We start from the raw sequence: 72,089 nt of genomic DNA, 5'->3' as shown, positions 1-72,089 counted from the left end.
CAAGCGCTTGTAATAAACAACAAAAATTTTTAAATTAATCTTTCTGTGGATAATTCCTTAATTGTGTAACTAGAGGCGGATCCAAGTTGAATATTGGGCGGGGGGGGGGGGGCAGTCGTTCGAGCTCAAAACAAGGTAATAATATATTGCAAAAAAGAAAGAAGAAAGAAAAAACGAAAAGTCAAACAATTTTAGAAAAGGGAATGGACTCTTCTGTAGAATTAATATGAACAAAAACACCAGAGGTACAAAAAGTGCAGCCAAGTTCGTCAGTCTCAAAAAGTGTTGAGATGAGGATGGATGAGCCAAGCTCCTTACCACTGCATCTGCGAGATGTCTAACATATTCGAATACATTAAGATGTCTGTTTCTAGTTTCACGGCGGGACATTTCAGCCATAAGGCTAATGGTGACCCCCAAATCCACCACGCTCACAAACACCATCCCTAAGGCTCGTTAACATCATTTACCTTGACACTTCGTGAAGGAATATAAGTTTTCCCTGTCTGGGTTTCGAACCACCAATCTTACTGCAGTATACTTTATATGTGCCTTAGCGCCTTAGCGAAGTTGATATTCCTAAGGTTGGTGGTGGTTCCAAACCCACCACGCCCACCACCACTATCCAGTGTTCGTTTCAGATGCAGGGCCAAGGAACTTGGTTCATCCATTCTCATCTCAACACTTTTTGAGGCTGACGAACTTGGCTGCACTTTTTGTACCTCTGGTATTTTTGTTCATATTTCACTTCTTTTTGTAGTTCACCATGTCAATATCGTATATCTTAATTATAGCATATTGGATCATTGGGGAGTACCTTATCAATTTGATGAGTGAGTGAGTGAAACGATTTCTTGCTTAACTAAGGACAGTTTTTTGCCCATGAAAAATTTCCCATAGCATATTCATCAGATTTTGGACTTTTTCTATACTCAGGTCATTATAAAGTACCTTTGTGCTAAGTTTCACGTCTCTGTCTCATTGGGAAGTACCTAATCAATTTGATGAGTGAGTCAGTGAGTCAATGAGCCTGAAAACTGCATATTTTAGGGGTCCAGTACTCGAATATGGTTGAAGGTAGGAATGTGAGATTTGGTATATGAGCACATCTCTCGGATATCTCCTTAAATTCTAAATTTCATGTTTCTTCGCGTCACTAGAATCGGTTTTACAGAGCCTCGAAATCGGTGATTTTACCCAAAACTCTTGTTCGTGTATAATATGCTTACGGCAGGTGCAGGCCAGTTTTCATTTTCTTCGCGGAACTTGGCTGCCATGCACTGCCGTACATGTTGACTTGTTTAAATGTTGATACTGATGGATTACTACTACTACTACTACTACTACTACTACTACTAATAATAATAATAATAATAATAATAATACTAATAATAATAATAATAATAATAATAAATAACAGTAGTAGCAGTAGAATAAGAATAATAATAAGAATACGAATTCTTCTTGAATCATTAACTTTAATTTCTATTCATACGCTAGTTATATTGCTTCCTTCTTTGTATTTTCAATTGCACTTGCATGTAAAATGCCAGAACCATTAGGTTTATTGACTTTCTGTACTGTCAAACTGGACTTTCTAAAACAGGAATATTGGAAAAAAAATTGCGGACAAATGGGTTTATAGCTTACTGTTTACTAATTGTTAACAAGAAGCAGAAATCAGTTTTGAGAAGGAACGGATAGCTCAAAATATTGCATCTTGAAAAGAAAGAGGAGAAGCGGCCACCTACATTTTCGAAAGTGGGCATTTTCTGAGCAAGAACTCCAATGCAAGTAATTTATTGAGATGTATTGATTCATTTAACTCCTGCAATTGAAGACTTACTTTTTTTAGGTTTTATTCTACAATTATAATACAAAGTTTTAAAAAAAATCAAGAGCTACAACTTTGTCATGGGTTTAATTTTTTTTAAAATCCTATTCTTGGGGTTGCGATCGCTATCCTGGATCCACCCCTGTGTTTGTTTTACAAAATTAGATTTCGAGATTTTTAGGGAACATGCTGTTTGAGTACTAAAAATGACTTAAAAGGAATAAAGTATAATATTTGGAATACATATTTGTGATGAGAGGGGAGCTAACTTCAGGAAGTTACAATTAATAGGGATCAGGTCCCTGTATTTCACCCCCTACAGTCCCCGCTCTGTTCTAGTGGTTAGCGAGCATGATGTAAGAGGCTCCAAGTTCGATTCTTGATCAGCTTTAAAATTTGAACTCATTAGCGTAGATCTGATTCGATCTTAAGGTATGGATTCACTTATACGAAAACCTCGGTGGCTCAGTGATAGAGCACCAACCTACTTCTTAGGATATGTGGCCCCAGCTTCGGTCCTGGTTCTCGCCAAGCCGGTTTCATTGAGAATGAAAACTATGTGCACGGGTTTTCTCGAAGATCTTCCATTACCACCCGCTTTTTATATCGCCAAGATTTTACCATCATTTGTTTGTTTCATTCGCTACCATATCCTTCAGCCTTGGAGCATAATTTTGTGGCACTAAACTCAGAGATTTCATTTTCAAGCAGTGATTATTTCAGAGAGTGACAGGGAGCCCCTTGGAGCTATTGAATTCCTCCTGGGCATATTAAATGTGGATTTCCTACCATTTCCACAATATTACTTTTCACACCTAGTGTATTAAAATCCTCACCCCTGAGGGAAAATCTAAAACCATTACTGTTTTCAAGCAACGTATAACTTCGGTACTAAAAAGAGGTCATATATAAACTCATTTATTCATTGGTAAATCCTTTGGTAAAGATGATGCTGAAATTATAACAAAGCAAAGTTTTTATAAAATGCATTGCAAAGAAGAAACTATTTTTGAGAAGGTAAAATGAAGAAATTAAAAACATTGAGTGCGGTTTTCTCGAATATCAGGGAAGTAGTTTAGTTTATAGAAACATTTAATCTCGCAAATGCTTTTAGTGTTAATTTCATTTCTTCAATTTACCACCACAAAAACTATTTTCTTCCAAAATTATTGTTTTCAAAATTTCTTGATGTTATTAACTATATTATTTGAATACCACTCATTCTAGCTTTGGAACTTCTTGTATAAATTAAAAGAGACATTCTGGCCAAAGCATATATTGACTAATAAATAATAGCGTTACAGTTTCGGAAAACTAATTTGCCGAAACTGTAATACTATTATTTATTAGTTAATATATGCTTTGGTCAGAATTTGTCTTTTAATTTAAACTATATTATTATTATTATTATTATTATTATTATTATTATTATTATTATTATTATTAGTATCTACATACCTAAGCGATTAGCGTACGCGTCTTTGGCGTGGGATACCTGGGTTCGATTCCCAGTAGGAGCTCATGTGTTTCGGATTCTACGTTAATCAGTACGTCCACTTCTCATACAGCTTAGTTGCTGAAACGGACGTAAAACTCAAAATCAACTCAACTCACAAATAATGTAATAATAATAATAATAATAATAATAATAATAATAATAATAATAATAATAATAATAATAATAATAATAATAATAATAATAATAATAATGATAAACGACACAATGTAAGGAGTGAAAGGCAAGAAACCATATAAAAAACTGCATGCGATCAGATGAAGTCGGAACCTCTCCTTTCAGTGTAATTACCAGTGAGACACTAAACCATAAATAAAACTAATATAACGGTCTTATTGATGGTGTTCCTGAAAATATGGGATATATTGTAGAGTGGTGTTAATTGGATTATTTAATTATCATTGAGTAACAGTATTTCTTATTCTATATACATGTATTGTAGTTATATATTATAATATTTCAAATGGTGTGCGTCTTTTAGTCTAGGGCTTCTACATATTTTCTCAGCTTTAAATATGTTTGTGTAGAGCACAGCCTATACAATTGTTATTGAAATCTGTAACCAGTCTTTCTTGTTCGCTTTACTGCTTTATAACCAGTGGAAGAAAACAGCTATAAAGGAACTTCAGGTGTCAATCAACTATTGAGCTGCCCTGCGTGGCGCACGTGGGGAGGCCTCCTCCTCTACATACTTCCCCCTTCTCAATAGCGCTTGTTTTGAGCGAACGGTGATGCGACTTTCTCCGAAGCAATTGTGTATGGAGATGATGTTCTATCTGAAATGTTGGTAGACACTGTTTTTGTCAATTTTCCATCCTAATTTCTGTGAACTGTTTAAACAGAATAGTTTATGAAATGAAAAATGCTTGAGAAGAGACGTTTTAAAGAATACGCTCACAGTTGCCGACATTTTCTTACACATTCTGTTGAGAGTTGGATATCTGGAAATAACCAAAAATCGTCCCGAAAAAACCCCTTGACCATAAAAAATATCGTCATATCAATCAACGTTATTTCTATCTAATTACTGACACATCTCGGGAAAACGTTTCTTATGCTACTTAGATTGAATTATGTCAGATTCATTGCAATAAGATGTAAAATATTGATGTTATTTTTAAAAAATCCAAATTATTGGAAACATTTCGTCCCGTTTAAACCCCTCAAAATTATAGATATGTATAAATATGTTATTTATTAAAATTAACTAACGAAACTTTCTATAACGATGTTTCTCACAGTCCTTTACCACTCTCAACAAAATTTATTGGAAAATATAAACTTTTTTGTCCTTCGACTTTTTCGCCTCACAGAAAGATGCCTTGGTGGTATGTAATGAACAAAATACATTTTGTTTCTTAAAAAACAACAAAATATTTATTTGTGAATAGATAATAGGGTCGATAAAGGTTTTTATACGTATTTCTTTGCAAAACGGTGACATCAAAAGTCATTTCTGCAAAAATAGTGATATTTTAGGAAATATATCATGACATTCCGAAAACTAAATTAGAACAAAACGTGTTGATGGCAATAGCATATTCATAGTTTTATTGTTTCACGCATTTCTTCAGATCAAGATTTAGTCAATATAGTATAGAGAAGAGCAAATAAATCAAAGTTAGAAAATTTAGAATATATCTATTGTTTCGTCCTTTTTAGACCCCTAGCAGCTAAAGATAGATAGATAGATAGATAGATAGATAGATAGATAGATAGATAGATAGATAGATAGATAGATAGATAGATAGATAGATATAGCTAACTTGAGTTTTAGTTTGAAAGGTTTCTGTGTAAGGTACGATCAGACAATCATGCTGTGAAATTTCTCTATTGTTTTAGTTACATAGGTCTTTGCTGTGCATATAGAGATCACGTCAAAAAATCTAGTGAGCACAAATTAAGAATGTACGAGAGAAAATACAAATGATTTATATTTTTTTCTCTTGCTTTCTTGCAATAAATCCTTCGAAGATAAAAATGTTTGCAGAGCCTATTTTATCCTTGTTTTGCTTTACCTATTTATTGGTATTTTATGTTTTTAACGAAAGGTTGAGTATTATCTGTTGTTCTGTGTTGTTTGAACCCTCATTTATTTCTATGCATTCATGTGCATTCTTGGAGGGAGAGAAGGTAAAATTGTCTCGAACTTCATGGACTACACAGTGCAGCCCTTATTATTGTTAAAAAACTGGAAGTAGAGATAGTGTGTCTGCCACACTGAATTCGGTTGGTCGAGCATATAGCCACGAACTCCCGCAGCCCATCCTAAGTTTTGCATTTCTTCAGTCTCACCAGGCAAATGACGGAATTGTACCTTCTATAAGGCCAAGACAGCTGTTTTCCCATCCTTGTTCCTCCCCTATTTCGGCCTGAGCCTTAGCTAACTAAAGAGTATAAAAATTGAAACTTAATTATTGTCAGAAAAAGTCTACATTGCCCAGTTCTTATTTTCATTGTCCGCGCACCCAGCAACTAGATCCTCCTCTTTCCGCCCACCAATCAAGCGTTTCTGGTGCCGCCCCTGATTATAAATCGCATATTTCCATTGTACTTTTTTTTTAATAATAACGAAGTCAACTATATTATATGAAGCTGAGCGCCAATTATCCTAATGGCGCATCAATATCCAACTACACCTTCATTCTTCTGATGAAAATTCTCCACTGTCTTTGTTCCCTTCCCTCCTTGGCTTCCTCGGCTCCTGCAAACTGCACACTACTTAACGGGTGAGAAAAATCTTGAGGTATTGTGTTATTAACAAAGAAAATCACATTTATTCACTTTTCACTGTTTTAAGGGTATTGATCATTTGGAATACGATTAACTATAACTTTATCTGCTTCTATTATTTTATTTATTTATTTGCAATCAACACAACGGGCATAAGCCCAATTATAGTGTTGGTGTATTACATAATACATTTACAATAGCTTTCTTAAACATAGAGTCCATATTGCAGATGTCAATTTCTTTATGATTGATACATATTTCGTTATAAGTAGAACACATTCTCCAAATTGGTGATTTCAATAATACGTTGGTACTTGCTTTTTTGCAATAAAACAGACCAGAGTTATTAGCACGAGTTTTAAGTGTCGGGACATGAAAATTTAATGTTGATATGAGATGCGTACAATTAAATTCGTTTTGTACCCTTTTATGGAGAAAAATCATATCTGTCACATTTCGACTTTGTTCAAGTGTAGGGATACAGAAGTTGTCTATTAATGTTAGATAATTTTCATAATATGGATAGGTTCCAGTTGTGTTGTACGTCTAGTATTTGATGAATTTAGATTGGACCTTTTCCAGTTGGTGTCAGTATTGCTGTTGTGATGGGTTCCAAATCACAGCAGAATATTCCAGTTTTGATCGGACATAGGCATAATACATAGTGTAGTACTATTGTTAAATTCCTTTCCAATTCTAATTATGAACCCTAACATCTTGAGAGATTCGTTAACTATGTTCTCTATATGGTTATTAAATGTCAGTTTCGTATCAAATGTAACTCCAAGATCTTTGACTGAATTTAATCTATTTAGTAAGATCTGATTCATTCAGTAATCAAACTCTATTTGACTTTTGTTTCTGGTAAACGATAAAATGTTACATTTGTTTATGTTTACATTAAGTTTGTTAAGAGAACATCAATTAGCAATATTTTCCATGTCACGTTGTAAATCGAGACAGTCATGGATGGTCAATCGAGACAGTCATGGATGGTCTTTATCCTACCGTATATTTTGAGGTCATCAAAAAGCAATTTGTTACTTAATAATATATGATCAGGGAGATCGTTAATGAATAAAAGGAACAATAACGGACCTAGATTAGAGCCCTGGGGAATTCCAGAATATGCAATATAATCAGATGATTTATATTCTTTGTATATAACAGTTTGTTTTCGATTATTTAAATATGATGAAAAGAACTTGATCAAGGGAAAAGAGAAATTATATTCGCCTAGCTTATGTAATAGTATCTTATGATTCACTCTGTCAAATGCCTTTTCAATATATATATATATATTACATCAACCTGACATCCTACATCTAACGAATTTGCCATAAAGTCTGTGATAAGTGCAAGGTTTGTTGTTGTTGATTTGTGTGGGATAAAGCCATGTTGATATAGTGAGATTACGGGTTGGATGTGGTCAATTATCCGTCGGTATAGGATTTGTTCAAATATCTTTGCAAAAGTAGGTAAAATTGATATAGGCCGGTAGTTATTTATTTCGTGTTTATCATTGGTTTTAGGTATTGGGAAAACTATAGATGATTTCCATTTATCCGGAAAAACGCATGTTTTTAAAGCGAGATTGAATGCAATCCTTAGCGGATATGTAAACGCATCTATACAATCCTTTATGATATATGGAGATATTCCACCAGTGTTGGGAAGTAACGTAACGCAAGTAACGCGTAACTTGTAACGCGTTACTTTTGAAGTAACGTTTCCTAGTAACGCGTTACATTTTTTCCAAAGTAAGTGTAACGGTAACGCGTTACACATTTTTAAGTAACGTACCTAGTTTGCGTTACTTTTTTCGCGTTACATTTCGGATGAGTAACTACAATATATGTATATTTTTTTTCGGAAACAAATGTTTCTTTCTTGTAAGTGAATTTCTAAGAATGAAACAATCGAGCATGAACTACGTATGTCAGTGACCAACAGTCACAGACACACAGAGAAACAGATAAGTTCGTAGTGCCACTTGCTGTTTTTTGAAGATGAGGACAACCTTAGGGAAATCACGTGAATTGATTGCAAGCACCCGGAAGATTTCGTCGTAGATTTTGACAGCTCCAAATCAATACATTCAGTGAGTGAACTATTAGTGCAATGATACCGGTAGTCTATTTTACTTTGATTGGTGTTGTTTTTATAAAGATGGAGAACGAAAATATTTTACGGTTCGAACATTTTACTCAGCTCTTAAGAATACTTTTTTCTTAAGAGCGGAGGATGATGGTGGACAGAATTTAAAAGTAAAGTGTCTGAAGTGCCCCGGCGGAAAATATTTATCAACAACTAGGGTGCCATAATTAACGATTTACAGTAAGAGGTCAATATGAATAAACTGTGTTCTGATGAGCAGGCCTACTTTATTACTAGAAAATAGTTTGCTGATGGTATGTAACATTTGAGTTCTTTCAGATCAGTTTGCTTATCCTAGAATCCCGTTGATTATAGAGTAGTGTAATGTTTCTCTCTATTCTGTATTTTTAATTTTACATAACAACATTGTTATTATTATATAATTAGTTTAGCAGAATAATAATAAGCAACCATTTTTTTCTAACGCTAAGGGATGAGCACGAGTCAAGCTAAAACTCGACTCGACAAGAATTCAAGTCGAGTTTCGAGTCAAGTCAAGGGTAATATCCTCGAGTCGAGTTCCGAGCCGATTCAGTTTTTCGCGTCGAGTTTCGAGTCCAGTCGAGTTTGATAAATGGGTCGTTCGTTTTAAGTCGTCTTGAAATCATGGCCTGATTACACTGGAAAACGATAGCCATGAGAAATGTAAGCTAAACAGTAATATGGAATACTTTTAGTGTTGCTCACGAGAGGGGACACTGCTTGCATCTCGTCTCGTCTCGATAGCGAGACCACAAGAGATTTTTTATAACAAGCTCAGCTCGGCTCGGCTCAACTGGGAAGATGACTCGAGCTGGCTCACTTGGGGTGAACCATCGGCTCGAGCTGGCTTGGTAGGGATGAGCCATTTGCTCGGTTCGGCTCGAGCTGTTGGCTCGACTCACTTCTCGGTTCGGGTTGATAGTGAATGAGCTGTGAGCCGAGCTGCTCGAGTCATTGACAATTCTAACCCCAGGCCGAGCAGTTTTGAAGATATTTGGCCAGTGCCCTATAACTTTTAACAGTATTTGGCTCGAGCCCGAATACTCAAAACCCTCAACCCAAATTCAGAAGGTCGTGAACAATGTCCTTGACTCCTAGACTTTACGGCTTCGGAGGTTGGCAATCAACTAGTTTTTTAGTATTCAAATACAAACCGCCTATCTTTCTTTTTATATACAATGCTGTTATTATTATTATTATTATTATTATTATTATTATTATTATTATTATTATTATTATTATTAATAATAATAATAATAATAATAATAATAATAATAATAGCGATAGTAATAGTAGTACGGAAAATTGAAGCCATACTTTTTTCACATTTTTAAAGTTTCGGGCCTAAAAGTAACGCGTTAGTAACGCGTTACTTTCGAAGTAAAGTAACAGTTACTTTTTGGGGGCAAGTAACGCGTTACATTTTAAGAGAAAGTAAAGTAACTTGTAACGCGTTACATTTTTACAAGTAACTTACCCAACACTGTATTCCACGAGGGCCAACAGCTGTTCTGGGCTTTAATTTTTTGATTGCCATTTGTACTTCAGATTGAGTAATTTTCTCAATGGTAAGTGACTCTAGTTTGTTACTTACATAAGTTAATAAATTGTTCGTAGGAATGTCAGTGATACCTGTATCTGGCACATATACTGACGAGAAATACTATGCAAAAGCATTGGCTATTTCATCATTATGATAAAGTTTGCGTCCCTCATAATTTAATTTCCCCCCAAGGAGATGCTTAGTCTTATTTTTTATAAAGTTCCACAATTCATTACTATTGTTATTAATGTTATTTTCAGTACTTTTGTATGAACGCTCTGTATGCCAGCTTAATTTCTTTCTTTATTTCCCTATGCAATTCATTGAATTTATTGACATAATTTACTTCTTTATTACATTGTATTTTTTATGATACCTTACTTTAGTTTTGATATTTTTGATAATTTCATTTGTAAACCAGCACGGATAAGCTGTTCTTGAGTTGGTTTTAAGTGGCACGCACTTGTCAAATACACTATCTATTATATAAAAGAGAACGCACAAATCCTTTGTTAGCTCATCACGCTAATACGGCTGAACCAATTTCTTTCATTTTTGGGGGGTTATTAGGATTTGGACCCTAGATGGTTTTTATCATATCACTTTAATTTTTAATTACCAGTGTCTTGAGATAATTGACCATTCAAGTGTCCATAACGTACAAATCCTTTGTTAGTTCATCATAGGTATAAAAATAAACGTATTTATATGCAACCCGCATGACCGTGTCACTCGGCGGGTTAACATAAATGACAGGCGATATAATGTTAACATTAATGCAATCTTCTATGGTTTTTATCATATCAATTGAAAGCGAAAAAGTAAAAATTATCTAAGTAACAAAGTTTATTGCGTTCCGGGGTGACCGCAGCGAAGCGGGGCGGGTTAACATAAATGACAGGCGATATAATGTTAACATTTACTGCAATCTTCTATGGTTTTTATCATATCACTTGAAAGCGAAAAAGTAAAAATTATCTAAGTAACAAAGTTTATTGCGTTCCGGGGTGACCGCAGCGAAGCGGGGTGAACGCTGCTAGTAAATAATATAATAGAAATTATCAACTAGGTCATTAGCGTTTTCATATTTCTTTAGGCAGTTCCAGTCAATAGATGAGAACCTAAGAAATTAGCTTTCCTAAAATTATATCCTGGTATATTAGTTTTCTTTTTAATCTTTGCGGGTCCCTGCTGCATCACGTTTATTACTAAGGATGGATGGTGAAAAATGAAATTAAATCTTTGAGTTTTACGTCCCACGGTTATGCCGGTTAGGCTAAAGGAGACGGTGAATATGAGAAATGAGTGAAATGGTGGAATGAAGAAAGTGGGAGGAAACGGGAGAACCCGAGAAAACCCACGAGCACGGTGTTTGTCCACCACAAAGTTCACTTGGCGGGGGCTGGGATCGAACCAGGGACCCCAAGCACCAGAGGTGAACGCTCTACCACCGAGCCACCGCGCCCCCCCATAAGGATGGATGGTGTACATCTTCTGGAATTAGTGGACAATATTCCCTACTGACTTCTATATTCGTTATATTAGACAGAACCATATCTAATGTACGATTATTTTCGTTCGTTACATTATTTAATGGTTGCAAATTATAATAAGACATAAACTCATATAAATTCTTACATTTAGAAGAGCTTGTTTCAAAATTAAATCCCGCACCGTGTATTTCCGATAAATTGAAATCACCAATCAGGAGCACAGGACAACCTTGAGGACAATTAATTTCAAGGCGAGTAAATAAATCATTAGGCTAGTTTTAGACGGAATCATTTATCGTAGCATTTCTCGTAGCAGATGTGCTGCCAAAAATTTCATATAATATTCTATGGCATCAAAAGTATATGGTGCTTTTAAACGGTAGCATTTTGATAAGCATCTGTCGTGACGTAGCAAACAAATCACTGGAGAAGAGCGCAATTATGGCTCCGAAATTAAGCGTGAGGTAGCTAAAGCTATAGTAATTGTAACAACAGTTCTCGCCGGTCATATTAAAAAACGAAAATCAGAAAGAAGTATGTGGACAAAGAGCATCCCTACTCCAACTCATTTTTCTTTACTACAATTCAATTTCCCACACAAAACAAAGAGGATGGATATTTGGCACAAAATCTTTCTTCTCTTTTTAACACACCACGGTGCTGCAATCGGAGCAGAAATGCTGGGGAAAATGCTATGAAATAGAGCAGGCTCTATAGACAAGAAATGCCATAGGATATGCCATGTCATGGGAAATGCTATAGCATTTGCTACTTTACACGGTAGGCTATCGAAGATACGATTTTTGCTACGAGAAATGCTTCCGTCTAAAACTGGCATTATACAATTCAATATTAGATCCCGGTGAGAAATACACAACACAAATATATATGGTTTTCCCCTCACTGTTTATTTAGGCAATCAAGCAGTCATAATTATCATCACACCTGTCCAATAAGAATATGCAATGTTTAGTTAGGGCTGCAATAAGAACACCCCCACCCCTTGTTTTACAGGTTTTGACAGAGTTTATGTCTTGTCTCAACACAGTATATCTGTTATCAAATAACTCAGCATCATAATGAGATTCGTTAATCCATGTCTCAGTGATTGCAATTAGATCGTAATTGTTAGTTAATACACCACAAAAGAAATCACATGTTCGACCACGTAAGTTACGAGCATTTTGATAGAATATTTTTAGAGAGTTTATTATTTATAAGACCAGTTGCTATTTTTGAACCACACAAACATATTTCTTCGAGATCAGATATAGATAACTTAACACATGTTTCATTTCATTCCTTTGTTAGTCACACTCTGCTTCTTTGGGGATGTGACAAAGTCGCCCGGGTGATCTTCCTTTCTCTTTTGTTGTCGGACGATGGCATCTCTGAATTTTATAATTAAAACACTGGAAAATTCACTTTGAAACACTAGGGGCAGCGGTGGCTCAGTCCTAGAGCGTTCACCTCTGGTGCTTGGGGTCCCAGGTTCGATCCCAGACCCCGCCAAGTGAACTTTGTGGTGGACAAACACCGTGTGCGTAGGATTTCTCGGGGACACTCCCGTTTCCTCCCACTTTCTTCATTCATCTTTCGTCATCACCGTCTCCTTTAGCCTTGCCGGCATAACTGTGAGACGTAAAACCAAAGATTTCATTTAATTTCATTTTTCACTTTGAAACACTGTTTGTTTTGGACCAATCGGGAGAATCCCCAAAAGTTTTTTCCACTCTGCTCTGACGAGAATGGAAAAAAAGGAAGTTATTTTTAGAAATGATCTAATTATATCATTAGCTCGCCCTCCTCTCTGGGTGGGGAGTGATCCCCTCATTGTTGAAAGAACCCCCAACTTTAAATTTTTTACAGTGAAAATTCTATTAAATAAGGTGGCATATTTTCAGATATTTTCGTACTCATAGAGTTTTATAACTCTATGGTACTCCCTCTTCTCTTACCGGCACAAGGACCATCTACAGAAGGTATCTGACGTGCCGTTTCTTGCTATTGTTATTGCCAGCGACATTTCGTCTTTCAAGATTGTAAATATTGCTACATGGTTCATTTTCTTTCCCCACCTCAACACTTGCCCCAAAAATATTTGTCGCGGTTCATAAAGAAGCACTAGGTCTATCATCCCGTTTTCCGAGACCTTTAAATTATCAAGCGAGAAACAACTAACTACTGCCAGGATTTCTTCTCGTTGTAGGAGGCGACCGGACATCACCTATGCCCCACTTCTGCTCATGTGAAAAGTTTTAGTAAACACCTCAATTGAAAAAAAAAAAAAAAAAACAGACAGAACAATGTTACCAGGAACAGTGAAATTTTCGTACATTGCCAAATTTTCATGATACTCCTTTTTTCTCTTCGAAATGCATTTATGAGAAAAGAAGAGGAAGAGAAAAGAGCTAGATTTGTTGTTTAACGTACTAGAACACTAAAATATTATAATATAAAAGGTACTAGATCTAGTACGAAAGTACTAGCGATGGTCACACTGAGCTTACCTGGTTCAAGACTTTGCCACCTAAATTCACCATGTGTGGCAATTCGGAAGTCCTCTTATGGCTTGCTACAACTGGCATCACAACTTTTTGGCTACGATAGCGGTGCATCAGGTCAGTTGACAGTTCGAAACTGGGCAAAGAGAAAATTATTTGCGGGTATTTTATTGCAGGCTCGTTTTCCAAACAGAACGGACTACACCAGTGATGGGGAAATTTTTTGTAGGAAGGCCAAAAGAATAAGAAAATATTCTTAGGCGGGCTAATATAATTTATGAAAATAATAATACCACATTTGATGTAATTTTTGTAATACTGAGACCTATTAAATGATTGATGATTTTCATCAGATTTGAACTGACATGCAGTGATTCTCAGAATTTAAGTTAAAAGTTCAACTGTCTGTTTCTAATACAACTTTTCCGAAGAAACCCTATTCTACTTTTCATTCGTCAGAGTAGGTATTATGTCGTTAGCCTTTCAGGAGCCACATGTGGTCTGCAGGCTGTAGTTTGCCTATCACTAAATAAGGACATTTCGAATGAATTTTTCACTGTATGTATTTGTAGTGTGTAGTGTATACTGCTGCGCAATTGATAATTTAAAGTAACTAAAATATGCAACCTGTGTGATTTTCTACTCCAACTTAAGCGTGCCGTGCTTCTTTTTAATTAAGCATGAATAAACACCAAAGATGGAGGAGAAGGCAGTGGTTTTTATTGCGAATAAATGAATCTTTTTACTTGCTTTTTATTTGCTTTTTATTGATTGTTTACGTATACATGTTTTTACATGTTTACTTGATGTTTCGAAAAAAAGAAAGATAAAAATAAAGAAGAAGCATCGTTTTTCAAGGCTTAAATTTGATAAGTAAACAAATTTTTTTTAGCGACTGTAGGAGCTAAATTTAGTAACATTTAGCCAATTTAGCTACTTTGTGGCTAGATCTGGCCATATTGGGAACCTATCTAGTCACAAATTTTCCAAAAAGCCACTAGTGGCTTTTCTAGCCATAAGCTTTTTGCTTTCAGCCATTTTCTGAGTTTAAGCACTTTTGATATATTCTGTGTGTAATTTTGGTATTTTCTTAAGTTTGATATGTTCTCTAAGTGATAACATTCTGAAACCCACTTCTAGAATTGTCCCCATAAATAATAGCATTCATGGTTATATTGAAACCACCTTATATATTGGTTAGATAGCAGAGAATGAGCTCAACCCCCTGTAACTTACTAGGAGACGTTGAGTAAAAGTTTCGGGGGTATGTGTAAGTTTTAGGTAAAAACTCTTTAAATAAATTCAAAATGGACTTCCTGATAATATAAACATCCTTCAGAAAATGTTGCTTTCGGTGTCAATAAGGATTTAAAACCGTTGAAACAGTCTCTTGTTGATTTAGCTTCAGCTTTTCCTCTGAAATTTGAAGGTAATAACAAAATTGACAATCAGTGGCGAACATAAATTTCATGAAATGACTAAATAAATCTTCCTATAAAGAATTTTTGCAAGTAGTAAATCGCTACACAGATACTGGAGGAGAGAATCTATTTTCATATTTAACTTCGTTGGCTTTTTAAAGAAATACTAATGCTTCCATATTCGTACGCGGATATGAAACGTTTATTGAATCAGGTGACAGGGCGTAGCCAGTCCAAAGTGTAGGGGGGAGGGCGATCCAACCATATTATAGTTCATTTGCAAGAATAGCATGAACATTTTTGGGAGGCAGCAAAAATTTAGGGGGGCGTCCCTCCTAGACCCCCTTGGATACGGGCCTGACAGGTGAATGAAGTCAAAAACAGACTCATGAACAGGTTGAAAACGAAAACACTTTCTGTAATTTTAGTGGTGAGATTTGGTTTGCACCGTGTGTAAATTCTCAATACGAAATCTCATCAGCTCCACTAACTTGGAACGCCACCATTCCAAAATTCATTGTTTTATATCTCATAGTTTTATACCCATTTTGAATTGTTTCCCACCTTGATTTAAAAAAATTGTACCCTCACCATTACTGAGAAATTCAAAATGCAAAATGGTATTCCAAGTTAATGGTATTTCAGCCACTAACTTACTTTCAAGATTTAAGAGTACCATCATCATCTCGTAGTTTTGCACCGTTTTGCACCCTCTTTCAAAAATTTTTACAATCACCCAAACCGAATAAATAAGAATTCAAATTCAAAATGCAAAATTCATAAAGATGGCGTTCCAAGTTAATGGTAACTCGGCATTTTGAATTTTGAATTTCTCAGTAATTTGAGAGTACAAAATGAAATATTGGTATTTTCTGAGGGTGCAAAACGTACTCTACCTTATGGCAGGTGGAAACTTAAATTTCGCTTCTGTGGCAAATTTCGAAATTTGAATATGAAATGTTATTTTCTCGGTTTGGGTGATGGTACAAAATTTTTGAAAGAGGTTGCAAAACGGTGCAAAACTACGAGATGATGATGGTACTGTTAAATCTTGAAAATGAGTTAGTGGTTGAAATACCATTAACTTGGAACACCATTTTGAAATTTGAATTTCTCAATAATTGTGAGGGTACAACATTTTTAAATCAAGGTGAAAAATGGTGTAAATTGGGTGCAAAACGATGAGATACAAAAGAATAAATTTTGTGACGATGGCGTTCCAAGTTAATGGACCTAATCTCATCCACAGTTTTGCAACTAGTCGAAACAAAAGCTGTCCAATACAAACAGCAAGCCAAAAGAATCTTCATCTCAAACTGAAGAGGATTATATTTATCTCTGTGAGGGAAGTCTTGCTTTAGTTTTATGTTATTACAGGATTCGGATTTTTTAAAAATCTTTTTCTCAGCGCAGAAGTTTGCTTTATATATATATATATATATATATATATATATATATATATATATATATATATATATATATATATATATATATATATATATAATATACAATTTCTGGTCACTCTTAGCTATTGATTTTAACAACTTTTTCTCGTTGAGTGTTGGCAACAATTCTTTCACATAAGTGTTGGCAATACTGCCAATAGAAAATCGGATCAGTGATGCCAATTGAAGGGAAATTTCCCTTGGCGCAGGGAAATTTTGAGTAAATTTTGGAGAAAAGGGAAAAAGGGAAATTGCTTGTAATCTCTCAATATTGCAGGGAAATTTGAACCTCTCTTCAAACATTTATAGATTGAACATATTTACGTATCTGATTAATCTCATTAAAATTCAGTATAAATTCAACATCCTATTTGTTCCAAACATAATCCGTTGCACATATTTCACATAAATTCTCACAAGTTATCTTGCTTTGCATTCGTTAATATTTATCAACATTACATTACAACAATGCTTATTTAAAATCTTTTATCAAAATTAATCTTCCCATTGTTGAATTAAATGCAATGCAATAAGATGAAATATTTCTCAATTAAATTATCACTCCAACTATTGTAAGTTTGGTTTTCCCAATCAGAAGATGTTTTTCCCAACCAGAAAATTCATTGTGAAGAGGATTGTGAAGGACTGTGCGCACAGAATTATTAATTCTTAAGAATTCCGCATCTCTAAACTTTGTATTGTGCTTACGAACATTCCTCGTGTACAGCCAAAGACAGTAGCAAGTAGAGTTTTCTTTGTAACTGTTCGTATTCGTTTCAGTAAATATGGGAGTGCTGTTCTTAAGTAAGTACATACCAAATATATACTTAATATTTTCTTTGTACCTTAGGTTACATTAATATTAAAATCTATCATGATGTCTAGGATAAAAATTAAATTTACATAATATTTATTTTACATTTTTTATGATTTCTTTAGGTTGTCCGTCCTGACAGAGGTATTTATAGGGTTTTTCCTCAGTCACACCAGGCAAATGCACAGATTGCACCTTTAACATAGGCCCTGGCCTACACCTTTCCATATCATATTCCCTCCTCTATCGCGACGCCTTAGATACCTAAACAACAAATCAAGTTCAAATTTTGCGTAAGCTCAAAGGAAGGTTTTCAGGTTTCTGCTTGTATGTGGTTATAAGATTGGGGTGAGGGGGTGGAAGCGAAAACGATTAAAAATACGTTTACTAAGTACTTGAACGGTTTGGATGAAGGGAAATTTTGTCCGGAAAAGGGAAATTCTGAAGCTTGTGAAGGGAAAACGGCTCTGAAGGAATTGGCATCACTGAATCGGATGCATGTGGCGGGCATTACATGAGACTAATGTTTATCTGTGCCTCTAATGAATAAGAAACTTCGTACGAGGTGGAAGGAAAAAGAAAGGACTAATGTTTATGCTGGCATACACAGAACGCTGAATAGTATAATGAAACTAATGAGAGTTCAACATCTGCTGTATGAATGTTGCATATTAGCCGTGAGTGAACATGTAAGTTTTTATATCTAGCTTCCAAAATTTGTTCTTCATAAGTACTCTGTTTTGCGATGTCGAGTACTCTATTTCACCCACATATTTTGCTATTTGTACTTGCACTAAAATTGTAGCAGTTTTCGTTCGACCGTCTTGCATTATGGCATTCATAAAAATTAAAGAAGATTTAACATTTTGTTCATGCTACCTTAGTTCACTGTTAAATGAATTCATATGCACTTGTCATCAGGAGATATACTCCCAGTGCGGGTACCTTATAAAGTATTTCGGATATAGTATACGTAAAGCCGCGTCAGTTCCCGAAGGAGCCGGACGCTCATACTTTTAGGGATTCTTCATTGAGTATCTACGAATTTACCAAGGGGGTAACAAAGCGACTTTGATTTACTTATCGACTGATACGAAAATAAAAATAGAACGTAACTGTACTTTATATCTGCCTGTGTAGTGCCCTTGTACTTTATGTATGACTATGTGTGTGTGTGTGTGGGGGGGGGGGGAATTTAACACATATCGCATGTCTTGTGCACATGGATACTTCTTACTATTGCACTACGTAGAAAATTTACGGTATTTCATGTAGAAGTAGTAATAGAGCACAGAAGAAAGCAGATCACGGCGATCAGATTCGGAAGGAATTACATTCCTAGTTGCCTTGGAAACCGATTTACCATTGGAGGGCTTAGTCAGTGTGGGTATAAACACACCGACCGGACATACTGAAACTACAACGCAAATTTTGTTACGTGACCGCTGAAAAGCCTGAATGCTGTGTAACTGAGTTAAAGAAGGGCGAAGCTAGTGAGACCGAAGTGGATCGTTAATAGGAAGGAGGCGCGTCAGTGGAGTTACTGAGCAAGAATAGTCAAAACAATCTCGATGCTGGTGTAGTTTTGGCGCCCCAAATTTTGGAAGATTTACTGGTGAAATTGAATGCTTTGTACGAAAAGATATATTCATAAGGAACATATTTCTGCAAGCGACAAAATTTTATACGAAGTAACACAGCTGTGTTTCAGGTTTACGAGTGTAAGGTTACTAGTGTAAAATCATTACAAGTGCTTCATGGTGGATAAAATAAGTGAGTGCATATGAAAGATGACTCAATTAGGTATTATTTTTCGCTGGTGGTGTATTTCTGTACAGTGTACAGCAGCTGTATTTTACGTTTAGAAGTGGAACGTTACTAGTGTAAAGCCGTGCTATTGAAACTCGCATATTTGCCAAATCCACTTCTTTTTCACTGTCCTCTCTTACACTATGCCCACCATCGCTGACACGCTTTCTCCCTTCGGACGCACCCCCGCGCTACCACGTGGGCCCACCAGCTTCGCCCTTAGCTGACTCGGTTAGATAGCATTCGTGCTTTTTAGTGGCCTCCTAGAACAGATTGGTTTGTACTTTTGCGCTGTAGTTCTTATGCCGTATATCCGGATACCGTATTTATATACAAATCGAAAAAGGATTGTAATTTTTCAACAATTATCTTTAGTGGCCCTCTTGAATTTTATCTATGCGAAGTGACATTTTCATGTCGCCCAGCGCAAAGAGACAATAAGAAGTAAATTAGTGAGAGGATTACAATTTTTCAGCAATTATTTCTAGTGGTGCGCCAAAACTACACCTACACGACAATCTCTGTTCCTCATGTTAATCGACTCCGCACATAGTTGTATCGTAGCACATAATGACAACATTGCTTTCGCATACAAACCCAGTCCGTCTTTGTGCTTTCATATACTAATTCAGTCCATCATGCATATAGCATTCACATACAAATTCAATCCATCATGGCTTGCTTATGAACTATTAAGTGCTTAGGAGTGTACAGCAAACGCAGTTCGGGTGAACTTCACAAAGCCCACTCCAGTTATAACAAAATGGTATTGGCTTGGAAATTGGGACTATTTTCGACCGAAGAAACACACCGCAATATTTAAAACAAAGACATGCTCATCGACAGAATATTTCAAGGGAAAAAAAAATAAGAAAAAAATGTAAACTGCATGTACTTTCTGATACCTACAAAGAGAAACTGGAGCGTGTATTATAAAGTTTATTCAAGGAAAAAAAAATAAGAAAAAAATGTAAACTGCATGTACTTTCTGATACCTACAAAGAGAAACTGGAGCGTGTATTATAAAGTTTATTCCCCGCGGTTAGAGTTTACAAAACCCGCTCCAGCTCTGACCCAATGTTCTAGATAACATCCTCTCCAATGAAGCGTGTAATATAAAGTTTGTTCCCGGGCGCGCTTCAGCTATAACCAGATTAACAAATGGGGGGGGGGAAGCCCCAATCCCTCAGATAATTTACGAAAAAAAAAAGCTATTACACATTTCCGTAAGGCAACACTACCTTTCTACCAAAATTGTAATACACTAAAGTAAAAAAGACTAAAGAATCAAATCGGCTATCAAAAAATCCAGAGCATGCATCAAAATTTGTCAAGCAAGATTAGGTGTCATAGTTCATGTTCAATTAAACTGTAGAGACCTTCCTTAACATAACACCAAGGTAAACAAAATGAACAATCAGCTGCACACGTAACTTTCATTAAAAACAAAAGCAAAACGAAAAAAAAATTCTCACAAAAGGCAATCAAAACACTTTACTCTATTAACCCTCCGATTACACCGAAAAATGTAATGTCCTCTATCCTTACACACCTTGAAACTTGCCACACACATACTGCAATCAATTTTCAAGTTAATTCAACCGTGACGCTCTGAAAACTTTAGTAATTCCTTCTTGTTATTATATGTCAGTAGAAAATTCATGTAGGTTAATATCATAACCATTTCACATTGCAGTCATAATACGAATTTATGAGAAAACACGTATTTGACTACGAAAGCAACAGAAGTATCACACACACACACAGCGCGCTCTACTATACGTGACACACAAGAACACGTGCTTGCGCTATACGTTATGGCAGATTCAGACGGTATTTAATCACGTGCAGCTAAACTAATAACGCCATCTGTTGATAGCTAACACTATAACCAAAAGTGAAACAAAAGAAGTAAATATAAACAAGAACTATTTTTCGACGCGGAAGACGACGGCACTGGAGCGTGTATTCTAAAGTTACCCCGCAGTTCTATAACTGAGAATTTACAAATGCTTATTTGGGCATTTGGAGTCAACAATTGGTCGTCTCTAAATTTACATGTGTAATACAGGTTGAAGTGAGTATATATTCTAATTATAATTATTTAAAAATGTTGGTTAAAGTTACCATTTATGTACATTAGTAGAAGAGTTGAAGAAGGGATGCCAATATATGCATAATTTCAAAGTACATGGTCACATTTTTCAATATTTCAGTTCACGTCTTTACTTGGAAATATACATGTATACGAGGTGAGAAATGAGGATTATATGTAAGGTATCTTTAATTTTGAATGAGACATGTAAGTCTTCTGTAAAAATAGAAACAGTTAACAAATAAAAAAATGTAGAAAATTAATAAGCATTTAGCATAGGCTAGTGATTGTTTGTCAGATGTTTCTTCATGCACATACCTTCATGCACCGTGGCTTTCTCTTGGGCTTGCGTGAGCCTTCAATATTTAACATGCTGCAATAGTATTATGTACATAGCAAATAAGTCTGTGCATTATGTATCGTGATAATTTATAATCAGATTCTGTAAAACCTTTTTCTTGGTGGTAATTCGGTCGAATAAGTTGGCTAAAACTTTTGCATTCAATTGTTAGGCTGCTTGGACGTACGTTTTTATTTATTTATTTACATAATTTTTTAAAGTCTATTCTTATAACTGTCTGCGACATTTCAATAACAACTATACCAGACATCCTTTCAATTGCATTGTAGGAAGCACTCATCATCCATATAGGAGATTTAGCGAGCATATTTGTTCTTGCCTTTTTGCTGTACAATTGTAGCGTTCAGTTTTTCCCCTACAATATTTTGAGTATTCTGTTCATAATGTTTTTGTATGTTTTCATTTGTTTATGTAATTATTATTGTTCACTCTTTTGGTTTGATGTGTTTTTGAAATTGTTTAACTAGTGTCTTTACAATTGTCAAAATTAGTTTTTATAATTTATATACTGTGCTTTTCAAAAGTATTTCCGTAAAAAAAAAAAAATAAGTTAAACTAATCACCATCCAAAATTGTGCGGCAAGTAAGGCGGAAAAATTAAAACATATTACATATCTAATAATTAGCCTTAAAACTCATAATGCATTAACAAAATAAATATATCTTTTAAAAAAATAAAACATTTAAAATACAACATTTCTTATAAATTTTAATCTTCAAAGTTATAAATACAAACTAACAACAAATCAAAGTAAAAATAGCAAGCGGGTATTAATATCATTATAGTGCTACTAGCATGTAGTTTTTGCACTTATAAATAATAATATTATTTTTAAAACATCAAAAAATACTAAAAACTCATCCGCATTCTTTAAGTATTACAGCACAGCTGCAAATTATTACAAGTGTAAACTTACTACGGTAAGATTTACAGCATACAGTATAAACTGTATAATAAATATTAAATAACTAATATTTTATTGTCCTTCAAAAATAACCGCTAGTATTTTTTCAATAACTGGTTCAAATTTAATATAAAGTATCATGTGGCAACAAAATTATAATAGCACAAGGCTAAAAGCAACGAACCTGAATACGTGAAGTAAAATTAGTTCCTTGATAAGTTTTTTTTTCTTCTTTTTATAAGAAGTGGCGACCCATAAAAAAAAATATAAGTAGTATTTTATGTCTGGGCTAGTACGTTTATAAATAATAAAAAAAAGACAACGCAAAAACAAAATATTGTCAAGCGTTTTCCAAATTATAATTTCCGTAGCATTACATAATAAATGGCGACCCAGCCAGGATATTTGCTTCTAGACGTTGACTGCTAGGTTTTGTTTCAATCAAGCCAAGATAGAAAGTATTTTTAATAGTACGGTTATGAACAATTTGTGTTTACTAAACTTTTAAGTGAGCTTCTGAAGGAAATTTAATAGTAAATATCAAAATGTCGAGCGATAGCAGTAGTGGAGAAAATTCTTACGACGAAAGTGTTGGACATAGTTGTTGCAATCGAAAATATAGGTACAGTGTAGCTTATAGTACCTGTAAACGCTGGTATCATTTAAGGTATCAGGGGATACCAAATACGGAATATAAAATACTAAAAATAAAAAGTGTAAAATGGAGCTGCTCAGAGTGTACGTTGAAAAACGGTACAAATAAAAAAAAATATAAATCGCCGTAATGCCAAAATCACAGATAATAATAACGTTGTAGGGAACAGTGTGGAGGAAATTCAAGTTACCGGTAAGGATATGGAGATAAATGGTGCTTCAAAAGTTACCACACAAAAAGTAAGCAATAACTTAGTAAATAAAACGAAAGATCTTGTTAACGCTAGTAATCAAACTAGTTCAAACGTCGAGTTTGTAATGCTGTTAGAGAAATTAAACGAAATGTCGATAAAACAAGATAATCAGTCAAAAATGTTAACTGAAAGATTAGACTATCAAGCAAGGGAATTTAGTGAAAGGTTAGAAACCCAGGTTAAAGCAATAAGTAATAATTTTGGTAGAAAGATAATTGAGTTACAGGGTGAATTAAAGGCTTTTCAGTTAGAGACTTGCATTGAAATTCGTAGGGACTTAAAACTTGTACAGGACGATGCTGAAACTTTGAAGAACAAGTGTGAAAAAGTAGATTCACAAGTAGAAGAACTGAATAACCGTTTAGTGACTTTAGAAAATGATAAAAAGAAACACGAATCTAGTATTTGTCAGTTAAATGCACGTGTAAGTTCATTAGAAGAAAAAAATAGGGTTATCAATAACGAAATAGAAAAAAGCATTAAAAGAAATGTCCATTTGTGTAGCCAAAAGAGTCAACACCTAGACCAACGTTTGAAAGAATTAGAAAAGCAGGTGGAAATCTTTAGTTCAGGTGAAAATAAAACTACATCAAAAAGTAATTGCATTGATAATCGAAAACAACTGCAATATACTGTAGGTTCTAGAAATTCTGAAGTTGAGGTGCAAGAAATTCCAATCGCAAGTACTTACAAAAATTGTACTACTACAAGTATTGTTACTACAATAGCTAGTACTACTCCGTGCAATGGACGAATTAATGTTACATCGCCTTTTTGTTTGCCTTTTGAACCACTTAGGGCAAATACAGTATATGGTACTGAAGCTACAAACGTTCATAGTAATGCTAATAGTTTTTATCCTTTTAACACTACTAAGAGCCAGTTAGGTTGTTCAACTGCTGTTGCATGGTCTGGTTTAAGTTCTTTACAACCAAATACAAATACTTTTAGTGCTAATAGTGTTAACAATCCTTTTTACCTTCGACCAATGAATCAAAGTAATACTGGATTAAGTCGAAACGTAAGTATGTTCCCATATTCAACTCAAGAGTCTAATAAACAAAAAAATGGTAACAATACAAGCTTTTCCTTAAAAGATTTAAATGCGTTTCCAAAATATAATGGTAATCCTACGCAAGGTGCCGCCCGAAACTTTTTAAGAGAGTTAGTTCAGTGCATGGAATTGTATAATATGTCAAAAAGGGAGAAATTGTTAATAGTCCAGAGATTGTTGACACATTCGGCATCAGCGTGGCTGAAGTCAGTTTCAGGAAAAATAAATTCATTCAATAATTTTGTATATCAGTTTAAAAAGCAGTATTTCTCAGCGCGCCTGGAACGTGCACAAAAAAGACAGTTGCAAGCTCTTCGTTACAACAAAGTAAAGTTCCCGCAAATGGTAAATTTTGTATGGTACATTGTAAATCAGTATTACAGTATTTGCAATACAATAAATAAAACAAAACTAGTAAATCTGATACTCGAGTGTTTACCAAAAGGAGAGTCAAAATTGTTAAAACTAGTAAGTTGTCAAAATACAAAATCCCTAATTGCTCATTTGATGAAATTAAAAGCACAAACGGACGTTGCAAAGTGTCAATCCTCTAGTGTGAAGCAAACAAAAAAAGCTTTTGTTAGAAATGTTAATGTTCAAGAGAGTGAAAAGACGAAAATTGATTCTTCGGTGCAAACAGAGCATTTTTTTGGTAATAGAAACAGTGAAACTTCTGACCGTAAAGGTTATCAGTATTCTTACAAGCCATACCGCTACCAACAAAATAATAAGTTCAGAAGAAATGGTCGTGGTAGGAAAAAAATGTATAATAATGATAATAATAGGAATTATAATTCAAATTGGAGACGTGACGACCCCGAGTTTAATTCGTATCCTAATGAGTCGCCAAAAGTACAGTATTCATCAGAAAATGACGAAGGCGAAAGGAATGTAAATTATCGTATGGGAGCTAATTCCATTCAGAAAAATCCTAACAAAAATACGGTAGTGACAGATGCTGTTGTTCATCACTCGCGCGAGAAAAACTTCCCATGCAGTCGACATTAAAAGGGGGCAATTTCGACTGCAGTTTGAGTCCCCGGCAGTACTCAAATTTCGAAAATACTTTTGGTAATAGATGTTTCGATTTAACGAACACTTTGCATGGTGATAAATCTATTGTTTGTGTTAACAATATCCAAAAAGAGGGTTAAAAAGTTCGAGTTAATAAAATTTCAGTGGATAGCGGTTGTGCATCAAGTAAACTTTCAAAATCGTTCTCAGAATTGGTTTTCAAACCTTGGCAGGATAATTATCCACTTGTACAGCGAAGCCAAAACATGCCATTGCAAATACGTTTTGTTATCAATGAAAAAAGTGAGTTAAGTAATTCTAGGGTAAAAATAAGAAAGTGTCATCCTCCTACTGTAAATTGCAAAGTAGCTGGACTTCCTATAAAGTGCATAATTGATAGTGGCTCAGAGTTAAATTTACTCAGTTTATCTGTTTAAAATAAAATAAAAAATAAATATCCTTCCGCCAAATTACGCCCAAATCCTAATATTGTTTTGTGTGGCTTTGCTAAAAACGAAAAATACTTAGTAAAAAATTACCAACTTTTAAATCTGGATATCCAGGGCAAAATATTCGAAACGCCAGTATATGTGGTAAAAAACCTGAAGACTGATATAATACTAGGTGTCCCATTCATTAAAAGATATAATGCTGTGTTAAATTGGAAAAACAAAATCCTGTCCTTCGAGGATTCTAATGAAACAAAAGTTACTGTAAACTTAAATGAATATAATATATTTTTGGCAAAGTTAAAAGTGCATGATCCGATCCAAGAAAAAGAAGAGGGTGTAATCTCCAAAAAAGAAATCAAGAATTACATTCGTGAAAAAAATAACTTGGATAACGAAACAAAATCAAAATTATTATCATTGTTGCTGAAATATCGTACGTTGTTTTGTGAGTATCCAAAAAAAATTAAAACAAAGCCGTATAAAATTCAGTTAAAGGATAACGAGCCCATAGTAGGTAAATCTTACCCAATTCCTCAACACATGCAGGGCAAGTTCAAAAAAACCTTGAGTAAATGGATACGTATTGGTGTAGTGAAGAAATGTGTTAGTCCTTATAAAAATCCAATACATTGCGTTCGCAAGTCATCAGGCAGCGTGAGGCCTGTATTAGATTTGAAACAATTAAATACAAAAGTTATATCACCAAGGGTACAGGGGAAACCAATATCAAACATTTTAAATCGTATGTCAGGGTCTACCATTTTTTCTTCATTGGATTCTACGGATTCATACTATGGTATTGCACTTCACCCAGAGTCATCTCTTTGTACTAGTTTCCTTTATTTAGGAAGACAGTTCATCTTTTTACGAATGCCAATGGGATTAAAGTCTTCAGGATCAGTTTTTCAAAGTGTTATAAATCATTATTTTAATATTAATACTAAAAATTTTGTCATATGTTATTTAAATAATATGATGTGCTTCTCACCTTCATACGAGGATCATTTTTCTCACTTGGAAAGAGTATTAAAAATTTTTCGAACAGAAAACTTTTCATTGAACTTTAAGAAATGTCAATTTTTAAAATCCAAAATTTTGTTCTTAAAACATGTAATAAGTAAAAATTCCATACAGGTAAATCCTAAACATAACGAGGCCATTCAAAATTTTCCAATTCCCAAAAACAAAAAGCACTTGAAGGCATTTTTAGGGCTTGTTGGATGGAGAAAACGTTTCGTCAGTAATTTTTCTGAGTTAACATCACCTTTGTACAACCTATTAGAAAAAGTAAATAAATTTAAATGGACACCTAAAGCTTTAAAATCTTTCAACAAATTAAAAGTCATATTGAGTTCACCTCCTGCATTATCTCAGCCAAATTTTAATCTAACATTCCATGTCTATACTAATGCAACTGCCCAAAATCTCGCTGGTTATATAGCACAACATCCTAAAAAACAAAAAAAAATAAATGTAATTGGTTACGCTAACAAACGTGTTAAAGCCCATAAGATGTCATTATCAATATTTCAGTTAAAACTACTGGCAGTGTTATTTTTGTGCAAGCAGTTTTCATATTATCTATTAAAAAAAAACTATCATACATTGTAATAATACCAAAGTAAAACATTCGTTAACTCTAAAAAACTTAAATCCGCGCACAACCCGCATAATTCTAAAACTACAGAGGTTTAACTTAAAGTTTGTACATTTGCCAAAAGTAAAAAACAAATTTGCAAACATTTTAAGCAGGTACCCACCTAATGTCAAAAAAAAACCCTCAAATACACCAAGTAAACTTCATGTCTCAAAAAGATAATTCACTTCTAAGTTTTAACAAAATAAAAAAAAGTCAAGCTTCAAATAATTATTGTGCAAAGCTAAAATCTTTGGCAGCAAATTTACAATTTCAAAATAAAGTTAAAATTTTAAATGGCGTAATTTATCAAAAAAATCCTAAAACTCAAAATTGGTTGTTAGTAATCCCCAGTAAAATGATTTCCAATTTGGCACAAAAAATACATGTTAACGGACATTTGAAATTAAAAAAGTGTTTAGCGTTCGCTAAATCAGTGTTTTATAGTAAAGGTATAAAGTCTGCCTTCGCAAAATGCATAAAGAACTGCCTTAATTGTGCTACGTCTAAGTTCGCTAATAAAAAAATAGCTAAAAAAACCTATCACATTACTGGTAAAAAACCACACGAAAAAATTTATATTAATATTGTTAATAAACTTCCAGGCAGTTCCAGATACTATTTTATACTTTCCATTTTAAATATTTTTTCAAGGTTCATTTGTTTTTACCCTCTAAAATTAGCAAAAACAAAAAAAATTGTTGCAATATTAAAAAAAATATTTCCATCATTATCCTATTCCAACATATTATATTACTAATCAAGGAGCTCAATTCAATTCAAAAATATAAAAAAAAATTTATACAAAATATAAAATGCAACATATCATAACATCCCCTTATAATCCAAAGTATAATGGTTTAGTAAAAAAAACATAAAAACTTAAATACTATCATCAAAGTGTATTGTCATAATAATCACACACACTAAAGTAAAATATTAAAAAAAGCACAAAATCTAATAAATAATTCGTTTGGTAGCAACACAGGGTATACTCCATCTAAACTATTTCTTTCGTATTCAGCATCAAAACGTTTTAAATCTAACTATCCCTAGCCTAAAAAAATAAAAAATGTAAATATCAAAAATCATTTCCTAAAAGTTATGTCAAAAATAAATTCTAAAAAAACAAAAACACGGTAAAGTCATCAGAAAAAAAAGTAATAATCAAAAAAAAGGATTTGGTTTTGGTAAAAACACATGCGCTTTCTTCATCCTGTAAGAAGAAAATACACAAATACATAAGTACTTACACAAAACCGTATCTAGTGTCTAAACTTATAAAAAATAATACTATGTTAAAAAATCTTAAAGAAAATGCTGCTGGCATTCAAAATTTTTCAAATTTAAAAATATTTAATTGTTCCCGAAAAAAACAAAAAAAAAACTGTTAAAAAACTATGTTGTAGTTACATAAAATTAGTTTGTTTTGTGCACTTTTATATATATCAATATTTAGTAAATTTAGTTTGTTTTCGTCTTCGTTGTATAAATATTCTTTAATAGCATTTGTGTATCTACTAAACACTAAAATAGTAAATTAACTTTACATTATTATTAAACATAAACTTTTACATATTAAAAACTAAGTAATTTTAATAAAATATTTAAGTAAAATTAAATAATATAAACAAAAAAAAAACAATTTAAAAACTGTTATTTTTTTTACTCATATTATTTTTTTTGTGTAACAGGAGAAAATGTAGCGTTCAGTTTTTCCCCTACAATATTTTAAGTATTCTGTTCATAATGTTTTTGTATGTTTTCATTTATTTATGTAATTATTATTGTTCACTCTTTTGGTTTGATATGTTTTTAAAATTGTTTAACTAGTGTCTTTACAATTGTCAAAATTAGTTTTTATAATTTATATACTGTGCTTTTCAAAAGTATTTCCGTAAAAAAAAAATAAGTTAAACTAATCACCATCCAAAATTGTGCGGCAAGTAAGGCAAAAAAATTAAAACATATTACATATCTAATAATTAGCCTTAAAACTCATAATGCATTAACTAAATAAATATATCTTTTAAAAAAATAAAACATTTAAAATACAACATTTCTTATAAATTTTAATCTTCAAAGTTATAAATACAAACTAACAACAAATCAAAGTAAAAATAGCAAGCAAGTATTAATATCATTATAATGCTACTAGCATATAGTTTTTGCACTTATAAATAATAATATTATTTTTAAAACATCAAAAAATACTAAAAACTCATCCGCATTCTTTAAATATTACAGCACAGCTGCAAATTATTACAAATATAAACTTACTACGGTAAAATTTACAACATACAATATAAACTGTATAATAAATATTAAATAACTAATATTTTATTGTCCTTCAAAAATAACCGCTAGTATTTTTTCAATAACTGGTTCAAATTTAATATAAAATATCATGTGGCAACAAAATTATAATAGCACAAGGCTAAAAGCAACAAACCTAAATACATAAAATAAAATTAGTTCCTTAATAAGTTATTTTTTCTTCTTTTTATAAGAAGTGGCAACCCATAAAAAAAATATAAATAGTATTTTATGTCTGGGCTAGTACGTTTATAAATAATAAAAAAAAACAACGCAAAACAAAATATTGTCAAGCGTTTTCCAAATTATAATTTCCGTAACATTACACAATGTACTGTTATATCCTACGCAGGGCAGCAGGAGGCAGTGCCCCCACTTTTTTGATATGACTTACTAATGTATTCATGTAAAGTTTTTGCGCGTATTACTGGTTCATAAAAACTATAGTGCCATATAATATTTGCCGTTGCATGAGTACGTATTGGTTATTTGTCTTCCCGTGGAGTTAAGAAAGCTACATGTTTTGCGTTTTAATTACCACGGAAAATGGTCCAAAAATTAAGCTATTGTAGTGCAACATTTCCAGTATACTTTAATTTCTTCTTACAAGGCCTCGATGTGTTAGCCGCTTTGAAACTAATTGAGAGAACATTTTGCAAAGCCAGAAAAGTCTTTCACAAGTTGTTCTTTAATTGCACAAAAATATACCTTTTTCAATGTTTCACCTACAGCATTTATGATATTTCGCAGTTGCAAATTGGTGGTGAAAGTTTTTTTTTTTTTTTTTTTTACTAGCAGACACAACAATGCCCTTTTCGCAGGTGCAGCAAAGTCTTTTCGTTGGCTTTCTTCTTTGAATAGAAAATAAGAAAGAAACAGTTGAGGATGCTCGAAGAGCACTGCCAGAACAAGATTTGGCAAAAACCGTGGTTTTTATTGAAAATAAAAAAGTTTTTTTGTTTAAACCGGTTTTTTTTGTTTAAATAATTTGCTCTATGTATTTACATCACACATGGACAGAAATAAGTTTGTTTCGCCTTGGTGTTATTCTGCAACTACCGGGTTATGCTGAAAGGGGTCCATAAACTTAAAACGGAATCCAAACCGCTTCTCGGCTTATATCCGAGAGAAATTGTTGTGCATTTGAACTCTAAACCGGAAATAATTGGCCACAAAGGCGATACGTCTGCCGACTCACTCACGAAGGACTGATAAAAATACGTTGTGCTGATCTTTACATACTTGTTAATGTAATTGTTAAGTCATTTCAGAAGGACAAAAAGATAAACGGTTGCACAAGTGAAATCATTATGCAGAATTACATATGGATAATTTCAAAATGAGTACAGGAGATCTAATTTAGTCCAAGTGAGTTCACTACGACTTTTATTAGTCCAAGTTAAAGAAATACGAACACTTAATTTGCATATCAGTAAGAAAAGTAAATAAAGATACGAATTATTTGAGTCCACTTTAGCTCTGACCAATTTATACATAAATAGATGCTAAAGATACTTCTGGTTTCAATAAATGCCTTTCGTGGGGTTTGTATGACCCTCCCCTCCGAAAACTATGGAATTTCAATGCATTTTATCAATAGTAAACATCATTAAAACATAATATTTAGAATTTTTCTTTGCAGTTGCATAACAATAATAACAAATTATTAAAAATTACAAAAGAAACATTCATAAACTATATATATATATATATATATATATATATATATATATATATATATATATATATATATATATATGCTTTTGTAGTATAATCTCTTTGAGTAATGAATGGGGAATAATTTAGGTCTGAATATAATACGAATAATATACGGGACTGAAACGTGATAACCCACAAATGTCTATTCATCAAGATTTTACGAACACTTACACTTTTACGAACATTTTTCGTTTTTTGGTTTAAACCAGCTAAAAAAAATCTTGGTTTAAACCGCCTTGGCATGAAACAGCCAATCCTGGCCAGAACGAACTTAAGAGTTAATTTTTTCGAAATTTATATGAAATTGTATATTAAATGTATTTGATTAAAGTCAATAGATAATACATTTACATATTTGGGATCTGCGTATTAGAGGATCTGTTGAATGATTTGTATTAAGTTGTCACTTTTTATCACCGTATATGTATTGAAAATGAAGATATAACCAGTGGCCACCGGTTACTATTTAACAAAATGTTAACCATCCTCTTAGGTATTGATCAACACCAATATCATCTCTCTATGACTTACGGTTCCCGAGATATGGCTTCTTAAATCTCCCGAATTCCGAACCTTTTTGGACGATATCTTGGGAACGGTAAGTCATAGAGAGATGATATTGGTGTTGATCAGTACCTAAGAGGATGAAAATTTTGATACCAAATAGTGACCAGTGGCCACTAGCCAAATCACACAATTTTCCAGAGAGAATTTTAAGATGCTCATGAGCAAGGAATCGGATCTCTTCGTACACTTTCGTTGTTTAAGAATACAAAGTGCTAGTAATAGTGCTAGAACCACATGAATTTTTAAAGAGAATGGAAGCCTGTTCTCAGACACCGAAGGTGCGTGCCTATTGCTTTTTAATGCCATTTTAGGGAGGAAGATAAAATCTCTGACACCTCGCAGCACCGTTACTTCTACTCACGTTTCAATGATGTTTTGGTGATCTATAATGGTAGTTTTCTTAATAGTGTAAAACAGAGTGACCGTGGTTGGTAATACTAGCACCAGAGTAGTGGCTGCCTTTTCCCCTCGCACGTGGTAAGAAATTTCAGTGACAATCTCTTCATGGCCCCTCTATAGATGACATGAGTGATTCCATTTCAAATCGTCCAGGGTGGTTCACTCGACTGTCTCAGATTTAGTTTATTTTTTAAAATAAGAAACTACATACAAAATTATTAGACCCATATTTTTTCTTTTTGCTGAATTTTTTTTCTTCGATATACAGCCTTCCAAATGGCTGCCCTCCCCTCGGATTGCTCTAAAAACTGAAAAACATGTCAAATTAAAAATTTTATTGTAGAGAGACGAGTGTACTTAGTAACATATTCGCAATAGCAGGAAGAGTTTAAAGTTGTATGTTTCGGTGGAGGGCGAAAATTCATCTATTGGTTGAATAGGAATTCGCAATTCACTCTCAGTGTTGCCAACTTTGGTGAACTTTTTGCTAACTTCAAGCATTGTTTTTCTGTCCTCACGAGCAATATCAACTATCTGCTTCTAGCATCGAAATCTACTCCATAAGGTCTCTTGAAAATATAAAGGACTTACGTTTCTGAATATTACATCCCACGTTATAGCATGACGAAAAGCTGAAAATTTCATTAAAACGCCATGCTTGGACGCCATTTTCTCAAAAAACCCACCTTTTAAAAATCTGAATTCGCAATACTACGTTTTTGCAGACGTGCTATACACAATATATATATTTTACCGCAAGGTAAAATTTTTGTTAAATATTCTTTCTGTACACAATTATCTTTTGCCTTTTAGAATAATGAACACATTTAATACGGTCCTTACTGTAATAGGACTTCTCCATTTTTATTCATACAAACACTGTAACTAGAGCACTACAATGTCATGTTACCAGTGAAAACAGTTTTCATGGTTCCAGAGAACATTAGAACGATGTTCACGACACCGAATCACGTAATAAACTGTTTTGTGGTTGCAGCAGAACTTCTTGAACAAGTTCGAATTTGATGCGTGGAGTTACGAGAGGTTTTGCAATAATAAAAAGAATCTTTTTCCTTTTATTAGTTTTATTATTATTATTATTATTATTATTATTACAACTTACACAGACGTAGTTTTTATTCAACAATTTGGTTGTACTAATGATGACAAACATCAAGTGAAACTCACACTTAATATTGTAACCTATCAATAACGCACAAGATAAACGTTTTAATGAAATACATGTAAGTTTTCGAAAACTGTGGTGATGTGGGGAAGATTGTGCTTCATGTGATGTTTACAATCATTAATGAATACTAAATATCAAATAAAAACCACGTAGTGACATTTGGAAACAAAAGTTCTACCAAGTTGGCAACACTGCCAACCGAATTGCAACGCACGTAAAAATCATCATATTGATACAAATCAACTTTCTGAACTTCATCATAACTTTAACACATAGTTCTGATTTAGCGCGAAATTTATATTTCATTTTCCATTGTCGCGAGCCGATTTTGGGTCCCGAGTTGGAAACCATGTAACTCAAAAACGAAGCGGAATTCGACTCATGTTTATAGTAACTTTACTGGATTTGATGTCAGGATTAATCTCTCAAAATTTTCATACTCCCTTTCAAATCGTCTTGTGTATAGGACCTAAATGTCCGTAAGAAATATTTACATTCCAAGTACAAAAATCGAAATTTTCAATAATTAATTGCGAATGTTGCGAATCCATTATACACAGTAGTATTCTACGAAGTTGTCTTAACTTTGACGGAAAATTTTGTACGTGTTATCTTTCAAATTTTGGCAGCCTTTACAGTGACTGCTTTTTATACTTCTACAACAATGAACCCTCCCGGTAGTTAGAATTGATGTTAACCGCCAACATTATAGCCAAAATACAGTTGGATGTTCTATCTTACGGTGCAAGTTGAAACTGCCTCTTTTCTGTTCATGGGTTTGCACACAGAGTACTGTGAAACTCTTTTCATATTTTGTGCAAAGTAACCCCTGATGTGCAAAGTAAGCCCGTCTTACGGAACATGAATATTGTCGCATCATTGGAAGCCACATCCCATACACCAAAACTGTGCAGCTACTGTTGCATTTTATAATATTATTTCCCAATATTAGTTACTGGGAGAGGAAGCTTTTTCTGATAATCAATACAAATACCCTGTATGGAAGGGTCCTTGTGCGATCTTTCCTTCACCTTCCTTAAGTAGATATAAAAGTGTTCTGATTTTTGACAATGCACTGTCTTCTCTAAAAAGACAGCCTTCCTTTGTTTCTCTGTACGAGTAGCCTTGCGTTGTGCACCCATTCTCATGCAATCATCACAAATATCTTTTCTTGGTTGAAAAAAATTTAAATTAAAATGGATGCGCGTTGAAATACTGCATTAAATAACGAATATTTAAAATCGTAACGTACATCTGGATTTTGCTTTATACGATGGTGAGTTCGGCAGGTAGATATTGGGCAGTCTTTGATTTAGCGCGGCAGTAATGACTTTCCTTTGTGGGAATATTTGCAATATAATCGCATACATTTTGTGGGACATACTCATGCTTCTTATGTCCTGGCGGATGCTTCCCTCTCTTATCAGTTGGTGAATGACCCAAACTTCAAACTTTCCGGTACGTTCTTCCTCGCCTCAATCCATGCAAAACATGAAACGCCTTCATACAGCTGATGTGAAAGATGCACTCTCAGAATCACTGTCGATGTTATTTGTTGAACCTAACTCCCTTACATATTTTGAGTCACCAGAAGGCATATATTCAAAGCCACTATCTTCAGGTAAACATTGACTTGTAACACCGTCGCTCGAATCTTAATCGGCGTCAGCCATTTTTTCACTATGCAGCAAGTCCTCTGGCGCCAAAGCAGCAACGACACTCTACAGCAGACGCGGAACAAATTTGACTTAACAACATCTGCTTCCAAATATAGACTTAACAACTTCTCTTCCGAAACTCAAACTCCCTTCCCAAGGACAGGTATATCATTTGAACGACTTAATGTCATCTAATTTGTTTAATATTTAATACCGGTGTAGACCTGTATTGTAGGATATATGTCGTGCACTTAACAACATTTCTTTACAAACTTGACTTAACTTCTGATCTGAGTGCGTCAATTGCTTTTATCAGGTACTGTGTCTGGTCAAGGAAATTATATATTACTGAAACTGTAGTACAGATTAGTAATAGTGTTTTCTTTTATTTAAGTGGAGCAAATATGACTTCCTATCAGAATTTTCACTCTTGTCATGTGGCTGTTATCTCGAGGTTGAATATTGCCAGTGTTTGTTTTAATAAGAAAAAATGAAACAAATATTTTTTACCATGAAATGAAAATGAGCAAATTCATTTTGTAATTATTAATCCTCTTTGAATGAATGTCAATATTATAATCAAAACTATGTAATAATCACAACTAATTACTTTTCGTTAATATAAACATTCAGAATTTGAGAGTATAAGAATTGTTTTTCGGGGTAAACAAATCAGAACATTCTGCATTTTTGTTTAGTTTCTTGCTTTTACTCTTTTAGGTGAACCTAATGCAGTATTTGTCATTTAATTTGCCATTTGTGAGGTTTCACTGAGCGAACCAGGAAATTATGACGAAATTGACGCCGAGTAGATGTAGCGTAGATTTAATATACTAATCACGGTTGTCATTTTAAAAATATAATTCTCTTGTTCTGCTAAAATATCAAAATAGAAACATGTAATGTAATAGGTGAAATACAAATAACTCAAAATACCAATATATTTTATTATCTTGTATGTATGTTATCTTAATAGTGCTGTTCAAGTACCAATAGTAAATGAAACGTTAATTAAAATAATATATCGTCTATTACTCAATAGTATACTGCATTAATAGAATTGACGATAAGAGGTAGACTAAAAAGCGTGCACACATGCCACGCGTAGCTGAATGAGTGAGTAAAGGACACATGTGACGACATGTTTTCCATTCCACTTCAGGCTTACACTAATGTACAACGTAAATAGTGCATTCCACGTTGAAAATTCAAACATTTAAAACGACGTATTTCTAAACATATTTTCCTTTAGATAAATTTAGCTATCTGTGCTAATAATAATGTTGATAATAGTATAGTGCAAATTTTTTTGTAAGGCTATATCGAAACTCATTTTCGTCTCCAAACTAAAATTTATATACATTATTTCGTTAGTGAGGTATGTAACTCAGTTGTTGAAGCAGAAATTTCTTACTCGAACCAAGTTTAATCATTTTCGTATTATTTCTCTCTAGCTATATTGTTTTAATTTTTGTGAATTCAAAAATTGCAGGAAAACTTTTAATTATTTGTATTTACTTTATCCTTTATTAATGCCTAAATATATATTTTTCTTATTTTTATAGATGCTGCTGAAAAGACTTCTTTGAATCAACCAGAAGAGTAAAATAAAAGTTAATAGTCGAATCATATATAGTGGTTTAAAGTGTGTCGGTGTTGAATGTTGAATTTTATTTATAATATATAGATATAATAGAAAGTACAGAATTTCATGATGAATGATGAATGTGAAACATCAATCCATCCAGATTATAAAGCATGTAAAATGGAATCTAAGATGCCATTCAAAGTTGAAAATACAGCTGAAGATTCAGTGGAAAGGAAGAATGTGATAATTACTGAAATCACTGACTTAATTTCGCTATTATTGGAAGTTGAAAAAAGCGTTGATGATTCAATGAAAAGAAAGAATGTGGTAGTTACTCAAATCAGTGACTTGATTTCACCATTATTGGAAGTTGAAAATACCGTTTATGATCCAGTGGAAAGAAAGAATGTGATCATTACTCAAATCAGTGACTTGATTTCGCCATCATTCGATGTTGAAAATACTGTTGATGATCCAGTGGAAAGAAAGAATGTGATAATTACTCAAATCAGTGACTTGATTTCGCCATTATTGGAAGTTGAAAATACCGTTGGTGATCCAGCGGAAAGAAAGAATGTGATAATTACTGAAATTAGTGACTTGATTTCGCCATTATTGAAAGTTGAAAAAAGCGTTGATGATCCAGTGGAAAGAAAGAATGTGATAATTACTCAAATCAGTGACTTGATTTCGCCATTATTGGAAGTTGAAAATACCGTTGGTGATCCAGCGCAAAAAAAGAATGTGATAATTACTGAAATTAGTGACTTGATTTCGCCATTATTGGAAGTTGAAAATGCCGTTGATGATCCAGTGGAAAGAAAGAATGTGATAATTACTGAAATCAATAATTTGATTTCACCGTTATTGAAAAATAAAAACACAAACAAGTGTGAAAGCACAAATAATATATCACCTTCCAATGGAATTAATTCAATGATACGAGAATCTGATATTCAGAGCGCTGGTTGCGCTAATACATTTAAAGATGATGAATATTCTATACATTCAGAAGGGAGCGAAAACTTCTCAGATAGAATAATAGAAGAAAGAAAAGGAGATACGAATGATAACCAACTTCGAAAGTAAGCGTTTACATAAATTTTATTACAATACTTTTATATACAGAGTGAGGTATAAGTCAGTTAACATCCCTGTAGCAGAGAACGGCTTGGCGTTCACACTTGGTTCATCGTATATGTTGTTCGAGTGGGTAATGGATCATATTGCATGGCATAGTTGCCATGGCCATCATCTTGGAGAACGCCATCTTGTATCCAACTTTGGATATTTAAATGGGAAGGGGGCGTGTGGGGTATCATTTGACACGTGCTTGATCTGATTGAAATAGTGATGTAGTCAATTTTCACCTCCGTTATTTGTTAAGAAGTTATTGCGTTACAAACGATGAAAATTTGGCATTACAGCATCTTTTTTCTGTTGTTCCGGGTGATGTAAGATGTCGCTTACAACCTCAGGACGAATCGAGATCGTGGAGAAGAGTGATGGACGATTTGCCAGGGTGATTGCGGCTGAGTTTAATGCAACCCACCCAGAGTGAGAGAACATCTCACACGTTGCAGTGTTCAAGTTGAAGAAGTTCCATGAGACGGGCTTTGTGCACGACAAGGATCGATCTGAAAGTACACGGACCGCTACTGCCGACGACAAGGCGACAGAAGTGTAGGCTGCTGTTGTGAAAAGCCCAAAACACAGTTCCTGTCGTGTGGCATCCATAACAGGAATCAATCAGAGATCAGCGCTACGGGTGCTGCGTGTGAACAAGTGGCACTCATACAAGATGCAACTCCAGCATCAGGTAACAGAGGATGATCCAGACAGATGAGTGCAGCTTGTTGAATGAGCCACAGAAAGGTGTGAGGAGGATCCCATGTTCCGACATGTTCTTTTCAGGGATGAGGCATTATTTTTCGTCCACGGAGAGGTCAGTAAATAAAATCACAGATACTGGAATGACACAAACCCATATTGGCGCCAAGACAGCAAAGAGGTGGGTGGGGAAAAGGTGATGGTGTTTTGTGGAATTTGGGAGACGCGCATTATTCGACCTTACTTCATCCACGGCATCCTGACTGGTGAGAAATATTGTGATCTGCTCGAGGATGATGTGTTCCCTGCTCTCTTGAATGAGGACGGTAATTTCCCATTCTTTTCGTAGCAAGACGGGGATCCATCTCACAATGCATTATGTTCACACAAATGGCTCGAGTCAATTTCCGGGATATTGGATAGAGCGACGGGAACCGATAGAGTGGCCACCGCGATCTGGGGCCATCTGAAGAACCTGGTTTATCAAGAAACCTATCGTGATATCCACCATCTGATGCAGTGAATACTACAATGTTGTGAAACCGTCGACCCGGGCATTTCGAGTCCATGGGGATTGGCAGAGACGCCTTGCAGTGTGTCTTGCTCAAGAAGGACAGCACATAGATCGCATACTGTAATGCCTAATTTTCAGTCTTTGTGACGCAATAACTTCTTAACCAATAACGATAGGTGAAAATGGACTGCACCACTGTTTCCCCTGACATCGAGCTCGTGTCAAATGATACCCCACGTGCCCCCTTCCCATTTCAAAATCCAAAGTTGGATCCAACTTAGCTGCTGTGGCAACCATATTGTGCAATATGGTGCATTACCCATTCGTACAACACATACCATGAACCAAGTGTCAACGCCAAGTCGTTCGTGTGCTATACAGGTGTTAACCGACTTCTTCACCCTTTCTGCAATATTTATTTTGCAGAAATAGATATTTTCGGTCTCGTATTCCATTGTACTTTTCTCGACGACGGTTTCTTGTAATCAAGACACTCCTTAACAACGGGGTACTCTTCCGTAAGTTCTTGGCACTTCTCTGCATCGCGACACTCCAATCTCTCTTACATGCACTTCTCGATGAAGAGATACTCCTCGCCACTGGAGTACTCCTAATTTTACTTCATATTTAACCCTAGGAATACCAAGAGAGGCCTGAGAGGCCCACAAAGTACTATTCTTAATCATTTTTTAACACTTCTAATTCGATAAAAAATCTGAAGGAACTGATGTCAGGCTTTGAACCCATTCGTTGTAAAACGTCTTGCTTAGCTTTTAGGGATTCTTCTGTTTGTAAATAAACTAAGCATTTTGGACCTTATAGGCTCCCCCTTGCTAGTATTAAGGGGCTGTTCAGCGGATACGCTCTTACATTCCAGTCTTTTGGCTATTTCTTTTACTTTACTTTCAAACAATTTTGGTATGTCATGGAGAGGCAATCTGTATTGAAGCTATTATTCTGATGTTGCCAACTATATATAAAAATTTAGTTTTTGTATTTTTCTGATTATTTGCTTGTTATCTACGTAATATTTTATTTTCTATTAGTTTATCTCTTCAGACTTGTTAACACCTAAATATGTCATTTTATATTATAATAACACATACAGAGTGGACAATTTATCTTGATCATCCCTGATAACGGAGAAACCAAAAGAGGGAGGAAAGCGAAACTCCACGAAGCAACTATAATAAAGGAGACATCGCTTTACATATTAGACACCACCACGTAGTGACAGTGTTTTCAGCCCAATATAAAGTTATATTTTTTCAAATGGCACTACGTCAGCTGAACTATAGCTTAAGTAATTTCTCCTTTAAAAATTCACAAAGTTTACTTTACTTTTGAGATAAGCTTTTGGAACAGTTTTTGAATGCACTCGTACAATTTTGTTCATGTTTCGTAAATAAATCTGATGTATTGTTCAACGCTTATAACTGAAAAAAAAAAAAACGAACGTGAGAAACTGTATAACTGAAGGTTCTCAACATTTTTTAATTCCTGCCGCATATTACTTGTTCACTGCTGTCAAGACTTACCTTTTGCTTCCTTTGGAACCACCTGTAATTCAAATTATATCTAAGAATTCCGTTATGAGCATATATGGTAATTACACTATGTAGGGAACCTCTTACGGACTCGTTGCATCTTGCTGAAATATGCGTTTAAATTGCATATGTGTCTGTCAATACGCTGATAATAACCCCACTCCACGGTTTCTCGTTTTCGAAATAACGCGTGTTGTAATGTAGTTTTGACGAACAAATCAGTGTTTATTCAAAATATATTCGAGTACTAAAGTTATGACGTTCCAAACAAATACTAACAAAGTTATTAAGATTTTACATTCTTCAAAGGACTTTATTTCGAAAAAGTGCTTAGATAAGTATCACATCTAATTATGTAAATTGTTTTGAATACACATAAAGATCATAATGCCATCTATAGCCCTTTGATATCTTGAACCTTTTCAGAGGTGTGAAAAAAATTGTAAAACTTACTCTGTTCCTTAAAATGGCGTATTTGTGGGGATTTCTTTTTTTAAAAAAAAGCAGCCGTTGCTTTCTCTTGCTTATATGGCATCACAGCAATATTTGATGGTAGGTGTAATTACAAGTTCTCGAAATTAGATAATTTTAATAGTGTTGCAAACTTTATCAGTGTTTACCATATCTCCAGAAAGGATTAAGATATCAAATTCCTGTAATCAGCGTTATGATCTCTATATCTATTGAAAATCATCTGTGATTAGATAAGGTGCATACCTATGTAATTTTTCGAAATAAAAGCTTTTGAAAAAATCAAATTTCTAATCGTTTGTAACTGTTTATATTCAGTATCATGTTCATAGTATTAGACATTAATGTACTTCAAATGTTCATTAAACTGTCCGTCTTGCTTGAGTTGTAACCATTTTGGAGGTCAGCAAAGTTTGGATGATACTGAATAAATGTGCTACTGTAGTTTTATGTTTTGCATGCAGATTTCAAACATGTAATAACCTGACTTAGTGTCGTTTGAAAAATATAACTTAATGTTCAGCTGTCCATACTGTTAACCTGCTGATACCAAAACTGTCTAAATGTCCCCTTGTCGATATCTGCATGGTACAACATTTCGACGTTTTTTATTTGTCTTAACTATAAAAATTACAAGAGGTAACATCTAGGTAAATAGTCCACCCTGCATCTAAAAGTACCACCTGAAATACCGAAGAAACAATAAACACTAGCGATATACGATTTACGGTTAACAGCAATATCAAATGGGGCTCGTCAAACGAAGGTATAGTGTAGTAGGAAAAATATCGACAAACGGAACGGAACGATAGACAAAAACATGAATAACATGAGGGCATACAACGAGGGAGATATACAACGTCGTTTGTTCCATCCTTCTGTTAGGAGTAAATCAAACAAAGTGTTTTCCATGTTTAGTCGGACAAAGTGTTCAGAGTTAGAAGAGCAATTGCATAAACAAGTGAATAGCGTTACTATGTTATGTTGATTGTAATGTATGAAGTTGTTATTTTGAAACCCTTGTCGATGTTAAGGTTTGAGCCAGAACTGGCTGATAAGATTATAAGGTATATGAGCAATAAGTGGCTGTGTTTATTGTATACTTTTCAATGTTTAATTGTGGTTTGCTTTAAGTATTGAATGCCAGCATGTTAATAAGGCAGTTGAAGAAAGTGGTTATGTAATTGCTACAATTAGATAACGTTGTTATAAATGTCCTTGAGTCTTAGTGGTTGGAATGAGGTATGTTTATGTATTGGTTGATGTTTATGTACCCAGAGATATTTAGATTAAGGTTGACAGTCGTCCGAGAGTGGTTTCTACATTCATTGGTAATCACTAGTAAGATTGTTAAGGGAACACTACTGCACATAATAACGGAGATATGATTATGGGGATAGTTGTAAACAGAAAGACAAGTGATCCACTTGACTGCTAGTACAGCGGTACGTATGAGCTGTCAGAAGTCATGGGAATAGACGAAGAAACAGAAACGTAGGGCGTTTAAGAGGGAAGAAGAAAACAGACGTCATCAGCATCATTTATTGACAGTGTATAGAACGTGATGAGAATTAGCATGACAGTATGTCGAAGAACACCATAGAGAATGACATGTGCAATGAGCGTAAACCTAGACCGTCAAAGCGTATGTTCAAAATGACGGCTGTACACTCAATACAAGCATCGAGACGCACACGCAAAGATCGTTCCACAAAATGTAGCATGGCATATGGAATGGCCCTACAGTAATGTGTTGTTGCACATCGCCTGGTGGTGGTGGCATATCCCGTAGACAATGTTCTCCAGTTTTCTCAGAGGAAAAAGTCTAACGACGTCAAATCTGAAGAAGAGCCGATCATTTGACAGATCATCGCCGTTCTACACATGGATTGGGAAACATGTTACTCAAACGTGCTGTAGTGCGTCGTGCAATGTGAGCTGGGCACCCGTCGTGGTGATACCACCCTTCCTCCTTTATCTGAAGTAGTATGTGCTTTAAGAGTGCTGGCAGTTCATTGTTTAGGAAATGTAAGAATCGGTGAGCATTCAGTGTTCCATGTATGAAATAAAGCCCATGATTATGTTCATCGTTACAGACCAATAGCGCGTGTTAGATTAATGTTTCCATGATTGCTAAAGGTCGCGTGAATAGGATACGCGACAAATATGGAGTGTTGTGTTGTAACACCCCAGTGCAAAACCGGACACGGTTCACACAATCATTCCCATGCAGTTCCTGATGGATAAAGATATGGGTGAAACCCATGTGTATGGAGAATGCTTAAAACACTTCGGTGACATACCACCGTCCCAGGCAATATCATGGGAGATGATCTGTGGATTCACAGCAACAGCGGCTAGAACATTCTTTGCACCCACCTCACCTGTAGTTGGCTTGTTCCGCACACGTTTTCGTGATCCACGCTTCCGATGTCTCTTACTTTCACAAAATTCTTACCAAAGAAAAAGAGCTCACGATGGCTGCCGTCTGTCTGAATACTTTTCTACGTACACACGGCAGGCTTCTGAGGCATTCCTTCTGCATTCTCGATAGGTCAGAATCATGTCTACTTTTTCTGCGTTTGAAAACCACTACGAATGCCTGCTATGAACTAGCATGATCTATGTTGCGGCAATCGGAATTTGCTGCGCGATTTTTCCTACCACACCATATCTCCGTTTGACAAACCTCATTTGATATTGCTGTTTACCGTAAACCATATATTGCTAACGTTTCTCGTTTCTTCAGTATTTCAGGTGCTACTTTGAGATGCCTCGCCTATATATATAATAGAGAGAGAGAGGGAGGGAGAATGAATTTTAAAACAATATCGACAACGTTTGACTTGTGACACCGGGATAAGACAAAATGTATATATCAACTTGGGTACAGAAAGACTTCCTTTCGGCACTATGACTAACCGAAAATTTGTCGGAAAAATACAAAAACAGCCATAATTCGAGACCGAAATATCGAATCGAAGTTTGGTAATATTCTATTATTTTTAATCGTAGATTCGACTAATGAATAATTGGAAGTGGTGGAGGGGCGACCCCTGAAGAAACTGGGGTATTCCTTAAATATTGTATCAAAAGTTGAAAGAGGAAAATAAACAACAATCGTATACAATATTTTAACGAATGAAAATCATTGTACATTGTTCAATTTGGGAGAATTCGAAAGAAACAGAGATACGCATGTTTATCTACTTTGTCTCAGTACAGAATAAATTCTCGGAGGAGGAACTGAAGTGAAACTAAGTCTTTTAAGTGTCACGATTAAGTCTTTTAGCGTAATGGGGCGGATTGGAAATGATAGCTAATTATTGCGAAAGAGAGTGTAAGAGAAAACAGGAAATTCCGGAGAAAACTCACGGACACAATGTTGCCCTCCACAAATTTCGTGGTCTGAGATTGAACAAGTTACACCAAAAATGAATGCTCCAGGAGCAACCATGCCATTTCCTTTGGAGGAAGAACTATGAGTCCGGTAGATGTACCGATCAAGTAAATACTACGCGCGATAAATAAATGTACAAAAGCGTATTGATGCTTAAAATGTGGAATTTGTTGTTTTCTTCATTTAATATATTTTTAGGTCAGTTATTCTCAACAGGTAGCTCACCGTTAAGGTGGGTTTTAATACATTACATTGTTGTTATTAATTGTCAGGAGCAACTAGACATATGGGCTACCGAAAAGGTCTTAAGTGTTCAGACGGCTAAGACTTGCTATTGTACATCAATTCTGAGAAAATACAAATTGACGAATACCATAAAAAGACATCTAGTAGATTGGTTTTAGATTGCCGTAGATTGCCGAATGCAAGAAAAGCTGTGTTGTCAGCATATTGAAAAGTAAATGGATTGATTTCAAATACAGAACAAATTCTATGACTTCGTATTTCAGAAAACGAACAAAAAACAATAATTTCGTTTTTTTAAAATTATTTATTTTCGTTCCAAACGAGCATTTGAAAAAAATCATTTCAATAACACATAATCTGATTTCTAGAAGCCACTTATTCTAATACTTGTACTTTAATGCATGGTGGAAAAATTCAAATATCTGTCTATTAAAATGCTGCAACAGCAATAAAAGCGCCTGAACTCCAACCCCTAACTTTTGATTTCAAACCTTTGATTTACGGTTATTTGTGATTTCACCTTTAACAAAGACGTGTACTTTAAATAAATTAAACACCGTGTGCGTGGGTTTCCTCCCACTTTCTTCATTCCACTATTTCATTCATTACTCATCATCACCGTCTCCTTTAGCCTAACCGGCATAACCGTGGGACGTAGAACTCAGATTTCATTTCATTTAAATAAATTATTTAAAGAGATTTTTTCATGAAGTTTATTTTGTTCAATTAATGTTCAAAGCCTTTGCATTTTAATGTCCTTTTTCTCCAATATCAATGCCAGTGAACTGTGCTGCCATCTTTGGGCTTCTCTTAAACTAGACGTTTATATGTTTGTGGCAAATTCTTTCGACAATAAGATCTCGAAAACTACAGGCTCTAGAAGACTTTTTCACTGATCGATTGCAAATTTTGCTTAGATTGTCCAGTTCTAATTGAATATTTAAAAAACTAAAGCATCATATCCTACGCATTATACATTCCAACACCAGATAATTGTTTACAGAGGCTACATATTTCTCAGGCGTTGTTTCATGGCCAAATTATAATGAGAAACGAAGGATAATCATTTTTCCAGTCTAAGTTGAATCTTTATTGTTTGGAGTGCTTTGCCCAATCAACACCATATATCTCTGACATTATAATTAATTGTGTATGTAATGTATTTGCTTATTACATACTGCGCGCAAGAAAAAAAAACACTGATCATACATGAATTAAAAACTCCAACCGGAAGTAGGCTCAAATCTTGCAAACGGTGCAGGATATTGAAAAAGTAATCGTAAAATCTCCCCTTTACTGTATCTCTTAAAGATTTTTATCAAGATGTCTTTCACTTGTTTCTGTAAATGGACATGTACGGATGTGAGGAATGACAAGGAAATTCATGCTCATATGTGAATGGTGCGCTGTGTAGAGAGCGCAGGTTCAACTAGTCTATATATTAAAATGTTAGGTTTATATGTTTGTCCGCAATCTTTCGAGAATGAGATCTCGAAAACCACAAGTGCTGTAGAGCGTCTCACTCTTAGATTGCAGTACAGAGCAAATGAAGCGCGCTGTTGCCACATCTTTTCCGCCGTATGTTTTCTTCTGAAGAAAGAATAAAAAAGAAAGAGTGACCGAGTCTGTAAATAAAGACTTTCTTAAATTCATAATTTTCATCGCTTTTGCCATTCCATTCGCGCAAATTCATTTAGAACGGCGAATTGGAGGGTACGAAACAACTGTCTAATAATTGTGTGTGAGACTTTTTCCTTTATGATGATTTATAAATCGTTTCAATAAAATTTTGATGGAAGCAAGACGAAATCGAGAGAACACGTGAAACGAATAGAAAACGTATGATTGAAATAAATGGCAGACTAAACAGTTCCACACAGATATTTTCTATACCGATTGTGCGGTAAACTAAGGAATAGCAATAGCAATGGGTAAGATTATTGCTACTGAAGTTTGATACGAACAAAACCTGGAGTAGGGGAATAGTGATACGTGACGAGAAAATATGACGTATGAGAACGCTCATTCGTCTATGTATGCAAAATATCCGCAAATCCAATTCCGTTTGTCAAATAAAGTTACATCGTAAAGTATATTGTAAAGGCGGCTGCTCCCCACTTCCGATGGTTTAGATTTATTTATTTATTTCATTTTCCGCCGTAAGAACTTAGCGTTCATGGCTTTGTCAAGTGATACAGTTGCTATTACAATTAATAATAATAATTACAAGAGAAACGCTACAATTAATAATAAAATTATTTTAAAAATTATTTATAATAATAATACAAAATACATACATAACAATAAAACTTAAAGTGTATTTTTAGAAAAAAATATAAATTGTATCTTGTTTTATATATTTCAAAATTCAAATAAATCTTAATATTTACATTACAAAGAAAGATCACACTGAAAATATTCATCTAAACCATAGAAAAGATGTTTAAGTTACAGTAACTTGAGGTGCCTTTTAAACTGTAAGTTTGGCATTCGTTTGACACGATCTGGTAATTTATTATAAAGTTTTATTCCTATGTGGTGGAACAAATTTTGAGTTCTTGTTAGACGGAAATTTTGTATATGAATATGATTGGTTGTTCTTATGTTGTATTGGTGTAGGTCGGAATTGAGTTGAATTTTTCTTTTATTCATATGTATGAATGATGTTTCGAGAATGTATATACACGGCAATAGTAATATTTTAAGTTTCTGAAACAGTGGTCTACTTGGTGTATGAAACGAAACTGATAACATTATTCATAACATTTTATTCTGCATTGTAAGTACTTTCTTCGCATAACAGGTATTACCCCAGAAAATGATTCCGTACGATAGAATTTACTGGATCAACCCGAAATAAATGGTTTTCAAGGTTTCTGTAGTTAAAATGTTTGTATCATCCGCAAAAAGTACGCTTTTGTTTGGAACTATATAATCGGGAAAATCGTTAATGTATATAAGGAAAAGTATAGGACCTAAAAGTATAGCTAATATTGGTCCTTGTGGAACTCCGTGCCTAATGTGTCGTACCTCTGATTTGGTTGGACCTATTCCTACATATTGCATGTGGGTAGTCAAATAGGATTGGAACCATAAATTAGCATGACCTGTAATACCATATCTACGCAATTTATTCAATAAAATTTTGTGATTAACAAGGTCAAAGGCTTTTGTGACATCCAGAAAAATTCCATATATTTTATTTCTTCTCTCTCTCGCTTTATATATATCACTTAGAAAAGCAACTACAGCATTGTTAATTGATTTGCACTTCCTAAACCCGAATTGGCTCTTCGTGAAGATATTCTTTTCCAAAAAGGGCACCAATCTGTTATACATAACTTTTTCTAAAATTTTGGAGAAAACAGATAGAATAGAGATAGGACGTTAATTTTCGATCCGGTTTTTCCTTGCGGAACAACAGTATGATATTTTAAAAATACCAGGAGATCTAAATGAAACATTGCACTATAATAGAAATTTTAAATGCATTTGTGAATATGAACGATAGATTTAAATATTTAAAATAAAAGAATAAGACAAAAACGCACGCTATATATATCTTTTAACCACTTTCGCTACTTCCAGTTAAAGATGAAATCAGTTTCATGTATTCAGTCTGTAGCTGAAAATTTGAAGAGCAGGAAATGTAAACGAGAAATAAAATCAAGGATAGGAATATCGAAAGAAGCCTTTAAGAGGAAGGAAAGTCTTTTGTAGGACTTCGAATAAAGAGCTGAGAAAAAGACTCATAAAATGTTTTGTGTGGAGTATTGTACTGTAAGGGTCAGAAACATGGTCATTACGCAAAAAATGATTAAAACGACTGGAAACTTTCGAAATATGGGTGTGGAGGAGAATGGAGAGAATTAGCTGGGTCGAACGGAAAACTAATGAGAGAGTATTAGAAATGGTGGGGGGCAAAAGAACAATTTTAGATATTAATAAGAGGAAGAGAAACTGGTTGGAACAATTGGCTAAGAAGGAACTGTATCATGAGGGACGTGGTAGAGGGTATGGTGGCAGGAAAAAGAGGGAGGGGACGAAGGAGACTACTATTACTAGAAGATATCAAAGTAGAAAAATCGTACGTGAAGACGGAGAGGTTAACGGAAGACTGTGGATCCTGGAAACTTGTCAGTTGCAGAAAGTGATCTGCCTAATAATGGCAGAACACCTATGATGATAATGTTGACAAATGTAATGGTGAATAGGAACTGAACCTCCCTGGTTTTTATACTCACTTCTGACACCTCAGGCACACAATGTCAGTCTGGAAACAGAAGAAGAAGAAAGAAACTTATATTTGTTCTAAACAAACGCACAAGTTGTGACTTTAAATCACGTGTAGTGATAGCCAACAAGCTACAGATAGTTGGGCGAGGAAACAAAACCAAACAGAATTATCAAACCATCCGAAAATACATTTTGTTTTTTTCATGCTTCCTAAAGAAACATGGGGGAAAGAACAAAGAGCCTTTTCATTGCTTTGTGAGCTCATGAATTTATTTGTTATGAACACGTTTCTCATCTTCATCTGCGTATTTAAAGTAAGAGAAGTGGAATTACACACGAAACCAGCTTTTATCGTAAAAATTGTCAGCATTCGAAATAACATTAGGGACCACGTGCTAAACGTAAATGAATCAATTAAAAAACTAATAACTTTTTATCACCAGGAGTGAGGAGTTCTATTATTAACAGATATTTGTCTGCTTTTTCCTCTTCCATTGATCTTCTAAAGAAACAGTTTGTTTTCTTTGTGTACCAACTGCATGTTTGTAATTTATGTTATTACTAACTGAATTACTATCCTTATTCAAGTGTTCGCTGTATTTACTATTCACCCAACCCGCGATTGAAATTTGCCTTTCTTGGAAGAGAAAATACTAACTATACGCTCCCGATATTTGAATGTTAGTTTTACAGGGCCGGATCCAGGATTCTCTGAGGAGGTGCACCAGTAACTACCAGTGCATTTTAATGAAATTTGAGTTATTTAAATGACGTGAATGAGAAATTCCTTTGGAAATGCTAAGTGTCTGCTCTCGATGAATTTTTTCCTCCAATCTTGAGAAAATTGACTGAAACTATTCAATTTGCAAAACTCACTGCTACCTTCTCACTTTAGGTAATATACATTTACAACGAAGGGGGGTGACGTGTACCTTTGCACCCCCTAAATCCGGCCCTGTATATATATATATATATATAATATGTGTGTGTTTGTGCGTGCGAAACTCAAGGAAAACGAGCGAAGTAAGTAGAACGAAAAATTGAGTGGAGTTGACGCAATGTTTCTCGTAGGCGAGGTCCAGGATTTAAATTTGCGATCATGCGTTCGTTAAGCAGTAGATTCGAGCTCGCATAGCATCAGCAGTGAATACTCATCGGTATAGCACAAAACTCTACATCAGTAACTTGAAAACAAATATAAGAAAAATAGTATCTGCAAGATTTGTCACTGCGTTCCTTCTGGTCAGATGCGTGCGCTTTGGAAAGTTGACTGTTAACACTAAAAGCCATAAAATCTAAATAAAGAAAGACATCAAGCTGCGATTTGTTTCAAAAATAAATTCAATTCTTTCTCAATATTTTTCTCGCTTTGCACCCCCACCTAACCTCAAAAATAAAGTTTATCACTAGTCAACTTTTTAGATATTGCATTGCAATACTATATGCACTTTCTCTTCTTTTTATTTTTAATTTTAAAAATCAAAAAGTTTTTTTCTATGTGAACTTCTCCCATATTGGCAAGAAATATGGTGTTAATAGCTGTATAAGTTTCAACGTTGTATCTCTTATAGTTCCGAACTTATAACGTGATATATTTAACGCGACGTTAGAATTTGCCATTAGCAACATTTAACGATTTCAATTTGTTTCAATACTTGAAAATTTTTCTTGATATGAGAAAAACAGATTATTTGGTAGAGAATACAATGTTCTACAATAATCTGTCCATATCTAGCAAAAAGACTACTTCTAAAATTCAGACTGTTTGTCAACAATGGCATAGGGAAAAGCATCGCCATTTACTCCTGTACTGCATTCTAAGGATGAGACGCTCTATAGAAAGTGCTGTCTTCACTGGCAAATCCAAATTTTGTGTAGATTGTCAAGTTGTCATTCAAAATTTTCAAAAACCTTGTCGTTATTGTTCTATTAAACATTTTAAGGGCCGTTTTGAGGCCATAAGATTAACATTGTTGCAGGCCGAAACTATGGTATTAGACATCCAATAGAGAAGTTACGTATGGCGGGTTGACGGACATTGCAGGCACTTTGCTTAAATCTGAATGACAAAACCTATTGCATGTTGGCAACTTCAAAGGCCTCAAGAGACGCAATGAGTCGCACTCGCACGGATATGGATTTATTAGAGAAAATATTTCCACTTGATACCGTGTTTCTTCTACAAACTCACTCCAAATGTACTTACACATAGCTATTCACTTCTTTTGTGAGTCTCCTATCCTTTGCTTGTGTGAGTAAGGAGACATGCAAAGTATTAAGGACATTCATGATCATAGCAGAACGATGCGCTGAGTAGATAGCGCAGGTTCACCTAGTTGAATATTAATTTTCAACGGACACCAAATCCATAGTGCGGAGGGGCTCCATCGTGCTTAAAATAAGATGGGGAAAATGCCGTCAGCGTTCAGTGTGGCAGGGAAAACACGGTCCTGCAGCAGCATCAGATACTGTGGTGCAGTTAAGGTGTTGTAAATCAAAAATGGCCCAATGATTCAGATGTCCCATATGCCACACTACACCATCACCTTCGCTGGACTATGTTCTCGACTCGGGTCAACCCAGTTCGGATTTGCGTCACACCAGTATCGACAATTATGTCGATTAACCTCCCCGTTAAAGTGAAATACGCCTCGTCGCTGAACAGTATGTCCTTGGCAAATGCAGGATCCAGTTCGTGTTGTTCAGTAGCCCACATGCATAACTCCAACCGGCGATCAGGGTCATCCTCATTGGTGGCAGTCTTCGGTCGCCCACTACGTGCCCTATCTTGAACAGAGCCCGGCTCCCGGAATTTGGTGATCACGTAAGCCAACTTGCTGTGCGATACCGGTTCTCTGTCTGGGCGCCGTCTCTTGTAGTCAGCTGCTATTGTTCGGTAGCTGCGTTCCCATGATATGAGTGATTTCGATCTGTTCACGTGTCAGACCCATTTTAGATCACCTGGAACAGAGAGAGAACTGGGTCAATATCAAGGTAATTTCCCACCTTCGAACATTAATAACTTCTAAACTGTACAAGATAGAAAAATAACAGATTACACCACCAAATTCCTGAGCTCTAGCTAGTGTTATTTGATTTGTCATACACTCCCTTCCCATTTAAAAAAAATGACTTGAATCCAAAATGGCGGATTTCAATACGGAGGCCATGAGTGACATACACTTCAAAAGTTGCGGCCTCTCATCAAACCTCTGTTTCCATAATCACTTTTTACTTTTCCCGTCGATTTTTAAACTTATGCAGATGTCCAAGGACTTCTGACTCACCCTATATATATATATATATATAAGCCATGCTCAAGATATTGATGAAGTTGAAAAACAATACTGTGGAGGATCAGGTGAGCAGAATTGTCTTCAGTGGCATATTTGGGGGCTGTCGGGCTCAAGCTTGACCCGAAATAAATTTGTTAGTTTTTCGCATTCCACGTACAACAATAATCCTTACCATTTCTAAGAATGCCATTGACTTTCCATTCTCTTATGTTCTTTGTTCAGAAATAATACTGTATTTGTCAAATTTCATTCCATATAAGAACTACTTTTGTTCTTTCTTTCGTCCTTTCTAGTCTTCTGTTTCTTTTTCTTGATGTTACTTTCTTTCGTTTCGCCTGTTATACTTTATCGATTGTTAGTTGTGATTCAAGTCGGCTGTCATCAGTAACACCAAAACTAAGAGGAGTTGATAAGTGAAACTGGCGTTCCACACCAACTTGCGCGGATATCAACATGTCGAGACTTTAGTTATTATAACAAATAAAAACTTATATCGTTTAGTTATTTTTAAAATAAGGAAATGTTTGAATTAAAGAAAATCAAAACGGAGGAATAATTAGCCCGGGAGTTTAGGTAGGCCAAGAGGATGCTTCCTTTTTCTTGTATGAATAGAATAAAGAATTAGATTTACCCCTATTTTTTATATCATATAGGGTTTATCGGTCTGCAATTCTTGCCATTATAACTTCAATTTATGCATATTCTCAAACTCAGGTGGGCATAGTCCCTCGAGACAAAATCTTAAATGCGCCATTGGTTGTCTTCAACATTGGGAGGTGGGCAGATTTGTGGCTTATTCTAAGGAGGGGAGATGAATCTCATTACGGTAAATGAATCTGATTTCTTAGGTGAACCTGTTGTAGAGTATATTATACATTAGGCAATGTAGATGAAGTAGTAGTACATATCAGTATTACAAATCACTGCCGTGAACACATTCTGAATTCTGAAAACATGCATATTTATAATTGGCATGTTTCTAATTAGGCATCCGGAAAGATCCACGTTAAAATTGTTTTACAATAATATAAATGACTTTCCCAAAACTGAAGTTGGAATATCAATAATGTATGACGCAACAATTCTTATTTGAGCGAAATGATGATAATGATAATCTCAATAGCATTACAGCAATTGTCATAGAAATCTGACGCGTGTCATATACTCTTTAGTTAACAGATGTAACCTTAAGATTGTGGAGAAAAATATTCCAGCAATTGAATTCTTTTCTTTGCTTACGAAGCATCCTCTCTCAAAAGAAAAATTAGGACACGCTGGAATACGTAGGAACAAACCATGGTTCGACCAGGAATGTATTAAACTAGCAGAGAAGAGAAAACAGGCAAAATTATGTTGGCTACAAAATCCAATTGAAATAACTACACAAAATTTCGTAGACATCAGGCGAGAAACTTCCAAAACTTTTAGAACAAAGAAACGCGATTTTTTTAATAAAATTAAGGAACTTGAAGATAGTATTAAAAATAAAAACATTCGGGACATGTATAAGGGATCAGCGAATTTAAGAAAGGCTACCAGTATCAACATCGTTCTTATATATTAAAGAAAGCTGACGGAACAGTTTTCACACAAAGTATTTTAAGTAGGTGGAAAGATTTCTTTGGCGATTTGCTTAACACTCAGCCAAAAACTAATGTGCGTGGAGAAAGGGAGATACACACCGCAAAATCGTATATACCAGAACCCAACCGACTAGAAGTAGAAATCGCTATAAAGAAATTAAATAAACATAAATCTCCCGATGTAAACGAAATTGCGGCTGAGTTAATTTTAGCTGGAGGCGAAAAATTGTGGAACAAGATACGCAAACTCATCCTCATCTGCAACAAGGAAAAGTTGCCAAAAGAGTGGAAAGAATCAATCATTGTTCCTATCCACAAGAAAGGCGACAAAACTGACTGTAATAATTATCGAAGCATCTCTCTTCTGTCAACATCCTATAAAATCCTTTCAAACATTCTATCAGCAAGATTGACCCCACAGGCAGATGAAATTATTGGGGATTATCAGTGCGGATTTAGACCAAATCGATCAACTATCGATCAGATATTTACCGTTCGCCAAATACTGGAAGAGAAGTGGGAATACAAAACCCTGGTACATCAACTATTTATTGATTTTAGAAAGGCTTACGACTCGGTTAGGAGAGAAACATTATACAACGTTTTCACAGAACTTGGAATACCGAAAAAGCTAATTAGATTAATGAAGGTATGTTTAAATGAATCCCAAAGTAGAGTCCGAGCAGGAAAATTTTTGTTCATGAGCTTTCACGTCGAGAATGGCCTGAAACAAGATGTGTTGTCGCCATTATTATTCAACTTGGTCCTGGAATACGCTATAAAGAAAATCAAACATAGCAACCAGGGCCTAGAGTTGAACGGTGTTCACCAGGTTATGGCGTAAATTTAATAGGGGATGATAGGAGAACAATAGAAAGAAATGCAGGTCTTATTAAACTCTTGCAGGGACATGAATTTAGAAGTAAATGCAGAGAAAACTAAATACATGGAAGTGCGTCGGGACCGTAATACGGCAAATTATGAATGGGTTAAAATATTAAATAATACTTTTGATAGAGTGGTGGATACTTTCAAATATCTAGGATCAGTATTAACAAACGAAAATCATATTTACGAAGAAATTAAATGTTGACTAAAAACAGAGAATTCGTGTTACTATTCAGTTCAAAATCTCTTGTCGTCGCGAATTCTGTCGAGGAGTTTGAAGCTTAATATATATAAAACGATAATCATGTCTGTTCTGTATGGTTTCGAAACATGGTCGCGTATTCTGAGGGAAGAACATAGACTGAAAGTATTTGAGAACAAGATCCTGAGACGAATATTCGAACCCAAGAGGAACGGGAATGGGGAATGGCTATAACTTCACGACGAGGAACTACATAATTTATACGGATTACCAAATATTGTTAGGGTCATCAAGTTTAGGAGGCTTAAGTGGGCAGGTCATTTAGCTCGTAGAAATAGGAATACAAAGTAGAAACTGGATCCACTTGGCTAAGGATAGAAGTCAGTGGAGAGCTTTTGTAAACGCGGCATTGAACATCCGGGTTTGATAGGCCATAGAGTGAGTTAGCTTATGAAGCGTGAGTAGATGCCTAGGCTGATACTACAAATAGATGAAATGCGCGTTTACTGAAAAGAACTGACATTGGATAGTGTACGAGTATATGCTCTTCGTATGCTAGGGCCTAGCGAAGAGGAGATAAGTTTTCACATCAGGTTACGTCATACTCAGTCGCACACCTTCATTTTTATTAAGAATGGAAAAGCCAAGAGAAACCAATTTCATCTCACTTTCCTTTGTAGCAGTCGGGCACAAATCATCACACTTATCTGCAAAAAGCACTTTTCAAACTGGATTATTGAGAGAGCCTAACTTTCCAGCATAAGGAGAGGCGCATATCCTCCCCTGGTATTTATTGCAATTTGTGCCCAAGTAGCGGAAGTGGAATTAATAAATAGTGTTGAGACTACTAAACGCAGTACAGCACGAAGTTGTTTGAAATACGACAATTCTTTTTTAAAAATGGAAAAGCCAAGAGAAATCAATTTCATCTTAAATTCCTTTGTAGCAGTCGGACACAAATCATCACACTTATCCCAAAAAGCACTCTTAACGTCAGATTATTGGGGGGACAGTCCCCCCAGGTCCAATATTGGGGGACATGTCCCCCAGGATTGCACCAGTGGATAGCAGGGAAGTGTGTGACCTCAATTGCCAAAATGACCGGGTGTGGATTTGATGTATTTTCCCCGTTAAAGCCATGTTCGAGTTTTAAGTGATACTGTTAGTCGCTAGTTCCTATGTGTTGAATATGATGAGAAACAAGTTGAGACTGTTATGTAAATTCTTTATGACATCTGATAAATGGTAAATTTCCACCATTTCAGTTTTAACATTCACTGTTAATTTTCTTTCATTGTGTATATGCTCATGTGAATATCGCTTCCTAACGTTTAAAACAAGCGAATGGAATTGTTAGAGATATAAGAAAATATTTTACATTTAATCGTAAAAATACATGCCTTTCCAAGTGATGTATCTTATAACATATTGAAAACTATATGTTTATTAGCTTGTGGAATGGATTTATTATGCTCATCCTTGGATAAACTACGAAAAGCAAGTTCAGTTAGAAAATATATAATAAAGCCACCCACTCTCAAATTCCTGGAAACTGGTGTTTCTGAGTTGTTTATCATGATTGATGTTTTCCTAGGGTACATTCCTTATTTTGACAATTTTGCAGCAAAATCAGATTGTGCTTCATTAAAATCTTGCAATAAACTAATGAATTCCATAGAAACTATCAAGCTTTAATGATGAGCAGCATGTTACAAAAATGTAGATCACTTTAATGAACCTTTCTGCATTATCTTAACCATAGTTACACGTAGAATATTAACAAGCGATATATTGTAAGTTCTTAATTATTTCTATGAATGATTTTTATTTCAGAGAATGGGTTACGTTTGTTGAGGATGGCAGAAATTTCAGTCTTATATCTAATTTGAAAATTCAAAACTCAATCGATACTTATGTACAACCAATCTCTCCCGAGAAATGTCCAGACAAGTTAAGCTACACTCCTAACTGTGGGAAAAATGTAGACGGATATACAGGTACAACAGATACAACTCAGAAGACTCTGTTTTGCCAACAATGTTGTAAAACATTCAGTAGCAAGCGTAGCATTAAAGCACACATGCTTATACATACAGATGAGAAATATTTCTTTTGCTATGAGTGCGCGAAATTATTCAATTCCAAATATTTTTTAAATAGGCATATGAAAATGCATACCGGTGAGAAGGCCTTCTTTTGCCAGGAGTGTGGGAAAGTGTTTCCTCGCAAACAGAGTTTAACAAGGCACATTTTATTACATACACGTGAGAACTGTTTGCCGTCCTTGGACAGTGACAAATTCATCGATACGAAACATACCACTCAAACACACATGCTCTCAAGTACAGTTTCAAAAGGATTCTCCTGCCGGGAATGTTCCAAGACATTCACTTATAAAAATAACTTCAAGACACACATGTTAATACATACCGGTGAGAAACCTTTTTCTTGTCACTACTGTGGAAAAGCATTCAGACATAAACCTCATTTGAAGAGACACATACGAGTGCATACAGGCGAGAAGCCTTTTTCTTGCCAGGAGTGTTCGAAAATGTTCACCGAAAAGCATGGCTTAGAAATGCACATGTTAATACATACAGGCGAGAAGCCATTCTCTTGTCAGGAATGTGGCAAGACATTCAACAAAAAATGCAATTTGAAAATACATATGTTATTACATTCAGGTGGGCAATTTTTCTCTTGTCAAGACTGTGGCAAAGTATTTAATTACAAGTCCAACTTAAAAAAACACATCTTAAAACACACAAGTAGTATAATGTTAAACGAAAACAGTGTTTCGTCGAAGATTTTAGTACATACAGAAGAGAAAAGTTTGTTTTGTCAGGAGTGTGGTAAGCTGTTCAACCAACAGAGTAAGTTGAAAAAACACATGCAAGTTCATACAAGTGAAAAAGTATCCGTGTCCTGTGGGGAATGTGGTAAAACATACTCTGATAAGAACAGCCTCAATGTTCACATGTTAGTTCATAGACGTGATAAAACGTTCTCTTGTGAAGAGTGCAACAAAACATTTAAATCCAAGTGTTATTTAAGAAAGCACATAGGTACACATATTGGCCAGAAACTTTTATCTTGTGAGCATTGTTATAAATCGTTCACTGAAAACTATAGCTTGGAAATTCACATGTTAACGCATACAGAACAGAAATCTTTCTTTTGTCAAGAGTGTGGTAAAGTCTACACTCGGAAAAATGCCTTGAAAAGTCATATGATAAACCATAGATCTCACAAGTTTTTCTTTTGTAACGAGTGTTGCAAAAAGTTCACTTGTAAGAGTAGCTTGATTAGACACATGTTAGCACATACTGGTGAAAAACGTTTTTGTTGTCAGGTGTGTGGCAAAATGTTCCCCTACAACCATGTCCTGAGAAAGCACATGCTAACACACACAGATAAGAAATTTTACTCCTGTCAGGATTGTGGTAAAATGTTCAAGGCAAAATACAATCTGAAATGTCATATGTTAATACATACAGATAGGAAACGTATATCCTGTCAAGAGTGCTTGAGAGAGTTCACTAATAAATATAGTCTAAAAAGGCACATGTTAATACACACAAGTGAAAAACGTTTCTCGTGTCACATCTGTGGGAAATCATTCAATTACAAGCATAGTTTGAAAATCCATATGCGAATGCATTCGGCTGGAGGTCCTTTCACTGAGTAGAAAGACGACAAAATATTCAATCCTCATCCGAGTTCCTAATAAAATGTTCTCACGATATACAGGACAAAAACCAAGCTTTTGCTTCGAATTATTCGTAAGTTTTGTTAAGATACGTATGTTTGAAATCCAATCAAGTTTCGACCATGTGAATCCAATTATTTTACAAAGGTATAGATATATTAGCAGGGATCTTAAAATAAATCAAGAAACACAGATATGAATTCAAGATTGAAGAAAAAAAGGATCTCTTTCTACAATATACTGGCAGCAATGAAAGATAGTGTTCACAATAATCACCAAGACTTGGAAGATATGAATTCCGCCAATTTTTTCTCTACAAATTTTGCTCACATAAATCCAAAGAATGATGCCAATTGCTATTTGTTAAAGCTCGAGGGAAAATCTACATGAAGCAACAATATACGAGGCATGTTTTTAAAGCAAGTACCGTTTTGAAGTTTGGATGCTGCGATCGGCATCCCACGCATGCGCACTGTATACCTACATCTGTTGAGAAGCAACAGGTACCATTACGGAAACATTGAACCGTATTTACTTTTGTTTGTATGTAGTTAAAATGCCTTCACCAGCTGTAATCGGTTTTCTTAGAGCTAAAGGCATGAAAACTTCTGAATTTCATTATCAGATTAGTGAAGTATATGCAGAAAACGTGAGCGATGAAATGGTACCAAAATGGGTTAGAGCCTTTAAAGATGGCTGCACGATTATTCATTATGAAGGAATTGGATTACGAAGTCTTCAGTGATGATAGACGCTCGTCCACTTCGTTTCTCATCATCATGCCGCTATCTTTAAAGGCTCTGCTCCATTTTCCTACCATACCATCGTTCATAACGTTTTTTCGGTACACTTTACTAATCTGAGGATGAATTTCAGTCGCTTTCACACATTTTGCTCTAAGAAAACGAATCTCAGCGCGTATTTCACAGTTGGCGGGTTTCTGAATCGGGGCAGCCATTTTAACTACTCAGAAACAAATATTAACACGGTCGAGTGTTGGCATATGTGGCTTGTTCACAGATAAAGGTACATAGCGCGCATTCGCGGGATACTGATCACAGTCCTCCAACTGCCGAATTTCAAAACAGTAGTTATTTTAGAAAAACACGCCACGTACAAATTGAGTATATCATTCACATAAAAACAGCTAAAGAATATGTTTCTATTTTGAGATGTCTCAGCTGCCCTGATTTGAAACATTTCCCAAGATTTTACAGAAAAACCATTATATCAAAAACAAGAGTTGTGTACAAGTAAATAAACCTAAATGTATATACTATCTTATAAAGAAAGAAGCGATATTCGGATTCTAACGGAAAAAAGTGCCTAGTATACAAAATGCACGGAAGAAAAGTATGTAAAGTTGACTGAACAAATCATACATTCAAGGGTTCTATTTATATTGGAGTAGTAATGAAGGTAAACCAGAGAAACAAAATACAATTCTTAAACTTAGATATCACTAAATGGTAAAGAAAAACAAACATGCAAGAGGACAGATTTACATACCAATATGTTCGAGTATAACTTTGACAACAAAGAATTAGAAAATTATGATAACTGTATTTGTTCTTACAATACGGTAGCGTTTTCGTTTTCTATCTTCATGCTAAAATTATACGCAATAAAATCGTTAAACTAAAACTACTGTTAAAAAGAATATACAATGTAGAATTGTTTGTGAGCCATGGTTGTATTCTTGTGAAATTAAATTTTATAATGTTGGAAGCTATAACAAGTATTGTATGCGTAGGGACTAAATTCATTTCGCAGAACTACAGGGTTTATGTTAGTATCTCACTACTAGTAGACACATATTTTGTAAATAAGACGTACAGTGTACTTGGAATAAGGATAGATTCTATATCAAAAAGTTCAAACTACTTTTTTTTTCGGGTAAACGTTAAATGTTCGACAAACTTTACAGATAATAGTGCAACTCTAATTGGTAATATGTTACTAAACAATTTAAGTGAACTTGTCACTGGTAATAATACACTACCTGACGTTAATGACGATAATCTCTATATACTATAATAGAAGTCCTGAGAGAATGAGTTACTGACTGAGCAAGCCATGGCCAAACCGCTCAAGCTAGAAATTTGAAATTTTGATAATGCATAGGATTTGGATGTGAGGTACCACTAAGGAAGGTTTTTGGAGACTTGCGAAGGAAGGAAGGAAATAAGGGTGGCAATTATTATACTAAAATGTCCGATTCTTTGAAGGGTATAGATAAATTTGGTACCGTAAACGGGTTACTTGGAAAGTTGGGCTATTTTGAAAACTAACATTTTCTGTCTTATTTGGTACAATAATAATGAGAGAACTATGACATACGTCGTTTTCGTCTAGAGCAATGAAAAGTAGGCACCTAAAGTAACAATATGGATGGTCAAAAGTGCTTTATCTTATTTATAGACTGATCTAAAAATACTCACAGCTATTGATACTTTTTTCTGTTTTTTAATTTTCTGTAAATTACCTGTGTTTCGGTAATGAAAAGTGATTTTCACCTGGTTATGCTAAATATTTTTGCTTACAGAACTTTCCTAATAAGACGAATTAGTTTTACGTTTCCACTTCCTTTCTGGGACAATCTGTAGCCACTTTTTTTATTTTTTCCGTTTTTCTACTAAAAATGATGATCAGTGAACGATGACATCGAAATTTTGCATGAACCTACTTACAACCGCAGAGAACGAATTATTTTTCTATATGACTTTGCAGCAAAAAAATTTTAATATGTGAATTTTTGTCCTTATCGTACTGTTACATTATTATTATTATCACAGTATCGTATGATATTTTTGCAAAGAATTAACGTAAATTTACACTTGTAAAATTGGTACCAGGTAATTTTGTACAGCAATTACTGATCAGATACATACATAAATTTCATAAAATTATGTAGGGCGTGTTTTAGTGTCTTAAAGAAGTCTCAAGAGCTTGTGAGTGTATTGGCATTTGCCAAAATTTCCTTTGCATTCTTTAAAAATTTACCGTTTATAAAAGCATATTGTAAAACAGCCTAGGAACAAATTACTATGAAAGAAACATAGACATGTTGCATATCAATCTTCTCCGGACAGTATGACCTTGCACGTGGTTCTTTCCAAATAGTCCCATCTTCACAGCTCTTACTACTATTAAAAGATATATATTTTCCAAGTAGCCCCGAAACTGGGGCTACTTGGAAACAGCATAATTTGGCTCCTGACAGGCTTCAATCTCAATAAAATTTTATGATTCCTGGAAAAGGTAACATGGACTAAGCTCTAGAAACATCACAAGAAAAAAAATTAATTGCAATAAATAACAAGGGGTAGTACGAAAAAGAAAAAAAAACTTTCCAAATAACCCCAGTTTACGGTACACTAACTTCCCATTTAAAATTGATACGTGTTACACTGTTTTTTTATATTTCTCCCAGAAAGGAAGGAAAAAGAGTTACAGTTGTTATAACAAGATGACCATATCTCGAAATCCTTTAAGGTTAGAGATATGAGGGTCGGTATTTATACATTTAATATAAAATAATTAAACACATGCTTGAACGTTTTTAGTATTTTCCCTACAAAGGGAATAAAACAGAGTGGGGCTACAATTGTTATAATAGCCATATCTCTTAAGATTAGACGGGAATATGCAACTTGGTATATAAACTCCTTATTCAAAGCAAATGGACATGTGTCACAGCGTTTCCGGAAATTCACTTTTTACGAGAAAAAGGGGTGTTCAGATTCTAATTTTATCAATATATAAAAATAACGTCGAAGTTACCAATCTAAAGATCAGGAGGAAAAGGGGTGAGACACTTCAGATGAATTGTTCAATACCATTTTTAAGGGATATATGATTTCATCTAAAATAAATTACACTATTCTAAATAATTATTATAGAAATATTTATTCTTTAAATGTTAATAGTATGGGCTAATCTATGTCAGGTGCTCCAATCATGTTGTGCGATATTTCTTCAAAAATGTAATATTTTCTATGCAGGTTATTCAAAACAGCCATCAGTTTGATTGTGGTGATTGGGTTTTGAGCGGAAGTCATACCGGTATTTGTTTTCGAAGATTTGTCATTCTGTGTTGTCGGAAGGGGTTGCCGAAAATCAAGTTTCTCGGGCCCTAATGGCCCGACTAATCCGTAATAAATCCGAAATTTTCAGCAAACTCTGAGCTACGAGTGTATTAGCCAATATCCAAAAAATATGAAATTCAGGTTCGAAAAAATATGTCATTGACGATAAAGTTCCATTTAGCAGATGGTTTTTGGAGGAAGAAAAACGGTCAGAAAGATTAGCTGTGCTGGATTAAGATTTCTAATGTGTGTGTGCTCATGTAGAAAATTCAGCACTTTTACGTGACCCCTTGTTTTGTACAATATATGCACTTTTCACAGGTAGATATCTCTGGTGAGGAACATAATAAAAGTATAAAATTCATTCCCATCCAGCGATTCCAGCTCTGTAGGGGAAAGTCGAACAAAACCGGGACCTAAAATGGTTTTGGTTGTTCCTCAGCATCTATATGGATAGTATAACTTGAATTAGTCTTCAAATGCTAAATAGATTTGTTATTGACACAAAAATGTTTATTTCAGTGCAAAAACCTGGTAAATTTCGAAAGCAAAAACATTTTTAAAGGGTATGCAAAAATCCGGTTTTGTCCGACCAGGTCGGACAAAACTGGGTACATATAAAATAATTATAAAAAATTTTCTTTTATAAGAAAAATGTGTAATTACTCCAAGAACTAGTACAGTAAGAATCAATACGACTGAAAAAATATATGAGCTTAAAAAGTACAGAACATATAGAGGGCTAGACTATATTAGATCAATAACAGAAAAAATAATTTTAGGTCACGATTTTGTTAAATCGTAGAACAAAAATCACAAATAAAGGTTTAATCATATTCGTCCACATTGCTACAAGCTTCGTGTGCCCATCCTTTACAGTTAAGACACTATCTAACCTCAGATTTACACTGTACTAACCGGTTCTGTCCGACTTGATGTCCCGGTTTTATCCTACTACGCCATTATTCAGAACTACAGGCCTAGCACCAAAGAGCACAAAACTCCTGATTCAAGATAACAGCAGAAAGAGGTGTTATTATATGTTGTATACTTACATAAGTCAATCTTCCAGTGGTTAGGAACAGGAGTACATTATCAATGGGAGACAAATCAAAACTTTTCTACACAAATTCTTCAACTGATCACCAACGACCAAGGAGCCACTTACTCAACTTTCTCTTAAAATAAGAATGGCAGCGGCTGTTTGCAACTAATTCCATGCGTTGGCCGACAGATAGTGGCACTAATATAGCCAGAAAACCCAGGTCCCGGTTTTATCCGACTTTCCCCTACCAATATGAGTTTCAGAGTTTGCTACAAGTTCCTTTATGGTAATCATAAAAGTTATATCCTACGAATAATCACGTGCTGAAGTATAATTAAACGAAAGCTTTCTACAAAGGCTAGATAAAAACTTTATCCTTTGTATATTCCACATAATTTTCAGAGAGAGAATTGTCTAATTCAATAAATAATGCTGTTGATATTCTATCAATGTTGATTTAATTAGACCGATTTCAAACACTGGCTGCGTTTATCTTCACAGTTGTACTAATTTTAGTAATTGTGTAATTATTGTGATTTATAATTTTCACATTGTTATAATTTTATATTTCAATATTTAATGAAATTGCAATGCTCTTCTTTTTTTTAATGGTAATATTCCAAATTTCACCTAATTTCGTATCTAGTGGGGGTTCTTATTCAGACCTGTATGAAGAAAGGAAAATCATACAGTAATGCAAATCAATAAGAACTCATTTGATTCAAACTCTACGAATTAACGACTAAGAACAACTCTAACGTCATTGGTAACTCAGATATTACAGATGTGTGCCAAAATAAAACCAATTCTTCATGGAAGAAATCTAGAACTGGAATTATGAATCTATCTTTCCATACTGTGTTATTGATGAATTTTATATCTGTTGCTTCTCTTGATCTTTTATCTCTATGATTGAATTTACGTATAACTAACACATTTTGAAACATTATTTTTTGCTTTTCTTGTGCATATTACACCAGTGTTGACGTTTCTGGTCAATTTAATCTTATATGCATGTGAGGAGCATACTTGTATAGTACGCGACAAAACATAACCATTTTTTTCTTCGAAGGTCAAGATCTAAGGGTTTACTTGTCCCTACCATAAATCCTTTTTAACTAGATTCTGGCGTTGCCGCTCCAACACAGAAAATTATTTCCAAGTTTGTACAGAATGGAGGATAAATGAAATGAACTGTATAAAGCTCTCAGTATGGCTAACTCCATTACGGTTATCATAGTAGCGTCGTACAGCGTTTGTTCCGTCTGGTATCCATAGCTTTTACAGCGTGATTGAAGAACATACATTTCTGTAGCTAGGCTTTGCAATCAGCCCACATCATGTGACAATGTATGAAGACGATTTTATTCTACTTTGTTCAGATTAAAAAAACAAATTACTTTGATGTAAATTAGTCGGAAAGTATGTAAATGTCGAATAGAGCAAAACTTCTCTACTCCCAATCCAAGCCTTATTTTATTACCAACGTCCTAGCCACAATGGAACATCACTCCATGTGAGATCAGCGAAGTCAAGCAGTCCTGGGTCTGGTCAGAGGAAAGATAGGTGTGATCATTCGGTGTTGGCATTGCGGCGTCCACCCAGCGTCATGAGGACAATTGGAAAGCTACTTGAAAGAAAAAAATAGCGAACTGCAGTCCAGGAAGACAGCATTAACGGCGAGGGTAGTCGATCAGCTGACAACACATCGCTCCACAGGAATGAGTGCCGTAAGTCCAGGCCTGCTAAGGGCGCCAGGAATTTAGTTATCATTACAATTATTGCTACAAGGGTCGTTCAAGGTTGACCGGGATTTTCGTACGTAAATAATCGATGAATAGCTGGATCATGAAACTTGCGGGTGATGTAATGTATTTCTTCTTGAGTAACTAGCGCCCGGCATGACGTGTTTGGTGCATGTGCAGCAGTTGCAGCGAACATGGCGACAAGCAGTGTTCCTGTAGCTGTGGAGCAGCGGTGTGTAATCAGATTTCTTGTGAAGGAGAAACTTAAACCAGCTGAGATTTTCAGAAGATCGCAAGTACAGTATGGTGAACAAATGATGTCACGGACAAGAGTGTACGAATGGTGTGAACAGTTTCGCGAAGAACGGGAGCTGGTGACAAATGAAGTGCATGGACACATTCGCCCGACTGCAGTCACACAGGGCCGTGCCGTGGAAACTCAGCACCCGGGGCGAGAGTATACGACGGTGCCCCCATACATATATTCCAAGTAATTTTTCCTTTCTTTTGCCTTTTTCTCCAATTTTTCGCCCCCTTACTTCAGCGCCCGGGGCCGTCGCCACGCTCGCCCCCCCCCCACGGTACGACCCTTCAGTCACACCAGTGAATATCACACGTGTTGAGCAAATGATTCTTGAAAACCGGCGAGTAACGGTGCGGAATATTGCTGGCGAGGTGAATATCAGTGTCGGTAGTGTTGAGACAATCATTTACGACGACTTACGCTTCCGCAAAATCTGTGCAAGGTGTATTCCCCACCAGCTGACATTTGATTAGAAATGGTGACGCATGACGGTTTGTGAACAACTTCTGAATCGGTTTCGAGCCGAAGGTGATGAACTGTTGCAATCCATCATCACGTGTCCCTCCCAAGACTATCTGGGAAGGAAGAAATTCACGACAGATGAAGCACTGCGGAACGATGTCCTCCAGTGGCTACAACAACAACCAAGTTCTTTCTACGCCAAAGGAATCAGGGAGCTGCCACAACGATGGCAACGGGCACGGAGAATACTTTGAAAAGCTGACATAGTTTGGTGCTTTTTGTGCTATCTATTTCCTCTGAAGAAATAAAAGTCCCGGTCAACCTTGAACGACCCTTGTAATAATAATAATTTTCGTAATAGGATTAATAAAGATTCTGCCTGTTTGTCTGCTCTGCTCGTAAGTACATTATTTCTAACTTTATGATATAGTTAGGCAGATCAATAATTGGTCAATTTCTTTCTAATGTGAATTATCACGTGTATAAAAACTGGATTAACCACAAATTAGGATACTACACACAAGAAATTAAAAATGATAGCTTTATTACTCAGATATTAAACCTGCATACATTAATAAATATGAGGATCTAGATACTTAATAGAATCCTTTTTAATAAATTTTTTTAAAGAAAAAAATGTTAATATAGACAGATGGAATGTCGAATGATATTAATAATAAATTGCCCTGGGACATTGAACACAGTTATCGTGTCTTGCAAAATGTTTTTGATGGAGACAAGGATCATGTTGACATCGAGATAGATCAATCGTCTTCAGAAAGTGAGAAAAACGAGGGTATGTTTTACATTCTTGAAGTGTTCCAATTGTTTATTTTATTTATATGAGAATTTTAAAAATCATATTCAATCAGGTCTGATGTAGTGTTTTATGTGAGATTGATTCTAAGTTGCATGAAGGGTAAACAATAATAATAATAATGCTATTTATAAAAGAGTAACATTAGTGAAATGAAATGAAAGGAAATTTTGAGTTTTACGTCCCACAGTTAGGCCGGTTAGGCTAAAGGAGACGGTGATAATGAGTAATGAATGAAATGGTGGAATGAAGAAAGTGGGAGGAAACGGGAGAACCCCGAGAAAACCCACGCACACGGTGTTTGTCCACCACAAAGTTCACTTGGCGGGAGCAGGGTTTGAACCCGAGACCCCTAGCACCAGAGGTGAACGCTCTACCACTGAGCCACCGCGGCCCCAGAGTAACATTAGTGCATCACGCTAACTCCTAATAGTAAATCACGCTCATGCTCATTGCAGTAATATAATGCAATAATTTAGATTTGAGCATTTGGGTCAATCCATCTGGAGTGGTCCAAAGATGGGGAAAATGGTTGCTCGACCATCTCCGAAAATTATAGAAATTTGAGTGTTATTAACCTTGTGTGTGAGAAGGTCAATAACATCATTCACTTTGTCGTATATGCAAGTGATCCTGAATGGCGGCCATCTTTGTTGTCGGTGGAGTGCCAATTTTTGCATTTGCAAGCGTTTACGAAAAACTACTGTTGCTCAGGATGTACATATCAGACTAACTCCAAACAAAAACTAATGTTTAAAGGAGAGACTGTGGTGCATGGAGAATATATGCTATTGACTCTAAATAAATACGCAGGGTTGCAAACCAAGAGACATGAAATGACTAGAAAAAGTACATAAAATTACACTTTTAAAGGGGATGTATTTTGGAATCGCATAAAGTGAGGGGTTTGTACTAAATACTATTATATGTAAAGAGAGTCTGCAGAAACATCCACAGCTATGATACTACTGGCACCATAGATTTATGGGGATCCAAAAGTTGAAGTTTTTGATTTTGATGCCATGTTTGGAACGTAATATCTCATAAGGGCAAAGTGACAAAATAAATTGCTGCTTAGGCCACAAAGTAATTCTGTATGTAAATAAATTATTGCAAAAAAATCATGACTGATATTACATGGAGAGAAAAGTGAGGACATGGTAAAAAATGCGAAGAAAACACCTGCGTCACGATGGTCGTAGACCAGAAAAATTTAAATGTTTTGATATGTTAATGGGAGGCTTAAGTGGGCAAATGTGTCCGAACAATTAGGGATGGTATCGAGACGAAACAAGACGACACTGTACAGTCTCGGTTGATAAATAGCGGAATCGATCTCGTCTCGAGTCCAAATTCGCCGTCTCGGTCAAAAGATGCTTGTCTCGATCTCGGTCTCGAAAGCCAAGTCTCGCTCTCTTCTCGAAATAAATAGTGTGAAATTAAAATTGTGGAAGTATTATTATCGTACAGTCTGTCGTTTCCGCTTCTTATTTTTTTGCCTTAATTCTTGACTCAAAATTATGGTATGGTGTGCCTATTCATAATTAATTTGCTTGCGCTAATGCTTTCCATGCGTGTGTTTCAGGTTCAATCATCAATGGATATATCATACCTAAGATAAAACCCTAAGAGTAACCCATATTTCACTTCCTGCAATAGACTTTGTATCATATAGCCTCAGTACTGCCTATACAATTAAACTATATTAAATTAACCGGTATCCGGTCAAAACAGCGCATGGACAAAAACCGCGTGGGCAAAAACCGCGCATGGACAAAAATCGTGCAAGGACAAAAACAGCGCGTGCAAATATTGCGTGAACAAAAACCGCGCAAGGACAAAAACCGCGCATGCACCGTGCGAGATTACTTACCTCAATTGGGTCACTTGAGTTCGCGCTCACCTCTCTTGACTGGGCTCGTACTCACGCTGGCTTGCATTCACACGACCGGGTCAAGATAGAAATTAGGTTGAGAACCACTGCCACAGACTGTTTACAATTTTTATAGACATCCTTAACAAGACGAGTCAGGAACAATTACAATAGAAAAAAAAGAATTTTTATTTTATTTATTCAAAGAAAGAAGAAAATTTAATATATTGTGTTTATCCAATATATTAAAGCATATACTTAAAAATACATAAACATTAAATTAAAAAATAGCAATATACAAAATATTAATGGAATAAAGTAAAAGAATATGGAAAAGTAAACTGCTACAGAAATCAACAAGTCAAATTTCCTACTTGTATTATTAATTCTCCAAAGGAAATCGGACTTCCTAGATTCCCTTTATTAATAGAGTTTAACGTACCTGGCATTCAGAGATGACAGGACTTCAAATTTCCAGAAGTCATGTCTATCTTCCGGTGTCGGGCAGATTAATTCAGTGCATTTATTTCTATATTGCGAAAATTTTTGAGTTTCTTGTGTAAAGAATAAAGAAAAGAGAAGATGACTCCCAAAATCAAAAGCTTGTGTGTGAGCCTGATTCTAGTATTTTATTTACTTATTTATTTTTTTACTGCAACATATAAGGTTTATAATTCTTACTTTTAGTTAACAATACTTTTCTAAAAATACTTTTGGATTATTTTAATCACTGTAAAATCAACCTTTTATATACTTTAAAATTACTTTCCTCTTTGATTCGGAGTGGGAGTTCATTTTAGATTATCGGAGCTCTGTAATGTTTGATATTGAGTTATAAATTTACTCGTTGCTTTAATTTCTAAATTTTTGTTTGTCATATTTCTGGTTTTGTACATGTTTTATTTCGTCCCATTTGTTTCTATTCTTTTTAACATATGTTAATACGTTCTGCAAACATAATTTTGAAAGTGGTAACACTGAAAATTGGTCATAGAGTCTATCTAGTCTAGGGTTGCCAGATTTCGTAAACGAAAAGCCGAGATATCAATCTCAGGCTATATAGGGTGATTCACGGAATTCGTAACAGGGCCTTAACTCAGGTCCTAGTGTACAGAAATCTTTGAAAAAAAATACCAAAGTGCATATGCTGAATTCGTATGGCGGTGTTTCTGGCATCAGGAACGTCTCAGGAATCCCTCTATGGGGGAACAAGTTCAACATTTTAAATGGATACAGGGATTTATTTTGCCCTCACTGAGACAATCAGTAAATTTTGAACAATTTTGAGGGGAAACACTTTGTCATGTTTCTTTCCGTTTGAGAGCTACACGAGCTCATTAATACTTCAATGCGAGGATAGTAAATAATTGTTTGAAACTAAAGCGAAGTAGAAAGTGAACATGATGAAACAAACGGTGCAATTTTCGAAAACAGTGGTTTCTCGTGAATACCTCTATTGGGGTCGGCCAACTTCAAAATGCCAAATAGAAACAGGAGGTCGATTTTGCTTGCATTGAAGGAAGCACTAAATATTGGACACTTTCATAAGAATAGTTCATGATAGTTCGTACCGTATGGATACTACAGAAGCTGAGTTGTTGGGGGAAAATATGATGAGATACGATTTACGACGCCACATTGGTGTGAATTTTGTTACTTCATATTGCAAAATATCTTGAGAAACAAGCATCTGACGAAAAAAAAACTACGAAATAAAAAGTTAATATTTTGCAGGGAGACATTTGCGTATGCTAAAATTAACCTCTGCTTCCCCACTTAGGAGTGAAACTGATATGGGAACTCCATTATTTTAATTGCAGATTAGGGTTCTAAGGGGAAAATACGTAAATTTTATCCGAAACAGTTTTTCGAACTCTGATAGGTGGTGATGTAATCAGTTAAATATAGGTTCACTAAGGTATATTCAATTAAGTTTGTTAGATAGGAGTTTAGTGTCTTTCTCAGCATCGAGGCTACATAAAATTCATTCGGACTATTTAACATGGAATTTGAACCACTGTAATAGGTTAAAATCAGGGCTGGATTAACCTATCTCCGTATTGATGCGCACGAAACGAGTCGAGACAGTATTTTCCTGACAAAATTCGAGTCGAGACGACTCTTCCAATATAGAGAAATATACATTTTTCGAGTCATCACTCTTACAGCACATTTTCAAGACGAGACAGCCACAAATCTTGTCTCTTGTGCATCCCTACCTATCTGGAGGCCCGGAGCTAGAAAAAAAATAGGTGGGCCCTGCCGGCTTCACCTAATAGATTTCTGTGAAAGTACACTCATGTCCAAAATGATTGTCGCATATCTATAACTGTCTTCTTGTAAGAATATAATTTGATAATGATTTTGTAGGGCACTTTTAATACTGATACTATTGTATAATCGGGCAACGTATATTTGTGGTAAATTTCATAGGAAAAGAATTATAAATACGAATATTAGAATGAGTAAAACAAAATGTTGCTAAATGGACAAGAAAGTTTTATTTTCGTTTTATTGTTCTTATTTACTGCTCTTTTGACATGAAATTTGTCACATACATGTCTTTTCCGATTATACACATACTAAAATTGTAAGAAATACCGGGCGAATTCGTTATCAAATTACATTCCTACAACATATTTATAGATATGTGACATAATTTTGTACATGAGTGTACAGTAGGAAAGTTAAGGGAATATGTTTCATATTTTTTGTCATATT

At 34.9% G+C, this 72,089-nt stretch overlaps 1 protein-coding gene across 1 annotated transcript; it reads left to right on the top strand.

Annotated features, from left to right (window-relative positions):
- The first annotated feature begins 17,922 nt into the window (after nt 1-17,922).
- Nucleotides 17,923-60,678, top strand: LOC145662808 (uncharacterized). The gene is made up of 3 exons (XM_081728701.1): nt 17,923-18,131; nt 37,090-38,197; nt 57,159-60,678. The coding sequence occupies exons 2-3, from the start codon at nt 37,236-37,238 to the stop codon at nt 59,011-59,013; spliced, it is 2,817 nt and encodes a 938-aa protein (XP_081584827.1). The 5' UTR covers nt 17,923-18,131; nt 37,090-37,235; the 3' UTR covers nt 59,014-60,678.
- Nucleotides 60,679-72,089: the final 11,411 nt, after the last annotated feature.

Source organism: Thermobia domestica, chromosome 1 (genome assembly GCF_964235325.1).
Source record: "Thermobia domestica chromosome 1, izTheDome1.hap1.1, whole genome shotgun sequence".
Taxonomy (NCBI): domain Eukaryota; kingdom Metazoa; phylum Arthropoda; class Insecta; order Zygentoma; family Lepismatidae; genus Thermobia; species Thermobia domestica.
The sequence above is the reverse complement of the archived record's forward strand: the minus strand, read 5'-3'. Positions and strand labels throughout refer to the sequence as shown.

Bases quoted from the DNA above. Each gene is read 5' to 3' on its own strand.
- LOC145662808 (XM_081728701.1), top strand. From the start codon at position 37,236: ATGATGAATGATGAATGTGAAACATCAATCCATCCAGATTATAAAGCA. The intron at 38,198-57,158 runs GTAAGCGTTTAC...TTTTTATTTCAG, and splicing joins AATGATAACCAACTTCGAAA to AGAATGGGTTACGTTTGTTG.